At 52.6% G+C, this 68291-nt stretch overlaps 9 protein-coding genes and 1 long non-coding RNA gene across 10 annotated transcripts in view; 2 read left to right on the top strand and 8 right to left on the bottom strand.

Annotated features, from left to right (window-relative positions):
* LOC144826990 (uncharacterized) overlaps positions 1–4413 on the bottom strand; it is a 5264-nt gene extending 851 nt beyond the window's left edge. The window contains exons 1-3 of the long non-coding RNA XR_013609980.1: positions 829–4413; positions 442–656; positions 1–151 (exon numbers count right to left, since the gene is read on the bottom strand). The exon at positions 1–151 is cut by the window's left edge and continues 8 nt beyond it. This is a non-coding gene — a long non-coding RNA (uncharacterized LOC144826990). The remainder of the gene's footprint in view (positions 152–441; positions 657–828) is intronic.
* A 498-nt stretch (positions 4414–4911) lies between these two features.
* Positions 4912–5382, bottom strand: LOC144826989 (histone H3). The gene has a single exon (XM_078685452.1). The coding sequence runs from the start codon at positions 5320–5322 to the stop codon at positions 4912–4914; it is 411 nt and encodes a 136-aa protein (XP_078541578.1). The 5' UTR covers positions 5323–5382.
* Positions 5383–6196: 814 nt separating this feature from the next.
* Positions 6197–6891, bottom strand: LOC144826988 (histone H1.3-like). Its single transcript, XM_078685451.1, has one exon. It carries the CDS (start codon positions 6889–6891, stop codon positions 6247–6249), a length of 645 nt encoding a protein of 214 aa, XP_078541577.1. The 3' UTR covers positions 6197–6246.
* Positions 6892–36933: 30042 nt separating this feature from the next.
* On the bottom strand, positions 36934–38002 carry LOC144826986 (histone H2A type 2-C-like). Its single transcript, XM_078685450.1, has one exon. It carries the CDS (start codon positions 37570–37572, stop codon positions 37174–37176), a length of 399 nt encoding a protein of 132 aa, XP_078541576.1. The 5' UTR covers positions 37573–38002; the 3' UTR covers positions 36934–37173.
* Positions 37857–38237, top strand: LOC144827890 (histone H2B 1.2-like). Its single transcript, XM_078686051.1, has one exon. It carries the CDS (start codon positions 37857–37859, stop codon positions 38235–38237), a length of 381 nt encoding a protein of 126 aa, XP_078542177.1.
* A 947-nt stretch (positions 38238–39184) lies between these two features.
* Positions 39185–39656, bottom strand: LOC144826985 (histone H3). Its single transcript, XM_078685449.1, has one exon. The coding sequence runs from the start codon at positions 39594–39596 to the stop codon at positions 39186–39188; it is 411 nt and encodes a 136-aa protein (XP_078541575.1). The 5' UTR covers positions 39597–39656; the 3' UTR covers position 39185.
* Positions 39657–40470: 814 nt separating this feature from the next.
* LOC144826984 (histone H1.3-like) lies at positions 40471–41165 on the bottom strand. The gene has a single exon (XM_078685448.1). The coding sequence runs from the start codon at positions 41163–41165 to the stop codon at positions 40521–40523; it is 645 nt and encodes a 214-aa protein (XP_078541574.1). The 3' UTR covers positions 40471–40520.
* A 20746-nt stretch (positions 41166–61911) lies between these two features.
* On the top strand, positions 61912–62292 carry LOC144827889 (histone H2B 1.2-like). The gene has a single exon (XM_078686050.1). It carries the CDS (start codon positions 61912–61914, stop codon positions 62290–62292), a length of 381 nt encoding a protein of 126 aa, XP_078542176.1.
* Positions 62293–63240: 948 nt separating this feature from the next.
* Positions 63241–63711, bottom strand: LOC144826983 (histone H3). Its single transcript, XM_078685446.1, has one exon. It carries the CDS (start codon positions 63649–63651, stop codon positions 63241–63243), a length of 411 nt encoding a protein of 136 aa, XP_078541572.1. The 5' UTR covers positions 63652–63711.
* An 814-nt stretch (positions 63712–64525) lies between these two features.
* Positions 64526–65220, bottom strand: LOC144826982 (histone H1.3-like). The gene has a single exon (XM_078685445.1). The coding sequence runs from the start codon at positions 65218–65220 to the stop codon at positions 64576–64578; it is 645 nt and encodes a 214-aa protein (XP_078541571.1). The 3' UTR covers positions 64526–64575.
* Positions 65221–68291: the final 3071 nt, after the last annotated feature.

The raw sequence follows: 68291 nt of genomic DNA, 5'->3' as shown, positions 1-68291 counted from the left end.
TGTCTCCCAGCCAGGCGCTGTAAGCCCCCACTACGTGGGGGGCTTAATAGTCGGTGAACTGCGTGACTCGTGGGGCCCTGAGCCGGGCTAAACCCACCGTAGGTCCCCAGTCCAGGGCTCCATGATGGCAGGCCCCTGGACCGGGCTGAACCTGCCTTATCTCCCCTGTGAAGGACTCCAGGATAACGTGACCCTGGGACGGGCTAAACACCAATTAGGTCCCCAGGCCAGGGCTCCGTGATGGCAGGCCCCTGGACCGGGCTGAACCTACCTTAGGTCCCCAGTCCAGGGCTCCATGATGGCAGGCCCCTGGACCGGGCTGAACCCACCTTCGGTCCCCAGACAAGGGCTCCATGATGGCGGGCCCCTGGGCCGGGCTAAACCCACCGTAGGTCCCCAGTCCAGGGCTCCATGATGGCAGGCCCCTGGACCGGGCTGAACCCACCTTATGTCCCCAGTCCAGGCTCCATTATGGCGGGCCCCTGGGCCGGGCTAAACCTGCCTTATCTCCCCAGTGAAGGGCTCCAGGCTAACGGGACCCTGGGACGGGCTAAACACGCCTTAGGTCCCCAGGCAAGGGCTCCATGATGGCGGGTCCCTGGTCCGGGCTAAACCCACCGTAGGTCCCCAGGCAAGGGCTCCATGATGGCGGGCCACTGGTCCGAGCTAAACCCACCGTAGGTCCCCTGTCAAGGGCTCCATGATGGCGGGCCCCTGGGCCGGGCTAAACCTGCCTTATCTCCCCAGTGAAGGGCTCCAGGATAACGGGACCCTGGGACGGGCTAAGCCCACCATAGGTCCCCAGTCCAGGGCTCCATGATGGCAGGCCCCTGGACCGGGCTGAACCTGCCTTATCTCCCCAGTTAAGGGCTCCATGATGGCAGGCCACTGGACCGGGCTGAACCCACCTTAGGTCCCCAGTCCAGGGCTCCATGATGGCAGGCCCCTGGACCGGGCTGAACCCACTTTAGGTGCCCAGTCCAGGGCTCCGTGATGGCGGGCCCCTGGGCCGGGCTAAACACGCCTTAGGTCCCCAGTTTAGGGCTCCAGGATAACGGGACCCTGGGACGGGCTAAGCCCACCATAGGTCGACAGGCAAGGGCTCCATGATGGCGGGCCCCTGGGCCGGGCTAAACCTGCCTTATCTGGCCAGTGAAGGCTCCAGGCTAACGGAACCCTGGGACGGGCTAAGCCCACCATAGGCCATGATGGCAGGCCCCTGGACCGGGCTGAACCCACCGTAGGTCCCCAGACAAGGGGTACATAATGGCGGGCACCTGGGCCGGTCTAAACACCCCCTTAGTTCCGCAGGGAAGGGTTCCAGCATGGCGGGCTCGTGGGCCGGGCAAAAGCCCCCCATGGTCCCCAGTCCAGGGCTCCAGGATGGCGTGCCCCTGGTCCGGTCTAAACACCCCCTTAGGGACCCAGTCCAGGGCTCCTGGGCCACGGGACAGCGCCCGACATGGTAGGGTGGCACCGGAGCAAATCCCCTCGTATTGGGCTAGCGAGTAGCCGATCCCGGCTCTGCGGCAACAATAGTGCATAGACACAGCTCTCCCATGACATCGTGGTCGGCTCTTAAAAGAGCCTTTGGGTTGGTGTTTTGCGTTATTTTCCGTGGGCAAGTCGAGTGTTTAACCGCCGAATCCGTAGAGGGTGCGGCCCTGGCGCTTCAGGGCATAGACCACATCCATGGCGGTGACGGTCTTCCTCTTGGCGTGCTCGGTGTAGGTGACGGCATCCCGGATCACGTTCTCCAGGAAAACCTTGAGCACCCCGCGGGTCTCCTCGTAGATGAGGCCGGAGATGCGCTTGACTCGCCACGGCGCGCCAGGCGGCGAATGGCCGGCTTGGTGATGCCCTGGATGTTGTCCCGGAGCACCTTGCGGTGCCTCTTGGCGCCGCCTTTGCCGAGCCCCTTCCCTCCTTTGCCGCGTCCAGACATGTTCTCCTCTCGGTGCTGTGAGCAGAAATGAAGTCTCGACCAGCAGCGGCTGCTTATATGGAGGAGCAGCGGACCCGCGCGGGAGCCCTGTGACGATACCCTGTGAGGCGGGAGAGCCCGGCCACGGCCCGCCCTCCGCAGGGAGCGGGGGCTGGAGAGGCCGTTGCCGTTTGAAAAAGAGCGGGCTCCCAGCCCGCCTTTGTTATGGGTTGGCTCAGCAGCTGCCGCCGGTGCGCAGATCACAGTCAAACACACGCAAGCACCTACCTTCCCGGCCCGCCTAAACCTCCCGTTCCTTTCCCCCTCCCAATATGAACAGCCTCGGGCATGTTTTAATGGAGCCCACACACTCACCGACACCACCCCGCTGTGTTTGGCCGCCTGCAACCTAGTAACACTGCCCACATCTCGCTCCCGGCTGGGGCAAGCCTGCACAAGGTGTCCCCCAAAAATGAAAAAAATATACATGTATATATTGATTGAAAAAGAGCGCGCTCCCAGCCCGCCTCTTTGTCAGGGGCTCCCGATCGGGCTCAGCAGCTGCCGCCGGTGCACTGATCACAGTCAAACACGCACACTCCTCCGTTCCAGGCCCCCACTTGTCACCGCGGCCCGCCTAACCCTCGCGTTCGGTGCCCGCTCGGCTGGGGCAAGTCTGCAAAATGTGTCCCTGAATATTCAAATTATACATGTATATACAAAAAAAAAAAAAAAATCAAAAACATTAATATGGTCGGCCTCATGCTAGGCTTTGGGACGGGACAACATTAAAGTGTACGGCCAGAGCTTGGGCATGCCCCCCCTATGAAGCTACGGTGCGGTGCGGGCGCTGCCGCACCTATGAAGCCGCCAGAGTAACACCTCGGCACGGATACGCTCTTTGATGGAGTCTGTGGATGGCCCTGAAAAGAACCTTTGTGTTTAGGGTGTGTTTCCACGGGGGTCTGCGGGCCTTTACTTGCTTGCTTTGCCCTGTGCCTTGTGGCTCTCGGTTTTCTTGGGCAGCAGCACGGCCTGGATGTTGGGCAGGACTCCTCCCTGGGCGATGGTGACTCGGCCCAGCAGCTTGTTCAGCTCCTCGTCGTTGCGGATGGCCAACTGGAGGTGTCTGGGGATGATGCGGGTCTTCTTGTTGTCCCGGGCGGCGTTGCCGGCCAGCTCCAGGATCTCAGCGGTCAGGTACTCCAGCACTGCAGCCAGATAGACGGGGGCACCGGCGCCCACCCTCTCGGCGTAGCTTCCCTTCCGGAGCAGCCTGTGCACACGGCCCACGGGAAACTGGAGCCCGGCTCTGGAAGAGCGTGTCTTGGCCTTGGCGCGGGCCTTTCCTCCCTGCTTTCCTCTTCCAGACATGGCGATCGATCTAGGGTCTCAGTCACACAACAGAGAGAAGAATACTTCTCTTTCTGCTGGACTCGGTAATATAAAGACTTCGAGAGCGTCTGATTGGTTGACAGCTAGGCGCTGACAGTACTTCTCATTGGAGGAGGGCTTAACATAGGAAGTGGGGAGCCTGCCAATGAGAAGAGAGAGCTGGGAAGGAGACTGCTTTGCAGGCCAAGCCCATAAATACAAGTGCCGGGCCCTCCTTCCGTATTTCTTTCGGCTTCACAGCAAGCAGTGAAAGAGCGTCCACCATGCCTGAACCAGCCAAGTCCGCGCCGGCTCCCAAGAAGGGCTCTAAGAAAGCGCTCTCCAAGCCGCCCAAGAAGGACGGGAAGAAGCGCAGGAAAAGCAGGAAGGAAAGCTATGCCATCTACATTTACAAAGTGATGAAGCAGGTGCACCCAGATACCGGCATTTCCTCCAAGGCCATGGGCATCATGAACTCCTTCGTGAACGACATCTTCGAGCGCATCGCTAACGAGTCTTCCAAACTGGCTCTCTACAACTCGCGGCGCACCATCACCTCCCGGGAGATCCAGACCGCAGTCCGCCTTCTGCTGCCCGGAGAGCTGGCCAAGCACGCCGTGTCGGAGGGCACCAAGGCCGTCACCAAGTACACCAGCGCCAAGTAAGGCTTCGAGGCGCATCACCAACAAACACAACGGCTCTTTTAAGGGCCAATCACTTCCTCCTTTTAAGAGCTAATGTGCTTCTGTTATCACTTGAGAAATATGTGTTTTAGAAGGGTAATGTTGAGTGCAGAAAGGCCCGCTCTCACGGGGCTTGCTGCAGACCGAGGGCCGACAGAGCAGGCAACCCGTTTTGCCTCTTTAAATTAACATATTCCTATGAATGAGCCCTCGTTGGGACCAAGTGTCACATAAGCACTGTAACGATGAGGTTAAATAAACCCACTGGGAATTCGCGCATCTGCCCTTGGGCTTATTCTTTTCCATGTATGGGGCGAACAGTGTTTGTGTGAGCCGGTTTAACGTTGTGTTAGTACTTTTAAGACCCTGGGGAACGGCTATAATCCGCCCCGGGGCAAACGTTCCTGAAATCGGACACATGAACCCGATGTACTGGCAGCACAGATGCGCTATAGCGCTGGCTTGTGACCAGCGGATCCCTACACAACCCTCTACCCCCAAATAAGCGCTCTATTAAATGAAGGACACATTTAAGAGGTGTTTGTGCACTGTGAACACGGAGTGCTCCGGTTCCCCCCCAGAGCCGGTATAAGTTGCCCAGTACTCGAGGTACTCTCAGAACCCGACGTACCGGGAGCACAGATGCCCCATAGTGCTGGCTTGTGACCCGCGGATCCCGACCACAACCCTCCACCCAAACAACGCTTTAAAATGAAGGACACATTGGAGAGGTGTTTGTGCACTGTGAACACAGAGTGCTCTGGTTTCTCCAGAGCCGGCGGTATAAGTTGCCCAGTGCTCGAGGTACTCACAGCCCACCCTCCCTAACCTGTAAAACACGTGCCATGACAGATAAGATAAGCTCGTAGGTGACAGGGTGGTGGCCCTTAAAAGAGCCGTTGTGGTGGTTGTCCGGGTCGGTCTGTCGCCTTAGGCCCTCTCGCCTCGGATGCGACGTGCCAGCTGGATGTCCTTGGGCATGATGGTCACCCTCTTGGCGTGGATGGCGCACAGGTTGGTGTCCTCGAAGAGCCCGACCAGGTAGGCCTCGCTGGCCTCCTGCAGGGCCATGACGGCGGAGCTCTGGAAGCGCAGGTCGGTCTTGAAGTCCTGGGCGATCTCCCTCACCAGGCGCTGGAAGGGCAGCTTGCGGATGAGGAGCTCGGTGGACTTCTGGTAGCGGCGGATCTCGCGGAGGGCCACGGTGCCGGGCCGGTAGCGGTGAGGCTTCTTGACGCCGCCGGTGGCAGGCGCGCTCTTGCGGGCAGCCTTGGTGGCCAGCTGCTTGCGGGGCGCTTTGCCGCCGGTGGACTTGCGGGCTGTCTGCTTGGTGCGGGCCATGGCGGGAGCGGTCTCTCTCGGCGAAGGCAGAGAAGAATGGCGTCGAACGGGGAAAGAGCCCTATTTATGTCCTCACAGACGGAGGGCTGCTCTGGTTGGCTGAGGAGACCGCCCCACGTTCGAAAATAGCCCGCGGTGTGCAATGATTGGTTACTGGACTGGAGGCTGCAGCCTAGCTGTCCAATGAGCTGTGGATAAAAGAGAACCCTCCGGTTGGATGATGTAGCCGGAGCCCGCGCCCCGGCCAGCCTTTGTCTCCGTGTCCGTCCATCCGCTGGTGGTCCACCCGACCCCGGTCAGCCGGGAGAGGAGCCCGAGATGTCATGAGCACGCCGCCCTGGAACACTCCCCGTTACCTGCGCTCGATGGAAAGTTCACAATCGTCTGCTTTATGCAGACACTATGTCGAGTTTGCCCGGGTACAGTGAAAGCACCAACACACACACACACACACACGTTAGCACACGTTTATAATAAACTGAGGTCTCATAACTCCCAGACCCCCTTTTACCCGCCCCATGTCACCCTGGAGCACGCAGTGCCCTGCGCTCCATTTAAAGTTCACAATCGTCTGCTTTATGCATACACTATGTCGAGTCTGCCCGGGTACAGTGAAAGCACCGAGACACAAACACGTAAGTATTGCACATGTACTATGAACGGAGGTCTTATAACTCCCGGACCCCCTTGTTTTCTATGTGATAACGATTTCAATCCACTCAGCACCGAAAGAGCCGTTTTATATGGCCAAGATCACACGCAGCACTCGCCTGTGAAACGGTGCGCTGGGATGTTTTGTGCGGTTTATTTTTGGAAAAGTGGGGCATTGGGTGGGTGCAAAGGTGGGGATGAACACGCTCTCTTCTAGACAGGGTGGTGGCCCTTAAAAGAGCCTTTGTGTTTGCAGTGTCTCGGTGCAAGCCCTTACTTCTTCTTGGGTGCTGCCTTTTTGGGCTTGGCTGCTTTGGGCTTGGCTGCCTTGGGTTTGACTACCTTGGCAGGGCTTTTCTTGGCTACTTTGGGCTTCGCCGCCTTGGCTTTCGCTGGGCTCTTGGCAGCCTTCTTGGCGGGGGCAGCCTTGGGCTTCTTGGGGCTCTTGGCTGCCGCCGGCTTCTTGACCTTCTTCGGGCTCTTCTTGACCCCCGCGGGAGCCTTTTTGGGCTTCTTGGCGGCAGGGGCAGCTTTCTTGGCCGCTGGCTTCTTGGTGGCTGTCTTCTTTGCCGCCTTCTTGCCCACCAGCTGCTTCTTGTTCACCTTGAAGGAGCCGGAGGCCCCGGTGCCCTTCAGCTGGGCTAGGGCGCCTTTGCTGACCAGGCTCTTCAGGGAGACCTTTACTCGGCCCTTGTTCTTGTCCGCATCGTAGCCGGCGGCGAGCAGCCCCTTCTTCAGGGCCGACAGGGAGACTCCCTTCCTCTCGGCCGAGGCAGTCACCACCTTCATAATCATGTCGGACACGCTGGGACCGGAAGGCTTCTTGGCCTTGGAGGCCCCCGCTGCTTTCTTCTGCTGCTTCTTCTTGGGGGCGACCTCAGCGGGAGGAGCCGCGACGGCGGGAGCGGTTTCTGCCATTGTAATGCAAGTCTGGGCGCAGGCACGGTCAGAGAACAGAAATGTACCGCCCGAGCCGAGCCCCGTGCATATATAGGGAGGAGCCAGCCCCTGATTGGTCCCGGGGAGAGAGGGCTGTGCGAGGCGCACTCGGCTCCCTGCTCCCAGCTGACTTTTGTGTTTCCTACCATCGGAATAACTAAGTTTTAAAACACAATCACTGAAACACACGCTCCCAGGCACACATGAAAAGAAGCCCAGCTTCAGCCCCTTCCCGCCCCCGCCCCCGTTTCAGCTGCCCCCGTCCTCAGAGGCTCGTAATGCCCCGTGGATCTCTGCCCTCCCCCGATGGCTGACGCCTCCGTGCCTGGAATCCCGGGCCCCGGGCCCCTTTTCCCCGGTCCACCCTCGCGCTCCGAGGCCGGGAGCGGCGGCCCGCGGGCGGGAGGGGCCTCCTGCAGGGAGCGGGCCCTGTGGCGGCGCAGTGGGGCTCCGGGGGCCGCGGGGAACGGGTTCTGGAACTGGCCGAAGTAACACAGGGCTCCGCCGGCCGAGCGCGGGGAGTGGAGACAATGCCCGGGGTCCAGGGGGGCCCTCGCCGCGCGCCTGCACCCTCGGCTGTGGCACCCACGAGTCGGGGGCAGCCGGGGGACTTTCACAAGCAGCGGGGCACGGTCCGGGCTCAGGCATCACCAGGGTGCTGCGCGCTGATAGCTGCACATGCAAGCAGAGGGCATTCACTGCCAAGGGCCGAGCTGGAGGAGACGGGCGCAGACTCAACATCATAAGCACACAGTGGCACGGTGAAGGCAGGCGGCCGAGTTAGGCCTGCATGATTAACGGCACCCCGAGGGAGAGCAGAGGGTGTGAATGCACCTGAAATGGTGACCCCCCCCAGTACCTGCATGGAGGCACTCTGCTGAGCTGCTTTTTTACAGCTGGAGTTAGGTTTTTTACCACTCAGGTGACGTACGTAGAAGGGAACCGACCTTAACAACGCGGTCAAAACACGTGACTATCACTGTTGTAGTGAGCCCGATTGCTGGCGTGGGGACCACTCCTGAATCAAATGGTCTGTCAAGAGAGCGAACAGTGCCCACGAATCAGATTCTGCGCCTGGCAGCCTGATTGAGATCTACTGCTAATTACAGGCTTTCGCTTTGGATGTAGGCAGAGGGAACCAAAAATAAAACACTTCACATAGTCCAAAACGTATATGAACACCATTCACAGTTTCAGATCTTAGCCTTCAGGTACTCTGGCCCATCCCTAGCTTGTCACTGGTATCACTAAAACTGGTGCCTGGGGCCTGGAAACACACCCAAGGCCTTGCAGGTCTTTCCTGATACTGTGAAGGGGTGAAATAAATGTTATTGGGCATGTGAGGTGTTTTGCTTTAACACCTCCATCCAGGGGGATGACCTGAATCCTTACCCTGCGCTGAGCTCCATAACCCTGGGTTGAAGGTGTGACTTCATCCCCTTGAAGCTTAACACCACCACATGTCACAGGTATCAGTAACATTGGTGCCTGGAGGCTGGAAGTAGGCACAAGGCCTTGCAGGCCTTTCCTGATACTGCGAAGGGGTGAAATACAATTTATTGGGCATGTGAAGTGTTTTGCTTTAACACCTCCAGCCAGGGAGGATAACCTAAAATCTTACCCTGCGTTGAGCTCCATAACCCTGGGTAGAAAGTGTGACTTCATCCCCTTGAAGTTTAACACCACCAAATGTCACAGGTATCAGTAAAATTGGTGCCTGGATGCTGGAAGTAGGCCCAAGGCCTTGCAGGCCTTTCCGGATACTGTGAAGGGGTGAAATAGACTTTATTGGGCATGTGGAGTGTTTTGCTTTAACACCTCCAGCCAGTGGTATAACCTGAATTCTTACCCTGCACCGAGCTCCATAACCCTGGGTAGAAGGTGTGACTTCTTCCCCTTGAAGCTTAACACCTCCAAATCTCACAGGTATCAGTAACATTGGTGCCTGGAGGCTGGAAGTAGGCACAAGGCCTTGAAGGCCTTTCCTGATACTGGGAAAGGGTGAAATAAACTGTACTGGGCATGTGAGTTGTTTTGCTTAAACACCTCCAGCCAGGGGGATAACCTACAATCTTACCCTGCGCTGAGCTCCATAACCCTGGGTACAAAGTGTGACTTCATCCCCTTGAAGCTTAACACCACCAAATGTCACAGGTATCAGTAAAATTGGTGCCCGGAAGCTGGAAGTAGGCCCAAGGCCTTGCAGGCCTTTCCTGATACTGTGAAGGGGTGAAATACACTTTATTGGGCATGTGAAGTGTTTTGCTTTAACGCCTCCAGCCAGGGGGATAGCCTGAATGCTTACCCTGCGTTGAGCACCATAACCCTGGGTAGAAGGTGTGACTTCTTCCCCTTGAAGCTTAACACCACCAAATGTCACAGGTGTCAGTAACATTGGTGCCTAGGGGCTGGAAGTAGGCCCAAGGCCTTGCAGGCCTTTCCTGATACTGTGAAGGGGTGAAATAGACTTTATTGGGCATGTGAAGTGTTTTGCTTTAACACCTCAGGCCAGGGGGATAAACTGAAATCTTACCCTGCACTGAGCTCCATAACCCTGGGTAGAAGGTGTGACCTCATCCCCTTGAAGCTTAACAACACCAAATGTCACAGGTATCAGTAACATTGGTGCCTGGAGGCTGGAAGTAGGCCCAAGGCCTTGCAGGCCTTTCCTGATACTGTGAATGGGTGAAATACACATTGTTGTGTATGGTAATTGTTCTATTTTCACGCCTCCAGCCTGGGGAGAAGCATGAAATCTTACCCTGCGTGGAGCTCCATAACCCTGGGTAGAAGGTGCGACTTCATCCCCTTGAAGCTTAACACCACCAAATGTCACAGGTATCAGTGACATTGGTGCCTGGAGGCTGGAAGTAGGCCCAAGGCCTTGCAGGCCTTTCCTGATACTGTGAAGGGGTGACATAGACTTTATTGGGCATGTGAAGTGTTTTGCTTTAACACCTCCAGCCAGGGGGATAACCTGAATTCTTACCCTGCGCTGAGCTCCATAACCCTGGGTAGAAGGTGTGACTTCTTCCCCTTTAAGCTTAACACCACCAAATGTCACAGGTGTCAGTAACATTGGTGCCTGGAGGCTGGATGTAGGCCCAAGGCCTTGCAGGCCTTTCCTGATACTGTGGATGGGTGAAATAGACTTTATTGGGCATGTGAAGTGTTTTGCTTCAACACATCCAGCTAGGGGTGAAAAGCTGAAATCTTACCCTGCGCTGAGCTCCATAACCCTGGGTAAAAGGTGTGACTTCATCCCCTTGAAGCTTAACACCACCAAATGTCACAGGTATCAGTAAAATTAGTGCCTGGAGGCTGGAAGTAGGCACAATGCCTTGCAGGCCTTTCCTGATACTGTGGAGGGGTGAAATAGACTTTATTGGGAATGAGAAGTGTTTTGTTTCAACACATCCAGCTAGGGGTGAAAAGCTGAAATCTTACCCTGCGCTGAGCTCCATAACCCTGGGTAGAAGGTGTGACTTCTTCCCCTTGAAGCTTACCACCACCAAATGTCACAGGTATCAGTAACATTGGTGCCTGGAGGCTGGAAGTAGGCCCAAGGCCTTGCATGCCTTTCCTGATACTGTGAAGGGGTGAAATAGACTTTAATGGGCATGTGGAGTGTTTTGCTTTAACACCTCCAGCCAGGGGGATAACCTGAAATCTTACCCTACGCTGAGCTCCATAACCCTGGGTAAAAGGTGTGACTACATCCCCTTGAAGCTTAACACCACCAAATGTCACAGGTATCAGTACAATTGGTGCCTGCAGGCTGGAAGTAGGCCCAAGGCCTTTCAGGCCTTTCCTGATACTGTAAAAGGGGTGAAATAGACTTTATTGGGCATGTGAAGTGTTTTGCTTTAACACCCCCAGCAAGGGGGACAACCTGAAATCTTACCCTGCGCTGAGCTCCATAACCCTGGGTAGAAGGTGTGACTTCTTCCCCTTGAAGCTTACCACCACCAAATGTCACAGGTATCAGTAACATTGGTGCCTGGAGGCTGGAAGTAGGCACAATGCCTTGCAGGCCTTTCCTGATACTGTGGAGGGGTGAAATAGACTTTATTGGGAATGAAAAGTGTTTTGTTTCAACACATCCAGCTAGGGGTGAAAAGCTGAAATCTTACCCTGCGCTGAGCTCCATAACCCTGAGTAGAAGGTGTGACTTCTTCCCCTTGAAGCTTACCACCACCAAATGTCACAGGTATCAGTAACATTGGTGCCTGGAGGCTGGAAGAAGGCACAATGCTTTGCAGGCCTTTCCTGATACTGTGGAGGGGTGAAATAGACTTTATTGGGAATGAGAAGTGTTTTGCTTCAACACATCCAGCTAGGGGTGAAAAGCTGAAATCTTACCCTGCGCTGAGCTCCATAACCCTGGGTAGAAGGTGTGACTTCATCCACTTGAAGTTTAACACCACCAAATGTCACAGGTATCAGTAAAATTGGTGCCTGGAGGCTGGAAGTAGGCCCAAGGCCTTGCAGGCCTTTCCTGATACTGTGAAGGGGTGAAATAGACTTTATTGGGCATGTGGAGTGTTTTGCTTTAACACCTCCAGCCAGGGGGATAACCTGAAATCTTACCCTACGCTGAGCTCCATAACCCTGGGTAAAAGGTGTGACTACATCCCCTTGAAGCTTAACAGCACCAAATGTCACAGGTATCAGTACAATTGGTGCCTGCAGGCTGGAAGTAGGCCCAAGGCCTTTCAGGCCTTTCCTGATACTGTAAAAGGGGTGAAATAGACTTTATTGGGCATGTGAAGTGTTTTGCTTTAACACCCCCAGCAAGGGGGACAACCTGAAATCTTACCCTGCGCTGAGCTCCATAACCCTGGGTAGAAGGTGTGACTTCATCCCCTTGACGCTTAGCACCTCCAAATGTCACAGGTATCAGTAACATTGGTGCCTGGAGGCTGGAAGAAGGCACAATGCCTTGCAGGCCTTTCCTGATACTGTGGAGGGGTGAAATAGACTTTATTGGGAATGAGAAGTGTTTTGTTTCAACACATCCAGCTAGGGGTGAAAAGCTGAAATCTTACCCTGCGCTGAGCTCCATAACCCTGGGTAGAAGGTGTGACTTCTTCCCCTTGAAGCTTACCACCACCAAATGTCACAGGTATCAGTAACATTGGTGCCTGGAGGCTGGAAGAAGGCACAATGCTTTGCAGGCCTTTCCTGATACTGTGGAGGGGTGAAATAGACTTTATTGGGAATGAGAAGTGTTTTGCTTCAACACATCCAGCTAGGGGTGAAAAGCTGAAATCTTACCCCGCGCTGAGCTCCATAACCCTGGGTAGAAGGTGTGACTTCATCCCCTTGAAGCTTAACACCACCAAATGTCACAGGTATGAGTAACATTGGTGCCTGGAGGCTGGAAGTAGGCCCAAGGCCTTGCATGCCTTTCCTGATACTGTGAAGGGGTGAAATAGACTTTAATGGGCATGTGGAGTGTTTTGCTTTAACGCCTCCAGCCAGGGGGATAACCTAAAATCTTACCCTGCGCTGAGCTCCATAACCCTGGGTAGAAAGTGTGACTTCATCCCCTTGAAGCTTAACACCACCAAATGTCACAGGTATCAGTAAAATTGGTGCCTGGGAGCTGGAAGTAGGCCCAAGGCCTTGCATGCCTTTCCTGATACTGTGGAGGGGTGAAATAGACTTTATTGGGCATGTGGTGTGTTTTGCTTTAACACCTCAAGCCGGGGGGATAACCTGGAATCTTACCCTGCGCTGAGCTCCATAACCCTGGGTAAAAGGTGTGACTTCATCCCCTTGAAGCTTAACACCACCAAATGTCACAGGTATCAGTAACATTGGTGCCTGGAGGCTGGAAGTAGGACCAAGGCCTTGCAGGCCTTTCCTGATACTGTGAAGGGGTGAAATAGACTTTATTGGGCATGTGGAGTGTTTTGCTTTAACACCTCAAGCCAGGGGGATAACCTGAAATCATACCCTGCGCTGAGCTCCATTACCCTGGGTAGAAGGTGTGACTTCATCCCCTTGAAGCTTAACACCACCAAATGTCACAGGTATCAGTACAATTGGTGCCTGCAGGCTGGAAGTAGGCCCAAGGCCTTTCAGGCCTTTCCTGATACTGTGAAGGGGTGAAATAGACTTTATTGGGCATGTGAGGTGTTTTGCTTAAACACCTCCAGCCAGGGGGATAACCTAAAATATTACCCTGCGCTGAGCTTCATAACCCTGGGTAGAAAGTGCGACTTCATCCCCTTGAAGCTTAACACCTCCAAATGTCACAGGTATCAGTGTAATTGGTGCCTGGAGGCTGGAAGTAGGCCCAAGGCCTTGTAGGCCTTTTACTGATACTGTGAAGGGGTGAAATAGACTTTATTGGGCATGTGAAGTGTTTTGCTTTAACACCTCAAGCCAGGGGGATTACCTGGAATCTTACCCTGCGCTGAGCTCCATAACCCTGGGTAAAAGGTGTGACTTCATCCCCTTGAAGCTTAACACCACCAAATGTCACAGGTATCAGTAACATTGGTGCCTGGAGGCTGGAAGTAGGCACAAGGCCTTGCAGGCCTTTCCTGGTACTTTGAAAGGGGTGAAATAGACTTTATTGGGCAAGTGAAGTGTTTTGCTTTAACACCTCAAGCCAGGGCGATAACATGAAATCTTACCCTGCGCTGAGCTCCATAACCCTGGGTAGAAGGTGGGACTTCTTCCCCTTGAAGCTTAACACCACCAAATGTCACAGGTATCAGTAACATTGGTGCCTGGAGGCTGGAAGTAGGCACAAGGCCTTACAGGCCTTTCCTGATACTGTGAAGGGGTGAAATAGACTTTATTGGGCATGTGGAGTGTTTTGCTTTAACACCTCCAGCCAGGGGGATAACCTGAAATCTTACCCTGCCCTGAGCTCCATAACCCTGGGTAGAAGGTGTGGCTTTATCCCCTTGAAGCTGAACACCTCCAAATGTCACAAGTATCACAAGAACAGGTGCCTAGGGGCTGGAAGTAGGCCCAAGGCCTTGCAGGCCTTTCCTGATACTGTGAAGGGGTGAAATAGACTTTATTGGGCATGTGAAGTGTTTTGCTTTAACACCTCAGGCCAGGGGGATAAACTGAAATCTTACCCTGCACTGAGCTCCATAACCCTGGGTAGAAGGTGTGACCTCATCCCCTTGAAGCTTAACAACACCAAATGTCACAGGTATCAGTAACATTGGTGCCTGGAGGCTGGAAGTAGGCCCAAGGCCTTGCAGGCCTTTCCTGATACTGTGAATGGGTGAAATACACATTGTTGTGTATGGTAATTGTTCTATTTTCACGCCTCCAGCCTGGGGAGAAGCATGAAATCTTACCCTGCGTGGAGCTCCATAACCCTGGGTAGAAGGTGCGACTTCATCCCCTTGAAGCTTAACACCACCAAATGTCACAGGTATCAGTGACATTGGTGCCTGGAGGCTGGAAGTAGGCCCAAGGCCTTGCAGGCCTTTCCTGATACTGTGAAGGGGTGACATAGACTTTATTGGGCATGTGAAGTGTTTTGCTTTAACACCTCCAGCCAGGGGGATAACCTGAATTCTTACCCTGCGCTGAGCTCCATAACCCTGGGTAGAAGGTGTGACTTCTTCCCCTTTAAGCTTAACACCACCAAATGTCACAGGTGTCAGTAACATTGGTGCCTGGAGGCTGGATGTAGGCCCAAGGCCTTGCAGGCCTTTCCTGATACTGTGGATGGGTGAAATAGACTTTATTGGGCATGTGAAGTGTTTTGCTTCAACACATCCAGCTAGGGGTGAAAAGCTGAAATCTTACCCTGCGCTGAGCTCCATAACCCTGGGTAAAAGGTGTGACTTCATCCCCTTGAAGCTTAACACCACCAAATGTCACAGGTATCAGTAAAATTAGTGCCTGGAGGCTGGAAGTAGGCACAATGCCTTGCAGGCCTTTCCTGATACTGTGGAGGGGTGAAATAGACTTTATTGGGAATGAGAAGTGTTTTGTTTCAACACATCCAGCTAGGGGTGAAAAGCTGAAATCTTACCCTGCGCTGAGCTCCATAACCCTGGGTAGAAGGTGTGACTTCTTCCCCTTGAAGCTTACCACCACCAAATGTCACAGGTATCAGTAACATTGGTGCCTGGAGGCTGGAAGTAGGCCCAAGGCCTTGCAGGCCTTTCCTGATACTGTGAAGGGGTGAAATAGACTTTAATGGGCATGTGGAGTGTTTTGCTTTAACACCTCCAGCCAGGGGGATAACCTGAAATCTTACCCTACGCTGAGCTCCATAACCCTGGGTAAAAGGTGTGACTACATCCCCTTGAAGCTTAACACCACCAAATGTCACAGGTATCAGTACAATTGGTGCCTGCAGGCTGGAAGTAGGCCCAAGGCCTTTCAGGCCTTTCCTGATACTGTAAAAGGGGTGAAATAGACTTTATTGGGCATGTGAAGTGTTTTGCTTTAACACCCCCAGCAAGGGGGACAACCTGAAATCTTACCCTGCGCTGAGCTCCATAACCCTGGGTAGAAGGTGTGACTTCTTCCCCTTGAAGCTTACCACCACCAAATGTCACAGGTATCAGTAACATTGGTGCCTGGAGGCTGGAAGTAGGCACAATGCCTTGCAGGCCTTTCCTGATACTGTGGAGGGGTGAAATAGACTTTATTGGGAATGAGAAGTGTTTTGTTTCAACACATCCAGCTAGGGGTGAAAAGCTGAAATCTTACCCTGCGCTGAGCTCCATAACCCTGGGTAGAAGGTGTGACTTCTTCCCCTTGAAGCTTACCACCACCAAATGTCACAGGTATCAGTAACATTGGTGCCTGGAGGCTGGAAGAAGGCACAATGCTTTGCAGGCCTTTCCTGATACTGTGGAGGGGTGAAATAGACTTTATTGGGAATGAGAAGTGTTTTGCTTCAACACATCCAGCTAGGGGTGAAAAGCTGAAATCTTACCCTGCGCTGAGCTCCATAACCCTGGGTAGAAGGTGTGACTTCATCCACTTGAAGTTTAACACCACCAAATGTCACAGGTATCAGTAAAATTGGTGCCTGGAGGCTGGAAGTAGGCCCAAGGCCTTGCAGGCCTTTCCTGATACTGTGAAGGGGTGAAATAGACTTTATTGGGCATGTGGAGTGTTTTGCTTTAACACCTCCAGCCAGGGGGATAACCTGAAATCTTACCCTACGCTGAGCTCCATAACCCTGGGTAAAAGGTGTGACTACATCCCCTTGAAGCTTAACAGCACCAAATGTCACAGGTATCAGTACAATTGGTGCCTGCAGGCTGGAAGTAGGCCCAAGGCCTTTCAGGCCTTTCCTGATACTGTAAAAGGGGTGAAATAGACTTTATTGGGCATGTGAAGTGTTTTGCTTTAACACCCCCAGCAAGGGGGACAACCTGAAATCTTACCCTGCGCTGAGCTCCATAACCCTGGGTAGAAGGTGTGACTTCATCCCCTTGACGCTTAGCACCTCCAAATGTCACAGGTATCAGTAACATTGGTGCCTGGAGGCTGGAAGAAGGCACAATGCCTTGCAGGCCTTTCCTGATACTGTGGAGGGGTGAAATAGACTTTATTGGGAATGAGAAGTGTTTTGTTTCAACACATCCAGCTAGGGGTGAAAAGCTGAAATCTTACCCTGCGCTGAGCTCCATAACCCTGGGTAGAAGGTGTGACTTCATCCCCTTGAAGCTTAACACCACCAAATGTCACAGGTATGAGTAACATTGGTGCCTGGAGGCTGGAAGTAGGCCCAAGGCCTTGCATGCCTTTCCTGATACTGTGAAGGGGTGAAATAGACTTTAATGGGCATGTGGAGTGTTTTGCTTTAACGCCTCCAGCCAGGGGGATAACCTAAAATCTTACCCTGCGCTGAGCTCCATAACCCTGGGTAGAAAGTGTGACTTCATCCCCTTGAAGCTTAACACCACCAAATGTCACAGGTATCAGTAAAATTGGTGCCTGGGAGCTGGAAGTAGGCCCAAGGCCTTGCATGCCTTTCCTGATACTGTGGAGGGGTGAAATAGACTTTATTGGGCATGTGGTGTGTTTTGCTTTAACACCTCAAGCCGGGGGGATAACCTGGAATCTTACCCTGCGCTGAGCTCCATAACCCTGGGTAAAAGGTGTGACTTCATCCCCTTGAAGCTTAACACCACCAAATGTCACAGGTATCAGTAACATTGGTGCCTGGAGGCTGGAAGTAGGACCAAGGCCTTGCAGGCCTTTCCTGATACTGTGAAGGGGTGAAATAGACTTTATTGGGCATGTGGAGTGTTTTGCTTTAACACCTCAAGCCAGGGGGATAACCTGAAATCATACCCTGCGCTGAGCTCCATTACCCTGGGTAGAAGGTGTGACTTCATCCCCTTGAAGCTTAACACCACCAAATGTCACAGGTATCAGTACAATTGGTGCCTGCAGGCTGGAAGTAGGCCCAAGGCCTTTCAGGCCTTTCCTGATACTGTGAAGGGGTGAAATAGACTTTATTGGGCATGTGAGGTGTTTTGCTTAAACACCTCCAGCCAGGGGGATAACCTAAAATATTACCCTGCGCTGAGCTTCATAACCCTGGGTAGAAAGTGCGACTTCATCCCCTTGAAGCTTAACACCTCCAAATGTCACAGGTATCAGTGTAATTGGTGCCTGGAGGCTGGAAGTAGGCCCAAGGCCTTGTAGGCCTTTTACTGATACTGTGAAGGGGTGAAATAGACTTTATTGGGCATGTGAAGTGTTTTGCTTTAACACCTCAAGCCAGGGGGATTACCTGGAATCTTACCCTGCGCTGAGCTCCATAACCCTGGGTAAAAGGTGTGACTTCATCCCCTTGAAGCTTAACACCACCAAATGTCACAGGTATCAGTAACATTGGTGCCTGGAGGCTGGAAGTAGGCACAAGGCCTTGCAGGCCTTTCCTGGTACTTTGAAAGGGGTGAAATAGACTTTATTGGGCAAGTGAAGTGTTTTGCTTTAACACCTCAAGCCAGGGCGATAACATGAAATCTTACCCTGCGCTGAGCTCCATAACCCTGGGTAGAAGGTGGGACTTCTTCCCCTTGAAGCTTAACACCACCAAATGTCACAGGTATCAGTAACATTGGTGCCTGGAGGCTGGAAGTAGGCACAAGGCCTTACAGGCCTTTCCTGATACTGTGAAGGGGTGAAATAGACTTTAATGGGCATGTGGAGTGTTTTGCTTTAACACCTCCAGCCAGGGGGATAACCTAAAATCTTACCCTGCGCTGAGCTCCATAACCCTGGGTAGAAGGTGTGACTTCTTCCCCTTGAAGCTTAACACCACCAAAATGTCACAGGTATCAGTAACATTGGTGCCTGGAGGCCTGAAGTAGGCACAAGGCCTTGCAGGCCTTTCCTGATACTGGGAAAGGGTGAAATACACTGTACTGGGCATGTGAGGTGTTTTGCTTAAACACCTCAAGCCAGGGGGATAACCTGAAATATTACCCTGCGCTGAGCTCCATAACCCTGGGTAGAAGGTGTGACTTCTTCCCCTTTAAGCTTAACACCACCAAATGTCACAGGTGTCAGTAACATTGGTGCCTGGGGGCTGGAAGTAGTCCCAAGGCCTTGCAGGCCTTTCCTGATACTGTGAAGGGGTGAAATAGACTTTATTGGGCATGTGAAGTGTTTTGCTTTAACACCTCCAGCCAGGGGGATAACCCCAATTCTTACCCTGCGCTGAGCTCCATAAACCTGGGTAGAAAGTGTGACTTCATCCCCTTGAAGCTGAACACCACCAAATGTCACCGGTATCAGTAAAATTTGTGCCTGGAAGCTGGAAGTAGGCCCAAGGCCTTGCAGGCCTTTCCTGATACTGTGAAAGGGATGAAATAGACTTTATTGGGCATGTGGAGTGTTTTGCTTTAACACCTCCAGCCAGGGGGATAACCTAAAATCTTACCCTGCGCTGAGCTCCATAACCCTGGGTAGAAAGTGTGACTTCATCCCCTTGAAGCTTAACACCACCAAATGTCACAGGTATCAGTAAAATTGGTGCCTGGAAGCTGGAAGTAGGCCCAAGGCCTTGCAGGCCTTTCCTGATACTGTGAAGGGGTGAAATAGACTTTTTTGGGCATGTGGAGTGTTTTGCTTTAACACCTCTAGCCAGGGGGATAACCTGAAATCTTACCCTGCGCTGAGCTCCATAACCCTGGGTAGAAGGTGTGACTTCATCCCCTTGAAGCTTAACACCACCAAATGTCACAGGTATGAGTAACATTGGTGCCTGGAGGCTGGAAGTAGGCCCAAGGCCTTGCATGCCTTTCCTGATACTGTGAAGGGGTGAAATAGACTTTAATGGGCATGTGGAGTGTTTTGCTTTAACACCTCCAGCCAGGGGGATAACCTAAAATCTTACCCTGCGCTGAGCTCCATAACCCTGGGTAGAAAGTGTGACTTCATCCCCTTGAAGCTTAACACCACCAAATGTCACAGGTATCAGTACAATTGGTGCCTGGAAGCTGGAAGTAGGCCCAAGGCCTTGCATGCCTTTCCAGATACTGTGGAGGGGTGAAATAGACTTTATTGGGCATGTGGTGTGTTTTGCTTTAACACCTCAAGCCGGGGGGATAACCTGGAATCTTACCCTGCGCTGAGCTCCATAACCCTGGGTAAAAGGTGTGACTTCATCCCCTTGAAGCTTAACACCACCAAATGTCACAGGTGTCAGTAACATTGGTGCCTGGGGGCTGGAAGTAGGGCCAAGGCCTTGCAGGCCTTTCCTGATACTGTGAAGGGGTGAAATAGACTTTTTTGGGCATGTGGAGTGTTTTGCTTTAACACCTCTAGCCAGGGGGATAACCTGAAATCTTACCCTGCGCTGAGCTCCATAACCCTGGGTAGAAGGTGTGACTTCATCCCCTTGAAGCTTAACACCACCAAATGTCACAGGTATGAGTAACATTGGTGCCTGGAGGCTGGAAGTAGGCCCAAGGCCTTGCATGCCTTTCCTGATACTGTGAAGGGGTGAAATAGACTTTAATGGGCATGTGGAGTGTTTTGCTTTAACACCTCCAGCCAGGGGGATAACCTAAAATCTTACCCTGCGCTGAGCTCCATAACCCTGGGTAGAAAGTGTGACTTCATCCCCTTGAAGCTTAACACCACCAAATGTCACAGGTATCAGTAAAATTGGTGCCTGGGAGCTGGAAGTAGGCCCAAGGCCTTGCATGCCTTTCCAGATACTGTGGAGGGGTGAAATAGACTTTATTGGGCATGTGGTGTGTTTTGCTTTAACACCTCAAGCCGGGGGGATAACCTGGAATCTTACCCTGCGCTGAGCTCCATAACCCTGGGTAAAAGGTGTGACTTCATCCCCTTGATGCTTAACACTAACAAATGTCACAGGTGTCAGTAACATTGGTGCCTGGGGGCTGGAAGTAGGCCCAAGGCCTTGCAGGCCTTTCCTGATACTGTGAAGGGGTGAAATAGACTGTGTTGGGCAAGTGAAGTGTTTTGCTTTAACACCTGCAGCCAGGGGGATAACCTGAATTGTTACCCTGCACTGAGCTCCATAACCCTGGGTAAAAGGTGTGACTTCTTCCCCTTGAAGCTTAACACCACCAAATGTCACAGGTATCAGTAACATTGGTGCCTGGAGGATGGAAGTAGGCCCAAGGCCTTGCAGGCCTTTCCTGATACTGTGAAGGGGTGAAATAGACTTTATTGGGCATGTGAAGTGTTTTGCTTTAACACCTCCAGCCAGGGGGATAATCTGAAATCTTACCCTGCGCTGAGCTCCATAACCCTGGGTAAAAGGTGTGCCTTCATCCCCTTGAAGCTCAACACCACCAAATGTCACAGGTATCAGTAACATTGGTGCCTGGAGGCTGGAAGTAGGACCAAGGCCTTGCAGGTCCTTCCTGATACTGTGAAGGGGTGAAATAGACTTTATTGGGCATGTGAAGTATTTTGCTTTAACACCTCCAGCCAGGGGGATAACCCCAATTCTTACCCTGCGCTGAGTTCCATAACCCTAGGTAGAAAGTGTGACTTCATCCCCTTGAAGCTGAACACCACCAAATGTCACCGGTATCAGTAAAATTGGTGCCTGGAAGCTGGAAGTAGGCCCAAGGCCTTGCAGGCCTTTCCTGATACTGTGAAAGGGGTGAAATAGACTTTATTGGGCATGTGGAGTGTTTTGCTTTAACACCTCCAGCCAGGGGGATAACCCCAATTCTTACCCTGCGCTGAGCTCCATAACCCTGGGTAGAAAGTGTGACTTCATCCCCTTGAAGCTGAACACCACCAAATGTCACCGGTATCAGTAAAATTTGTGCCTGGAAGCTGGAAGTAGGCCCAAGGCCTTGCAGGCCTTTCCTGATACTGTGAAAGGGGTGAAATAGACTTTTTTGGGCATGTGGAGTGTTTTGCTTTAACACCTCTAGCCAGGGGGATAACCTGAAATCTTACCCTGTGCTGAGCTCCATAACCCTGGGTAGAAGGTGTGACTTCATCCCCTTGAAGCTTAACACCACCAAATGTCACAGGTATGAGTAACATTGGTGCCTGGAGGCTGGAAGTAGGCCCAAGGCCTTGCATGCCTTTCCTGATACTGTGAAGGGGTGAAATAGACTTTAATGGGCATGTGGAGTGTTTTGCTTTAACACCTCCAGCCAGGGGGATAACCTAAAATCTTACCCTGCGCTGAGCTCCATAACCCTGGGTAGAGAGTGTGACTTCATCCCCTTGAAGCTTAACACCACCAAATGTCACAGGTATCAGTAAAATTGGTGCCTGGGAGCTGGAAGTAGGCCCAAGGCCTTGCATGCCTTTCCAGATACTGTGGAGGGGTGAAATAGACTTTATTGGGCATGTGAAGTGTTTTGCTTTAACACCTCAAGCCAGGGGGATTACCTGGAATCTTACCCTGCGCTGTGCTCCATAACCCTGGGTAAAAGGTGTGACTTCATCCCCTTGAAGCTTAACACCACCAAATGTCACAGGTATCAGTAACATTGGTGCCTGGAGGCTGGAAGTAGGCACAAGGCCTTGCAGGCCTTTCCTGGTACTTTGAAAGGGGTGAAATAGACTTTATTGGGCAAGTGAAGTGTTTTGCTTTAACACCTCAAGCCAGGGCGATAACATGAAATCTTACCCTGCGCTGAGCTCCATAACCCTGGGTAGAAGGTGGGACTTCTTCCCCTTGAAGCTTAACACCACCAAATGTCACAGGTATCAGTAACATTGGTGCCTGGAGGCTGGAAGTAGGCACAAGGCCTTACAGGCCTTTCCTGATACTGGGAAAGGGTGAAATACACTGTACTGGGCATGTGAGGTGTTTTGCTTAAACACCTCAAGCCAGGGGGATAACCTGAAATATTACCCTGCGCTGAGCTCCATAACCCTGGGTAGAAGGTGTGACTTTTTCCCCTTTAGGCTTAACACCACCAAATGTCACAGGTGTCAGTAACATTGGTGCCTGGGGGCTGGAAGTAGGCCCAAGGCCTTGCAGGCCTTTCCTGATACTGTGAAGGGGTGAAATAGACTGTGTTGGGCAAGTGAAGTGTTTTGCTTTAACACCTGCAGCCAGGGGGATAACCTGAATTGTTACCCTGCACTGAGCTCCATAACCCTGGGTAGAAGGTGTGACTTCTTCCCCTTGAAGCTTAACACCACCAAATGTCACAGGTATCAGTAACATTGGTGCCTGGAGGATGGAAGTAGGCCCAAGGCCTTGCAGGCCTTTCCTGATACTGTGAAGGGGTGAAATAGACTTTATTGGGCATGTGAAGTGTTTTGCTTTAACACCTCCAGCCAGGGGGATAATCTGAAATCTTACCCTGCGCTGAGCTCCATAACCCTGGGTAAAAGGTGTGCCTTCATCCCCTTGAAGCTCAACACCACCAAATGTCACAGGTATCAGTAACATTGGTGCCTGGAGGCTGGAAGTAGGACCAAGGCCTTGCAGGTCCTTCCTGATACTGTGAAGGGGTGAAATAGACTTTATTGGGCATGTGAAGTGTTTTGCTTTAACACCTCCAGCCAGGGGGATAACCCCAATTCTTACCCTGCGCTGAGCTCCATAACCCTGGGTAGAAAGTGTGACTTCATCCCCTTGAAGCTGAACACCACCAAATGTCACCGGTATCAGTAAAATTGGTGCCTGGAAGCTGGAAGTAGGCCCAAGGCCTTGCAGGCCTTTCCTGATACTGTGAAAGGGGTGAAATAGACTTTATTGGGCATGTGGAGTGTTTTGCTTTAACACCTCCAGCCAGGGGGATAACCCCAATTCTTACCCTGCGCTGAGCTCCATAACCCTGGGTAGAAAGTGTGACTTCATCCCCTTGAAGCTGAACACCACCAAATGTCACCGGTATCAGTAAAATTTGTGCCTGGAAGCTGGAAGTAGGCCCAAGGCCTTGCAGGCCTTTCCTGATACTGTGAAAGGGGTGAAATAGACTTTATTGGGCATGTGGAGTGTTTTGCTTTAACACCTCCAGCCAGGGGGATAACCTAAAATCTTACCCTGCGCTGAGCTCCATAACCCTGGGTAGAAAGTGTGACTTCATCCCCTTGAAGCTTAACACCACCAAATGTCACAGGTATCAGTAAAATTGGTGCCTGGAAGCTGGAAGTAGGCCCAAGGCCTTGCATGCCTTTCCTGATACTGTGAAGGGGTGAAATAGACTTTTTTGGGCATGTGGAGTGTTTTGCTTTAACACCTCTAGCCAGGGGGATAACCTGAAATCTTACCCTGCGCTGAGCTCCATAACCCTGGGTAGAAGGTGTGACTTCATCCCCTTGAAGCTTAACACCACCAAATGTCACAGGTATGAGTAACATTGGTGCCTGGAGGCTGGAAGTAGGCCCAAGGCCTTGCATGCCTTTCCTGATACTGTGAAGGGGTGAAATAGACTTTAATGGGCATGTGGAGTGTTTTGCTTTAACACCTCCAGCCAGGGGGATAACCTAAAATCTTACCCTGCGCTGAGCTCCATAACCCTGGGTAGAAAGTGTGACTTCATCCCCTTGAAGCTTAACACCACCAAATGTCACAGGTATCAGTAAAATTGGTGCCTGGGAGCTGGAAGTAGGCCCAAGGCCTTGCATGCCTTTCCAGATACTGTGGAGGGGTGAAATAGACTTTATTGGGCATGTGGTGTGTTTTGCTTTAACACCTCAAGCCGGGGGGATAACCTGGAATCTTACCCTGCGCTGAGCTCCATAACCCTGGGTAAAAGGTGTGACTTCATCCCCTTGAAGCTTAACACCACCAAATGTCACAGGTGTCAGTAACATTGGTGCCTGGGGGCTGGAAGTAGGCCCAAGGCCTTGCAGGCCTTTCCTGATACTGTGAAGGGGTGAAATAGACTTTTTTGGGCATGTGGAGTGTTTTGCTTTAACACCTCTAGCCAGGGGGATAACCTGAAATCTTACCCTGCGCTGAACTCCATAACCCTGGGTAGAAGGTGTGACTTCATCCCCTTGAAGCTTAACACCACCAAATGTCACAGGTATCAGTAACATTGGTGCCTGGAGGCTGGAAGTAGGCCCAAGGCCTTGCATGCCTTTCCTGATACTGTGAAGGGGTGAAATAGACTTTAATGGGCATGTGGAGTGTTTTGCTTTAACACCTCTAGCCAGGGGGATAACCTGAAATCTTACCCTGCGCTGAGCTCCATAACAATGGGTAGAAGGTGTGACTTCATCCCCTTGACGCTTAGCACCTCCAAATGTCACAGGTATCAGTAAAATTGGTGCCTGGAGGCTGGAAGTAGGCCCAAGGCCTTGCATGCCTTTCCTGATACTGTGAAGGGGTGAAATAGACTTTAATGGGCATGTGGAGTGTTTTGCTTTAACACCTCCAGCCAGGGGGATAACCTAAAATCTTACCCTGCGCTGAGCTCCATAACCCTGGGTAGAAAGTGTGACTTCATCCCCTTGAAGCTTAACACCACCAAATGTCACAGGTATCAGTAAAATTGGTGCCTGGAAGCTGGAAGTAGGCCCAAGGCCTTGCATGCCTTTCCAGATACTGTGGAGGGGTGAAATAGACTTTATTGGGCATGAGAAGTGTTTTGCTTCAACACATCCAGCTAGGGGTGAAAAGCTGAAATCTTACCCTGCACTGAGCTCCATAACCCTGGGTAGAAGGTGTGACTTCATCCCCTTGAAGTTGAACAACACCAAATGTCACAGGTATCAGTACAATTGGTGTCTGGAGGCTGGAAGTAGTCCCAAGGCCTTGCTTGCCTTTCCTGATACTGGGAAAGGGTGAAATACACTGTACTGGGGATGTGAGGTGTTTTGCCTAAACACCTCAAGCCAGGGGGATAACCTAAAATCTTACCCTGCGCTGAGCTCCATAACCCTGGGTAGAAAGTGTGACCTCATCCCCTTGAAGCTTAACACCACCAAATGTCACAGGTATCAGTACAATTGGTGCCTGGAGGCTGGAAGTAGGCCCAAGGCCTTGCAGGCCTTTCCTGATACTGTGAAGGGGTGAAATAGACTTTATTGGGCATGTGGAGTGTTTTGCTTTAACACCTCCAGCCAGGGGGATAACCTGAAATCTTACCCTGCGCTGAGCTCCATAACCCTGGGTAGAAGGTGTGACTTCTTCCCCTTGAAGCTTAACACCACCAAATGTCACAGGTATCAGTACAATTGGTGCCTGCTGGCTGGAAGTAGGCCCAAGGCCTTTCAGGCCTTTCCTGATACTGTAAAAGGGGTGAAATAGACTTTATTGGGCATGTGAAGTGTTTTGCTTTAACACCCCCAGCAAGGGGGACAACCTGAAATCTTACCCTGCGCTGAGCTCCATAACCCTGGGTAGAAGGTGTGACTTCTTCCCCTTGAAGCTTACCACCACCAAATGTCACAGGTATCAGTAACATTGGTGCCTGGAGGCTGGAAGAAGGCACAATGCCTTGCAGGCCTTTCCTGATACTGTGGAGGGGTGAAATAGACTTTATTGGGAATGAGAAGTGTTTTGTTTCAACACATCCAGCTAGGGGTGAAAAGCTGAAATCTTACCCTGCGCTGAGCTCCATAACCCTGGGTAGAAGGTGTTACTTCATCCCCTTGAAGTTGAACAACACCAAATGTCACAGGTATCAGTACAATTGGTGTCTGGAGGCTGGAAGTAGACCCAAGGCCTTGCAGGCCTTTCCTGATACTGTGAAGGGGTGAAATACAAATTATTGGGCATGTGAAGTGTTTTGCTTTAACACCTCAAGCCAGGGGGATAACCTGAAATCATACCCTGCACTGAGCTCCATTACCCTGGGTAGAAGGTGTGACTTCATCCCCTTGAAGCTTAACACCACCAAATGTCACAGGTATCAGTACAATTGGTGCCTGCAGGCTGGAAGTAGGCCCAAGGCCTTTCAGGCCTTTCCTGATACTGTGAAGGGGTGAAATAGACTTTATTGGGCATGTGAGGTGTTTTGCTTAAACACCTCCAGCCAGGGGGATAACCTAAAATATTACCCTGCGCTGAGCTTCATAAGCCTGGGTAGAAAGTGCGACTTCATCCCCTTGAAGCTTAACACCTCCAAATGTCACAGGTATCAGTGTAATTGGTGCCTGGAGGCTGGAAGTAGGCCCAAGGCCTTGTAGGCCTTTCCTGATACTGTGAAGGGGTGAAATAGACTTTAATGGGCATGTGGAGTGTTTTGCTTTAACACCTCCAGCCAGGGGGATAACCTAAAATCTTACCCTGCGCTGAGCTCCATAACCCTGGGTAGAAGGTGTGACTTCTTCCCCTTGAAGCTTAACACCACCAAATGTCACAGGTGTCAGTAACATTGGTGCCTGGGGGCTGGAAGTAGGCCCAAGGCCTTGCAGGCCTTTCCTGATACTGTGAAGGGGTGAAATAGACTTTAATGGGCATGTGGAGTGTTTTGCTTTAACACCTCCAGCCAGGGGGATAACCTAAAATCATACCCTGCGCTGAGCTCCATAACCCTGGGTAGAAGGTGTGACTTCTTCCCCTTGAAGCTTAACACCACCAAATGTCACAGGTATCAGTAACATTGGTGCCTGGAGGCCTGAAGTAGGCCCAAGGCCTTGCAGGCCTTTCCTGATACTGTGAAGGGGTGAAATACAAATTATTGGGCATGTGAAGTGTTTTGCTTTAACACCTCAAGCCAGGGGGATAACCTGAAATCATACCCTGCACTGAGCTCCATTACCCTGGGTAGAAGGTGTGACTTCATCCCCTTGAAGCTTAACACCACCAAATGTCACAGGTGTCAGTACAATTGGTGCCTGCAGGCTGGAAGTAGGCCCAAGGCCTTTCAGGCCTTTCCTGATACTGTGAAGGGGTGAAATAGACTTTATTGGGCATGTGAGGTGTTTTGCTTAAACACCTCCAGCCAGGGGGATAACCTAAAATATTACCCTGCGCTGAGCTTCATAACCCTGGGTAGAAAGTGCGACTTCATCCCCTTGAAGCTTAACACCTCCAAATGTCACAGGTATCAGTGTAATTGGTGCCTGGAGGCTGGAAGTAGGCCCAAGGCCTTGTAGGCCTTTTACTGATACTGTGAAGGGGTGAAATAGACTTTATTGGGCATGTGAAGTGTTTTGCTTTAACACCTCAAGCCAGGGGGATTACCTGGAATCTTACCCTGCGCTGAGCTCCATAACCCTGGGTAAAAGGTGTGACTTCATCCCCTTGAAGCTGAACACCTCCAAATGTCTCAAGTATCACAAAAACAGGTGCCTGGAGGCTGGAAACTGGCACTAGGCCTTGCAGGCCTTTCCTGATACTGTGAAGGGGTGAAATAGACTTTAATGGGCATGTGGAGTGTTTTGCTTTAACACCTCCAGCCAGGGGGATAACCTAAAATCTTACCCTGCGCTGAGCTCCATAACCCTGGGTAGAAGGTGTGACTTCTTCCCCTTGAAGCTTAACACCACCAAATGTCACAGGTATCTGTAGAATTTGTGACTGGAGGCTGGAAGTAGGCCCAAGGCCTTGCAGGCCTTTCCTGATACTGTGAAGGGGTGAAATAGACTTTATTGGGCATGTGAAGTGTTTTGCTTTAACACCTCCAGCCAGGGGGATAACCCCAATTCTTACCCTGCGCTGAGCTCCATAACCCTAAGGTAGAAAGTGTGACTTCATCCCCTTGAAGCTGAACACCACCAAATGTCACCGGTATCAGTAAAATTGGTGCCTGGAAGCTGGAAGTAGGCCCAAGGCCTTGCAGGCCTTTCCTGATACTGTGAAAGGGGTGAAATAGACTTTATTGGGCATGTGGAGTGTTTTGCTTTAACACCTCCAGCCAGGGGGATAACCCCAATTCTTACCCTGCGCTGAGCTCCATAACCCTGGGTAGAAAGTGTGACTTCATCCCCTTGAAGCTGAACACCACCAAATGTCACCGGTATCAGTAAAATTTGTGCCTGGAAGCTGGAAGTAGGCCCAAGGCCTTGCAGGCCTTTCCTGATACTGTGAAAGGGGTGACATAGACTTTATTGGGCATGTGGAGTGTTTTGCTTTAACACCTCCAGCCAGGGGGATAACCTAAAATCTTACCCTGCGCTGAGCTCCATAACCCTGGGTAGAAAGTGTGACTTCATCCCCTTGAAGCTTAACACCACCAAATGTCACAGGTATGAGTAACATTGGTGCCTGGAGGCTGGAAGTAGGCCCAAGGCCTTGCATGCCTTTCCTGATACTGTGAAGGGGTGAAATAGACTTTAATGGGCATGTGGAGTGTTTTGCTTTAACACCTCCAGCCAGGGGGATAACCTAAAATCTTACCCTGCGCTGAGCTCCATAACCCTGGGTAGAAAGTGTGACTTCATCCCCTTGAAGCTTAACACCACCAAATGTCACAGGTATCAGTAAAATTGGTGCCTGGGAGCTGGAAGTAGGCCCAAGGCCTTGCATGCCTTTCCAGATACTGTGGAGGGGTGAAATAGACTTTATTGGGCATGTGGAGTGTTTTGCTTTAACACCTCCAGCCAGGGGGATAACCTAAAATCTTACCCTGCGCTGAGCTCCATAACCCTGGGTAGAAGGTGTGACTTCTTCCCCTTGAAGCTTAACACCACCAAATGTCACAGGTATCAGTAACATTGGTGCCTGGAGGCCTGAAGTAGGCACAAGGCCATGCAGGCCTTTCCTGATACTGGGAAAGGGTGAAATACACTGTACTGTGCATGTGAGGTGTTTTGCTTAAACACCTCAAGCCAGGGGGATAACCTGAAATATTACCCTGCGCTGAGCTCCATAACCCTGGGTAGAAGGTGTGACTTCTTCCCCTTTAAGCTTAACACCACCAAATGTCACAGGTGTCAGTAACATTGGTGCCTGGGGGCTGGAAGTAGGCCCAAGGCCTTGCAGGCCTTTCCTGATACTGTGAAGGGGTGAAATAGACTTTTTTGGGCATGTGGAGTGTTTTGCTTTAACACCTCTAGCCAGGGGGATAACCTGAAATCTTACCCTGCGCTGAGCTCCATAACCCTGGGTAGAAGGTGTGACTTCATCCCCTTGAAGCTTAACACCACCAAATGTCACAGGTATGAGTAACATTGGTGCCTGGAGGCTGGAAGTAGGCCCAAGGCCTTGCATGCCTTTCCTGATACTGTGAAGGGGTGAAATAGACTTTAATGGGCATGTGGAGTGTTTTGCTTTAACACCTCCAGCCAGGGGGATAACCTAAAATCTTACCCTGCGCTGAGCTCCATAACCCTGGGTAGAAAGTGTGACTTCATCCCCTTGAAGCTTAACACCACCAAATGTCACAGGTATCAGTAACATTGGTGCCTGGGAGCTGGAAGTAGGCCCAAGGCCTTGCATGCCTTTCCAGATACTGTGGAGGGGTGAAATAGACTTTATTGGGCATGTGGTGTGTTTTGCTTTAACACCTCAGGCCGGGGGGATAACCTGGAATCTTACCCTGCGCTGAGCTCCATAACCCTGGGTAAAAGGTGTGACTTCATCCCCTTGAAGCTTAACACCACCAAATGTCACAGGTGTCAGTAACATTGGTGCCTGGGGGCTGGAAGTAGGCCCAAGGCCTTGCAGGCCTTTCCTGATACTGTGAAGGGGTGAAATAGACTTTATTTTGCATGTGAAGTGTTTTTCTTTAACACCTCCAGCCAGGGGGATAACCCGAATTCTTACCCTGCACTGAGCTCCATAACCCTGGGTAGAAGGTGTGACTTCATCCCCTTGAAGCTTAACACCACCAAATGTCACAGGTGTCAGTAACATTGGTGCCTGGGGGCTGGAAGTAGGCCCAAGGCCTTGCAGGCCTTTCCTGATACTGTGAAGGGGTGAAATAGACTTTATTGGGCATGTGGTGTGTTTTGCTTTAACACCTCAAGCCGGGGGGATAACCTGGAATCTTACCCTGCGCTGAGCTCCATAACCCTGGGTAAAAGGTGTGACTTCATCCCCTTGAAGCTTAACACCACCAAATGTCACAGGTGTCAGTAACATTTGTGCCTGGGGGCTGGAAGTAGGCCCAAGGCCTTGCAGGCCTTTCCTGATACTGTGAAGGGGTGAAATAGACTTTTTTGGGCATGTGGAGTGTTTTGCTTTAACACCTCTAGCCAGGGGGATAACCTGAAATCTTACCCTGCGCTGAGCTCCATAACCCTGGGTAGAAGGTGTGACTTCATCCCCTTGAAGCTTAACACCACCAAATGTCACAGGTATGAGTAACATTGGTGCCTGGAGGCTGGAAGTAGGCCCAAGGCCTTGCATGCCTTTCCTGATACTGTGAAGGGGTGAAATAGACTTTAATGGGCATGTGGAGTGTTTTGCTTTAACACCTCCAGCCAGGGGGATAACCTAAAATCTTACCCTGCGCTGAGCTCCATAACCCTGGGTAGAAAGTGTGACTTCATCCCCTTGAAGCTTAACACCACCAAATGTCACAGGTATCAGTAAAATTGGTGCCTGGGAGCTGGAAGTAGGCCCAAGGCCTTGCATGCCTTTCCAGATACTGTGGAGGGGTGAAATAGACTTTATTGGGCATGTGGTGTGTTTTGCTTTAACACCTCAAGCCGGGGGGATAACCTGGAATCTTACCCTGCGCTGAGCTCCATAACCCTGGGTAAAAGGTGTGACTTCATCCCCTTGAAGCTTAACACCACCAAATGTCACAGGTGTCAGTAACATTGGTGCCTGGGGGCTGGAAGTAGGCCCAAGGCCTTGCAGGCCTTTCCTGATACTGTGAAGGGGTGAAATAGACTTTTTTGGGCATGTGGAGTGTTTTGCTTTAACACCTCTAGCCAGGGGGATAACCTGAAATCTTACCCTGCGCTGAGCTCCATAACCCTGGGTAGAAGGTGTGACTTCATCCCCTTGAAGCTTAACACCACCAAATGTCACAGGTATGAGTAACATTGGTGCCTGGAGGCTGGAAGTAGGCCCAAGGCCTTGCATGCCTTTCCTGATACTGTGAAGGGGTGAAATTGACTTTTTTGGGCATGTGGAGTGTTTTGCTTTAACACCTCCAGCCAGGGGGATAACCTAAAATCTTACCCTGCGCTGAGCTCCATAACCCTGGGTAGAAAGTGTGACTTCATCCCCTTGAAGCTTAACACCACCAAATGTCACAGGTATCAGTAAAATTGGTGCCTGGGAGCTGGAAGTAGGCCCAAGGCCTTGCATGCCTTTCCAGATACTGTGGAGGGGTGAAATAGACTTTATTGGGCATGTGGTGTGTTTTGCTTTAACACCTCAAGCCGGGGGGATAACCTGGAATCTTACCCTGCGCTGAGCTCCATAACCCTGGGTAAAAGGTGTGACTTCATCCCCTTGAAGCTTAACACCACCAAATGTCACAGGTGTCAGTAACATTGGTGCCTGGGGGCTGGAAGTAGGCCCAAGGCCTTGCAGGCCTTTCCTGATACTGTGAAGGGGTGAAATAGACTTTATTGGGCATGTGGTGTGTTTTGCTTTAACACCTCAAGCCGGGGGGATAACCTGGAATCTTACCCTGCGCTGAGCTCCATAACCCTGGGTAAAAGGTGTGACTTCATCCCCTTGAAGCTTAACACCACCAAATGTCACAGGTGTCAGTAACATTTGTGCCTGGGGGCTGGAAGTAGGCCCAAGGCCTTGCAGGCCTTTCCTGATACTGTGAAGGGGTGAAATAGACTTTTTTGGGCATGTGGAGTGTTTTGCTTTAACACCTCTAGCCAGGGGGATAACCTGAAATCTTACCCTGCGCTGAGCTCCATAACCCTGGGTAGAAGGTGTGACTTCATCCCCTTGAAGCTTAACACCACCAAATGTCACAGGTATGAGTAACATTGGTGCCTGGAGGCTGGAAGTAGGCCCAAGGCCTTGCATGCCTTTCCTGATACTGTGAAGGGGTGAAATAGACTTTAATGGGCATGTGGAGTGTTTTGCTTTAACACCTCCAGCCAGGGGGATAACCTAAATTCTTACCCTGCGCTGAGCTCCATAACCCTGGGTAGAAAGTGTGACTTCATGCCCTTGAAGCTTAACACCACCAAATGTCACAGGTATCAGTAAAATTGGTGCCTGGGAGCTGGAAGAAGACCCATGGCCTTGCCGGCCTCATCTGACACTGTGAAGGGGTGACATACACTTTATTGGACTTTTGAAGTGTGTTGTTTTCACACCCCCAGCCAGGAGTATAACCCTAAATATTACCCTGCGCGGAGTTCCTTAGCCCTGGGTAGGAGGAGTGACTTTGTACCCTTGAAGCTGCAGGCTTCATAATGTCACAAGTATCACGAAAATAGGTGCCTGGAGGTCGGAAATGTGCCTATGGTCTTGCAGGCCTGGGTCTGATACTGTAAAGGGGTTAGATACAGTGTTGGAATAAATAACTCTTTCGTTTTCCCACCGCCAGCCAGGGATGGAACCTGAAATCTTACCCTGCGCGGGGCTCCATAGCCCAGGCTCGTAGGAGCAACTGTATCCCCTTTGAAGATTAACTCCGCCAAATGTTACAAGTATCCCTATAAGAGGTGTTTGGAGGCTAGGAATGGGCCCACAGCCTTGTGCTGATACTGTAACAGGGGGGTATCTCACCCTGCGCGGAGCTCCATAGCCCTGTGCAGAAATAGACACTTTGTGCCTGCAGGCTAGAAATGGGCTTGGGACACTGAAGGCTAGGATCTGATAATGCAAAGTGCTTTATATACCTTTTGAATGACGTTTATTTTTCTCCGCCTCCAGCCTAAGGGGAAATCCTGAAATATTACCCTAATCTGAGCTCCATAGCCCTATGTAGAAAAAGTGACTTAGTCCCCTAGAACCTAAACATTGAGCAAAATATATATATATTTTGTATAAACAGTTTTAAATGGGTAAATTGTACCCGGATCGGAGCTCCATAAGCCGGGTAGAAAAAGTGACTTTGGCCCCTTGAACCTAGAGTTATTTGAAGAAGAAAAAAAAATTGTATGTGTATATATTTTTTTTTATTTATTTATTTTGGACCACCTTCAGCTTAGGGGGAAAACCTGAAGTTTTACCCGGATCGGAGCTCCACATCCTCGGGTAGAAACAGTGACGTTGTCCCCTTGAACCTCAAGTTAGTTAAAAAAAAAAAAAAGTTTAGTTTTCTTTTTTTTTTGCCGACCTCCGGCTAAGGGGGAAAACCCGAAATTGTACCCGGATCGGAGCTCCCCAGCCCTGGGTAGAACAAGTGACTTTGTCCCCTTGAACCTAAGGAGACAGTAAAAAAAAAAAGTATATATAGTTTTTTTTGTTTTTTTTGCCGACCTCCAGCTAAGGGGGAAAACCGGAAATGTTACCCGAATCGGAGCTCACCAGCTCTGGGTAGGAAAAGTGACTTTGTCCCCTAGAACCTAAAGAGTTAGTAAAAAAATTTAAAAATGAGAATATATATATATTTTTTTTTTTTGACGACCTCCAGCTAAGGGGGAAATGTGGAAATTGTACCCGAATCAGAGCTCACCAGCCATGGCTAGAAACATGGCTTGAACATAAAGTTAGAAAAAAAGTGTATGTATCGTTTTTTTTTTTTGCCGACCTCCAGCTAAGGGGGAAATGCGGAAATTTTACCCGAATCGGAGCTCACCAGCCCTGGGTAGAAGTGGTGCCCACGTCCCCTTGAACCAAAATGTCCACACACAAAAAAGAAAAATACTGAAACCGCTGTTTAAAGGCCCAGAGGGACCCGTAAACGGACATGGTGGTTCACCACACAATTTCGGATCCCACACCCTCTTCCTATAGGCCTGCATGGGAACCCTACTTTATCGACTATTAAGCCCCAGGGCTTACAGCTCCTGGGTGGAAGACAAAGTTGGAGATAGCACGGCCGTTCCGCCGCCCAGCCATCTGGTCGCCGTAGCTGACTGGGCTATCTGGTCGCCGACCAGATGGCCCAGTGATCTGCGGCGACCAGATGGCCGGGCGGCGAAATGGCCGCGCTAACTCCAACTTTGTCTCCCAGCCAGGCGCTGTAAGCCCCCACTACGTGGGGGGCTTAATAGTCGGTGAACTGCGTGACTCGTGGGGCCCTGAGCCGGGCTAAACCCACCGTAGGTCCCCAGTCCAGGGCTCCATGATGGCAGGCCCCTGGACCGGGCTGAACCTGCCTTATCTCCCCTGTGAAGGACTCCAGGATAACGTGACCCTGGGACGGGCTAAACACCAATTAGGTCCCCAGGCCAGGGCTCCGTGATGGCAGGCCCCTGGACCGGGCTGAACCTACCTTAGGTCCCCAGTCCAGGGCTCCATGATGGCAGGCCCCTGGACCGGGCTGAACCCACCTTCGGTCCCCAGACAAGGGCTCCATGATGGCGGGCCCCTGGGCCGGGCTAAACCCACCGTAGGTCCCCAGTCCAGGGCTCCATGATGGCAGGCCCCTGGACCGGGCTGAACCCACCTTATGTCCCCAGTCCAGGCTCCATTATGGCGGGCCCCTGGGCTGGGCTAAACCTGCCTTATCTCCCCAGTGAAGGGCTCCAGGCTAACGGGACCCTGGGACGGGCTAAACACGCCTTAGGTCCCCAGGCAAGGGCTCCATGATGGCGGGTCCCTGGTCCGGGCTAAACCCACCATAGGTCCCCAGGCAAGGGCTCCATGATGGCGGGCCACTGGTCCGAGCTAAACCCACCGTAGGTCCCCTGTCAAGGGCTCCATGATGGCGGGCCCCTGGGCCGGGCTAAACCTGCCTTATCTCCCCAGTGAAGGGCTCCAGGATAACGGGACCCTGGGACGGGCTAAGCCCACCATAGGTCCCCAGTCCAGGGCTCCATGATGGCAGGCCCCTGGACCGGGCTGAACCTGCCTTATCTCCCCAGTTAAGGGCTCCATGATGGCAGGCCACTGGACCGGGCTGAACCCACCTTAGGTCCCCAGTCCAGGGCTCCATGATGGCAGGCCCCTGGACCGGGCTGAACCCACTTTAGGTGCCCAGTCCAGGGCTCCGTGATGGCGGGCCCCTGGGCCGGGCTAAACACGCCTTAGGTCCCCAGTTTAGGGCTCCAGGATAACGGGACCCTGGGACGGGCTAAGCCCACCATAGGTCGACAGGCAAGGGCTCCATGATGGCGGGCCCCTGGGCCGGGCTAAACCTGCCTTATCTGGCCAGTGAAGGCTCCAGGCTAACGGAACCCTGGGACGGGCTAAGCCCACCATAGGCCATGATGGCAGGCCCCTGGACCGGGCTGAACCCACCGTAGGTCCCCAGACAAGGGGTACATAATGGCGGGCACCTGGGCCGGTCTAAACACCCCCTTAGTTCCGCAGGGAAGGGTTCCAGCATGGCGGGCTCGTGGGCCGGGCAAAAGCCCCCCATGGTCCCCAGTCCAGGGCTCCAGGATGGCGTGCCCCTGGTCCGGTCTAAACACCCCCTTAGGGACCCAGTCCAGGGCTCCTGGGCCACGGGACAGCGCCCGACATGGTAGGGTGGCACCGGAGCAAATCCCCTCGTATTGGGCTAGCGAGTAGCCGATCCCGGCTCTGCGGCAACAATAGTGCATAGACACAGCTCTCCCATGACATCGTGGTCGGCTCTTAAAAGAGCCTTTGGGTTGGTGTTTTGCGTTATTTTCCGTGGGCAAGTCGAGTGTTTAACCGCCGAATCCGTAGAGGGTGCGGCCCTGGCGCTTCAGGGCATAGACCACATCCATGGCGGTGACGGTCTTCCTCTTGGCGTGCTCGGTGTAGGTGACGGCATCCCGGATCACGTTCTCCAGGAAAACCTTGAGCACCCCGCGGGTCTCCTCGTAGATGAGGCCGGAGATGCGCTTGACTCGCCACGGCGCGCCAGGCGGCGAATGGCCGGCTTGGTGATGCCCTGGATGTTGTCCCGGAGCACCTTGCGGTGCCTCTTGGCGCCGCCTTTGCCGAGCCCCTTCCCTCCTTTGCCGCGTCCAGACATGTTCTCCTCTCGGTGCTGTGAGCAGAAATGAAGTCTCGACCAGCAGCGGCTGCTTATATGGAGGAGCAGCGGACCCGCGCGGGAGCCCTGTGACGATACCCTGTGAGGCGGGAGAGCCCGGCCACGGCCCGCCCTCCGCAGGGAGCGGGGGCTGGAGAGGCCGTTGCCGTTTGAAAAAGAGCGGGCTCCCAGCCCGCCTTTGTTATGGGTTGGCTCAGCAGCTGCCGCCGGTGCGCAGATCACAGTCAAACACACGCAAGCACCTACCTTCCCGGCCCGCCTAAACCTCCCGTTCCTTTCCCCCTCCCAATATGAACAGCCTCGGGCATGTTTTAATGGAGCCCACACACTCACCGACACCACCCCGCTGTGTTTGGCCGCCTGCAACCTAGTAACACTGCCCACATCTCGCTCCCGGCTGGGGCAAGCCTGCACAAGGTGTCCCCCAAAAATGAAAAAAATATACATGTATATATTGATTGAAAAAGAGCGCGCTCCCAGCCCGCCTCTTTGTCAGGGGCTCCCGATCGGGCTCAGCAGCTGCCGCCGGTGCACTGATCACAGTCAAACACGCACACTCCTCCGTTCCAGGCCCCCACTTGTCACCGCGGCCCGCCTAACCCTCGCGTTCGGTGCCCGCTCGGCTGGGGCAAGTCTGCAAAAATGTGTCCCTGAATATTCAAATTATACATGTATATACAAAAAAAAAAAAAAAATCAAAAACATTAATATGGTCGGCCTCATGCTAGGCTTTGGGACGGGACAACATTAAAGTGTACGGCCAGAGCTTGGGCATGCCCCCCCTATGAAGCTACGGTGCGGTGCGGGCGCTGCCGCACCTATGAAGCCGCCAGAGTAACACCTCGGCACGGATACGCTCTTTGATGGAGTCTGTGGATGGCCCTGAAAAGAACCTTTGTGTTTAGGGTGTGTTTCCACGGGGGTCTGCGGGCCTTTACTTGCTTGCTTTGCCCTGTGCCTTGTGGCTCTCGGTTTTCTTGGGCAGCAGCACGGCCTGGATGTTGGGCAGGACTCCTCCCTGGGCGATGGTGACTCGGCCCAGCAGCTTGTTCAGCTCCTCGTCGTTGCGGATGGCCAACTGGAGGTGTCTGGGGATGATGCGGGTCTTCTTGTTGTCCCGGGCGGCGTTGCCGGCCAGCTCCAGGATCTCAGCGGTCAGGTACTCCAGCACTGCAGCCAGATAGACGGGGGCACCGGCGCCCACCCTCTCGGCGTAGCTTCCCTTCCGGAGCAGCCTGTGCACACGGCCCACGGGAAACTGGAGCCCGGCTCTGGAAGAGCGTGTCTTGGCCTTGGCGCGGGCCTTTCCTCCCTGCTTTCCTCTTCCAGACATGGCGATCGATCTAGGGTCTCAGTCACACAACAGAGAGAAGAATACTTCTCTTTCTGCTGGACTCGGTAATATAAAGACTTCGAGAGCGTCTGATTGGTTGACAGCTAGGCGCTGACAGTACTTCTCATTGGAGGAGGGCTTAACATAGGAAGTGGGGAGCCTGCCAATGAGAAGAGAGAGCTGGGAAGGAGACTGCTTTGCAGGCCAAGCCCATAAATACAAGTGCCGGGCCCTCCTTCCGTATTTCTTTCGGCTTCACAGCAAGCAGTGAAAGAGCGTCCACCATGCCTGAACCAGCCAAGTCCGCGCCGGCTCCCAAGAAGGGCTCTAAGAAAGCGCTCTCCAAGCCGCCCAAGAAGGACGGGAAGAAGCGCAGGAAAAGCAGGAAGGAAAGCTATGCCATCTACATTTACAAAGTGATGAAGCAGGTGCACCCAGATACCGGCATTTCCTCCAAGGCCATGGGCATCATGAACTCCTTCGTGAACGACATCTTCGAGCGCATCGCTAACGAGTCTTCCAAACTGGCTCTCTACAACTCGCGGCGCACCATCACCTCCCGGGAGATCCAGACTGCAGTCCGCCTTCTGCTGCCCGGAGAGCTGGCCAAGCACGCCGTGTCGGAGGGCACCAAGGCCGTCACCAAGTACACCAGCGCCAAGTAAGGCTTCGAGGCGCATCACCAACAAACACAACGGCTCTTTTAAGGGCCAATCACTTCCTCCTTTTAAGAGCTAATGTGCTTCTGTTATCACTTGAGAAATATGTGTTTTAGAAGGGTAATGTTGAGTGCAGAAAGGCCCGCTCTCACGGGGCTTGCTGCAGACCGAGGGCCGACAGAGCAGGCAACCCGTTTTGCCTCTTTAAATTAACATATTCCTATGAATGAGCCCTCGTTGGGACCAAGTGTCACATAAGCACTGTAACGATGAGGTTAAATAAACCCACTGGGAATTCGCGCATCTGCCCTTGGGCTTATTCTTTTCCATGTATGGGGCGAACAGTGTTTGTGTGAGCCGGTTTAACGTTGTGTTAGTACTTTTAAGACCCTGGGGAACGGCTATAATCCGCCCCGGGGCAAACGTTCCTGAAATCGGACACATGAACCCGATGTACTGGCAGCACAGATGCGCTATAGCGCTGGCTTGTGACCAGCGGATCCCTACACAACCCTCTACCCCCAAATAAGCGCTCTATTAAATGAAGGACACATTTAAGAGGTGTTTGTGCACTGTGAACACGGAGTGCTCCGGTTCCCCCCCAGAGCCGGTATAAGTTGCCCAGTACTCGAGGTACTCTCAGAACCCGACGTACCGGGAGCACAGATGCCCCATAGTGCTGGCTTGTGACCCGCGGATCCCGACCACAACCCTCCACCCAAACAACGCTTTAAAATGAAGGACACATTGGAGAGGTGTTTGTGCACTGTGAACACAGAGTGCTCTGGTTTCTCCAGAGCCGGCGGTATAAGTTGCCCAGTGCTCGAGGTACTCACAGCCCACCCTCCCTAACCTGTAAAACACGTGCCATGACAGATAAGATAAGCTCGTAGGTGACAGGGTGGTGGCCCTTAAAAGAGCCGTTGTGGTGGTTGTCCGGGTCGGTCTGTCGCCTTAGGCCCTCTCGCCTCGGATGCGACGTGCCAGCTGGATGTCCTTGGGCATGATGGTCACCCTCTTGGCGTGGATGGCGCACAGGTTGGTGTCCTCGAAGAGCCCGACCAGGTAGGCCTCGCTGGCCTCCTGCAGGGCCATGACGGCGGAGCTCTGGAAGCGCAGGTCGGTCTTGAAGTCCTGGGCGATCTCCCTCACCAGGCGCTGGAAGGGCAGCTTGCGGATGAGGAGCTCGGTGGACTTCTGGTAGCGGCGGATCTCGCGGAGGGCCACGGTGCCGGGCCGGTAGCGGTGAGGCTTCTTGACGCCGCCGGTGGCAGGCGCGCTCTTGCGGGCAGCCTTGGTGGCCAGCTGCTTGCGGGGCGCTTTGCCGCCGGTGGACTTGCGGGCTGTCTGCTTGGTGCGGGCCATGGCGGGAGCGGTCTCTCTCGGCGAAGGCAGAGAAGAATGGCGTCGAACGGGGAAAGAGCCCTATTTATGTCCTCACAGACGGAGGGCTGCTCTGGTTGGCTGAGGAGACCGCCCCACGTTCGAAAATAGCCCGCGGTGTGCAATGATTGGTTACTGGACTGGAGGCTGCAGCCTAGCTGTCCAATGAGCTGTGGATAAAAGAGAACCCTCCGGTTGGATGATGTAGCCGGAGCCCGCGCCCCGGCCAGCCTTTGTCTCCGTGTCCGTCCATCCGCTGGTGGTCCACCCGACCCCGGTCAGCCGGGAGAGGAGCCCGAGATGTCATGAGCACGCCGCCCTGGAACACTCCCCGTTACCTGCGCTCGATGGAAAGTTCACAATCGTCTGCTTTATGCAGACACTATGTCGAGTTTGCCCGGGTACAGTGAAAGCACCAACACACACACACACACACACGTTAGCACACGTTTATAATAAACTGAGGTCTCATAACTCCCAGACCCCCTTTTACCCGCCCCATGTCACCCTGGAGCACGCAGTGCCCTGCGCTCCATTTAAAGTTCACAATCGTCTGCTTTATGCATACACTATGTCGAGTCTGCCCGGGTACAGTGAAAGCACCGAGACACAAACACGTAAGTATTGCACATGTACTATGAACGGAGGTCTTATAACTCCCGGACCCCCTTGTTTTCTATGTGATAACGATTTCAATCCACTCAGCACCGAAAGAGCCGTTTTATATGGCCAAGATCACACGCAGCACTCGCCTGTGAAACGGTGCGCTGGGATGTTTTGTGCGGTTTATTTTTGGAAAAGTGGGGCATTGGGTGGGTGCAAAGGTGGGGATGAACACGCTCTCTTCTAGACAGGGTGGTGGCCCTTAAAAGAGCCTTTGTGTTTGCAGTGTCTCGGTGCAAGCCCTTACTTCTTCTTGGGTGCTGCCTTTTTGGGCTTGGCTGCTTTGGGCTTGGCTGCCTTGGGTTTGACTACCTTGGCAGGGCTTTTCTTGGCTACTTTGGGCTTCGCCGCCTTGGCTTTCGCTGGGCTCTTGGCAGCCTTCTTGGCGGGGGCAGCCTTGGGCTTCTTGGGGCTCTTGGCTGCCGCCGGCTTCTTGACCTTCTTCGGGCTCTTCTTGACCCCCGCGGGAGCCTTTTTGGGCTTCTTGGCGGCAGGGGCAGCTTTCTTGGCCGCTGGCTTCTTGGTGGCTGTCTTCTTTGCCGCCTTCTTGCCCACCAGCTGCTTCTTGTTCACCTTGAAGGAGCCGGAGGCCCCGGTGCCCTTCAGCTGGGCTAGGGCGCCTTTGCTGACCAGGCTCTTCAGGGAGACCTTTACTCGGCCCTTGTTCTTGTCCGCATCGTAGCCGGCGGCGAGCAGCCCCTTCTTCAGGGCCGACAGGGAGACTCCCTTCCTCTCGGCCGAGGCAGTCACCACCTTCATAATCATGTCGGACACGCTGGGACCGGAAGGCTTCTTGGCCTTGGAGGCCCCCGCTGCTTTCTTCTGCTGCTTCTTCTTGGGGGCGACCTCAGCGGGAGGAGCCGCGACGGCGGGAGCGGTTTCTGCCATTGTAATGCAAGTCTGGGCGCAGGCACGGTCAGAGAACAGAAATGTACCGCCCGAGCCGAGCCCCGTGCATATATAGGGAGGAGCCAGCCCCTGATTGGTCCCGGGGAGAGAGGGCTGTGCGAGGCGCACTCGGCTCCCTGCTCCCAGCTGACTTTTGTGTTTCCTACCATCGGAATAACTAAGTTTTAAAACACAATCACTGAAACACACGCTCCCAGGCACACATGAAAAGAAGCCCAGCTTCAGCCCCTTCCCGCCCCCGCCCCCGTTTCAGCTGCCCCCGTCCTCAGAGGCTCGTAATGCCCCGTGGATCTCTGCCCTCCCCCGATGGCTGACGCCTCCGTGCCTGGAATCCCGGGCCCCGGGCCCCTTTTCCCCGGTCCACCCTCGCGCTCCGAGGCCGGGAGCGGCGGCCCGCGGGCGGGAGGGGCCTCCTGCAGGGAGCGGGCCCTGTGGCGGCGCAGTGGGGCTCCGGGGGCCGCGGGGAACGGGTTCTGGAACTGGCCGAAGTAACACAGGGCTCCGCCGGCCGAGCGCGGGGAGTGGAGACAATGCCCGGGGTCCAGGGGGGCCCTCGCCGCGCGCCTGCACCCTCGGCTGTGGCACCCACGAGTCGGGGGCAGCCGGGGGACTTTCACAAGCAGCGGGGCACGGTCCGGGCTCAGGCATCACCAGGGTGCTGCGCGCTGATAGCTGCACATGCAAGCAGAGGGCATTCACTGCCAAGGGCCGAGCTGGAGGAGACGGGCGCAGACTCAACATCATAAGCACACAGTGGCACGGTGAAGGCAGGCGGCCGAGTTAGGCCTGCATGATTAACGGCACCCCGAGGGAGAGCAGAGGGTGTGAATGCACCTGAAATGGTGACCCCCCCCAGTACCTGCATGGAGGCACTCTGCTGAGCTGCTTTTTTACAGCTGGAGTTAGGTTTTTTACCACTCAGGTGACGTACGTAGAAGGGAACCGACCTTAACAACGCGGTCAAAACACGTGACTATCACTGTTGTAGTGAGCCCGATTGCTGGCGTGGGGACCACTCCTGAATCAAATGGTCTGTCAAGAGAGCGAACAGTGCCCACGAATCAGATTCTGCGCCTGGCAGCCTGATTGAGATCTACTGCTAATTACAGGCTTTCGCTTTGGATGTAGGCAGAGGGAACCAAAAATAAAACACTTCACATAGTCCAAAACGTATATGAACACCATTCACAGTTTCAGATCTTAGCCTTCAGGTACTCTGGCCCATCCCTAGCTTGTCACTGGTATCACTAAAACTGGTGCCTGGGGCCTGGAAACACACCCAAGGCCTTGCAGGTCTTTCCTGATACTGTGAAGGGGTGAAATAAATGTTATTGGGCATGTGAGGTGTTTTGCTTTAACACCTCCATCCAGGGGGATGACCTGAATCCTTACCCTGCGCTGAGCTCCATAACCCTGGGTTGAAGGTGTGACTTCATCCCCTTGAAGCTTAACACCACCACATGTCACAGGTATCAGTAACATTGGTGCCTGGAGGCTGGAAGTAGGCACAAGGCCTTGCAGGCCTTTCCTGATACTGCGAAGGGGTGAAATACAATTTATTGGGCATGTGAAGTGTTTTGCTTTAACACCTCCAGCCAGGGAGGATAACCTAAAATCTTACCCTGCGTTGAGCTCCATAACCCTGGGTAGAAAGTGTGACTTCATCCCCTTGAAGTTTAACACCACCAAATGTCACAGGTATCAGTAAAATTGGTGCCTGGATGCTGGAAGTAGGCCCAAGGCCTTGCAGGCCTTTCCGGATACTGTGAAGGGGTGAAATAGACTTTATTGGGCATGTGGAGTGTTTTGCTTTAACACCTCCAGCCAGTGGTATAACCTGAATTCTTACCCTGCACCGAGCTCCATAACCCTGGGTAGAAGGTGTGACTTCTTCCCCTTGAAGCTTAACACCTCCAAATCTCACAGGTATCAGTAACATTGGTGCCTGGAGGCTGGAAGTAGGCACAAGGCCTTGAAGGCCTTTCCTGATACTGGGAAAGGGTGAAATAAACTGTACTGGGCATGTGAGTTGTTTTGCTTAAACACCTCCAGCCAGGGGGATAACCTACAATCTTACCCTGCGCTGAGCTCCATAACCCTGGGTACAAAGTGTGACTTCATCCCCTTGAAGCTTAACACCACCAAATGTCACAGGTATCAGTAAAATTGGTGCCCGGAAGCTGGAAGTAGGCCCAAGGCCTTGCAGGCCTTTCCTGATACTGTGAAAGGGGTGAAATAGACTTTATTGGGCATGTGGAGTGTTTTGCTTTAACACCTCCAGCCAGGGGGATAACCTAAAATCTTACCCTGCGCTGAGCTCCATAACCCTGGGTAGAAAGTGTGACTTCATCCCCTTGAAGCTTAACACCACCAAATGTCACAGGTATCAGTAAAATTGGTGCCTGGAAGCTGGAAGTAGGCCCAAGGCCTTGCAGGCCTTTCCTGATACTGTGAAGGGGTGAAATAGACTTTTTTGGGCATGTGGAGTGTTTTGCTTTAACACCTCTAGCCAGGGGGATAACCTGAAATCTTACCCTGCGCTGAGCTCCATAACCCTGGGTAGAAGGTGTGACTTCATCCCCTTGAAGCTTAACACCACCAAATGTCACAGGTATGAGTAACATTGGTGCCTGGAGGCTGGAAGTAGGCCCAAGGCCTTGCATGCCTTTCCTGATACTGTGAAGGGGTGAAATAGACTTTAATGGGCATGTGGAGTGTTTTGCTTTAACACCTCCAGCCAGGGGGATAACCTAAAATCTTACCCTGCGCTGAGCTCCATAACCCTGGGTAGAAAGTGTGACTTCATCCCCTTGAAGCTTAACACCACCAAATGTCACAGGTATCAGTACAATTGGTGCCTGGAAGCTGGAAGTAGGCCCAAGGCCTTGCATGCCTTTCCAGATACTGTGGAGGGGTGAAATAGACTTTATTGGGCATGTGGTGTGTTTTGCTTTAACACCTCAAGCCGGGGGGATAACCTGGAATCTTACCCTGCGCTGAGCTCCATAACCCTGGGTAAAAGGTGTGACTTCATCCCCTTGAAGCTTAACACCACCAAATGTCACAGGTGTCAGTAACATTGGTGCCTGGGGGCTGGAAGTAGGGCCAAGGCCTTGCAGGCCTTTCCTGATACTGTGAAGGGGTGAAATAGACTTTTTTGGGCATGTGGAGTGTTTTGCTTTAACACCTCTAGCCAGGGGGATAACCTGAAATCTTACCCTGCGCTGAGCTCCATAACCCTGGGTAGAAGGTGTGACTTCATCCCCTTGAAGCTTAACACCACCAAATGTCACAGGTATGAGTAACATTGGTGCCTGGAGGCTGGAAGTAGGCCCAAGGCCTTGCATGCCTTTCCTGATACTGTGAAGGGGTGAAATAGACTTTAATGGGCATGTGGAGTGTTTTGCTTTAACACCTCCAGCCAGGGGGATAACCTAAAATCTTACCCTGCGCTGAGCTCCATAACCCTGGGTAGAAAGTGTGACTTCATCCCCTTGAAGCTTAACACCACCAAATGTCACAGGTATCAGTAAAATTGGTGCCTGGGAGCTGGAAGTAGGCCCAAGGCCTTGCATGCCTTTCCAGATACTGTGGAGGGGTGAAATAGACTTTATTGGGCATGTGGTGTGTTTTGCTTTAACACCTCAAGCCGGGGGGATAACCTGGAATCTTACCCTGCGCTGAGCTCCATAACCCTGGGTAAAAGGTGTGACTTCATCCCCTTGATGCTTAACACTAACAAATGTCACAGGTGTCAGTAACATTGGTGCCTGGGGGCTGGAAGTAGGCCCAAGGCCTTGCAGGCCTTTCCTGATACTGTGAAGGGGTGAAATAGACTGTGTTGGGCAAGTGAAGTGTTTTGCTTTAACACCTGCAGCCAGGGGGATAACCTGAATTGTTACCCTGCACTGAGCTCCATAACCCTGGGTAGAAGGTGTGACTTCTTCCCCTTGAAGCTTAACACCACCAAATGTCACAGGTATCAGTAACATTGGTGCCTGGAGGATGGAAGTAGGCCCAAGGCCTTGCAGGCCTTTCCTGATACTGTGAAGGGGTGAAATAGACTTTATTGGGCATGTGAAGTGTTTTGCTTTAACACCTCCAGCCAGGGGGATAATCTGAAATCTTACCCTGCGCTGAGCTCCATAACCCTGGGTAAAAGGTGTGCCTTCATCCCCTTGAAGCTCAACACCACCAAATGTCACAGGTATCAGTAACATTGGTGCCTGGAGGCTGGAAGTAGGACCAAGGCCTTGCAGGTCCTTCCTGATACTGTGAAGGGGTGAAATAGACTTTATTGGGCATGTGAAGTATTTTGCTTTAACACCTCCAGCCAGGGGGATAACCCCAATTCTTACCCTGCGCTGAGTTCCATAACCCTAGGTAGAAAGTGTGACTTCATCCCCTTGAAGCTGAACACCACCAAATGTCACCGGTATCAGTAAAATTGGTGCCTGGAAGCTGGAAGTAGGCCCAAGGCCTTGCAGGCCTTTCCTGATACTGTGAAAGGGGTGAAATAGACTTTATTGGGCATGTGGAGTGTTTTGCTTTAACACCTCCAGCCAGGGGGATAACCCCAATTCTTACCCTGCGCTGAGCTCCATAACCCTGGGTAGAAAGTGTGACTTCATCCCCTTGAAGCTGAACACCACCAAATGTCACCGGTATCAGTAAAATTTGTGCCTGGAAGCTGGAAGTAGGCCCAAGGCCTTGCAGGCCTTTCCTGATACTGTGAAAGGGGTGAAATAGACTTTTTTGGGCATGTGGAGTGTTTTGCTTTAACACCTCTAGCCAGGGGGATAACCTGAAATCTTACCCTGTGCTGAGCTCCATAACCCTGGGTAGAAGGTGTGACTTCATCCCCTTGAAGCTTAACACCACCAAATGTCACAGGTATGAGTAACATTGGTGCCTGGAGGCTGGAAGTAGGCCCAAGGCCTTGCATGCCTTTCCTGATACTGTGAAGGGGTGAAATAGACTTTAATGGGCATGTGGAGTGTTTTGCTTTAACACCTCCAGCCAGGGGGATAACCTAAAATCTTACCCTGCGCTGAGCTCCATAACCCTGGGTAGAGAGTGTGACTTCATCCCCTTGAAGCTTAACACCACCAAATGTCACAGGTATCAGTAAAATTGGTGCCTGGGAGCTGGAAGTAGGCCCAAGGCCTTGCATGCCTTTCCAGATACTGTGGAGGGGTGAAATAGACTTTATTGGGCATGTGAAGTGTTTTGCTTTAACACCTCAAGCCAGGGGGATTACCTGGAATCTTACCCTGCGCTGTGCTCCATAACCCTGGGTAAAAGGTGTGACTTCATCCCCTTGAAGCTTAACACCACCAAATGTCACAGGTATCAGTAACATTGGTGCCTGGAGGCTGGAAGTAGGCACAAGGCCTTGCAGGCCTTTCCTGGTACTTTGAAAGGGGTGAAATAGACTTTATTGGGCAAGTGAAGTGTTTTGCTTTAACACCTCAAGCCAGGGCGATAACATGAAATCTTACCCTGCGCTGAGCTCCATAACCCTGGGTAGAAGGTGGGACTTCTTCCCCTTGAAGCTTAACACCACCAAATGTCACAGGTATCAGTAACATTGGTGCCTGGAGGCTGGAAGTAGGCACAAGGCCTTACAGGCCTTTCCTGATACTGGGAAAGGGTGAAATACACTGTACTGGGCATGTGAGGTGTTTTGCTTAAACACCTCAAGCCAGGGGGATAACCTGAAATATTACCCTGCGCTGAGCTCCATAACCCTGGGTAGAAGGTGTGACTTTTTCCCCTTTAGGCTTAACACCACCAAATGTCACAGGTGTCAGTAACATTGGTGCCTGGGGGCTGGAAGTAGGCCCAAGGCCTTGCAGGCCTTTCCTGATACTGTGAAGGGGTGAAATAGACTGTGTTGGGCAAGTGAAGTGTTTTGCTTTAACACCTGCAGCCAGGGGGATAACCTGAATTGTTACCCTGCACTGAGCTCCATAACCCTGGGTAGAAGGTGTGACTTCTTCCCCTTGAAGCTTAACACCACCAAATGTCACAGGTATCAGTAACATTGGTGCCTGGAGGATGGAAGTAGGCCCAAGGCCTTGCAGGCCTTTCCTGATACTGTGAAGGGGTGAAATAGACTTTATTGGGCATGTGAAGTGTTTTGCTTTAACACCTCCAGCCAGGGGGATAATCTGAAATCTTACCCTGCGCTGAGCTCCATAACCCTGGGTAAAAGGTGTGCCTTCATCCCCTTGAAGCTCAACACCACCAAATGTCACAGGTATCAGTAACATTGGTGCCTGGAGGCTGGAAGTAGGACCAAGGCCTTGCAGGTCCTTCCTGATACTGTGAAGGGGTGAAATAGACTTTATTGGGCATGTGAAGTGTTTTGCTTTAACACCTCCAGCCAGGGGGATAACCCCAATTCTTACCCTGCGCTGAGCTCCATAACCCTGGGTAGAAAGTGTGACTTCATCCCCTTGAAGCTGAACACCACCAAATGTCACCGGTATCAGTAAAATTGGTGCCTGGAAGCTGGAAGTAGGCCCAAGGCCTTGCAGGCCTTTCCTGATACTGTGAAAGGGGTGAAATAGACTTTATTGGGCATGTGGAGTGTTTTGCTTTAACACCTCCAGCCAGGGGGATAACCCCAATTCTTACCCTGCGCTGAGCTCCATAACCCTGGGTAGAAAGTGTGACTTCATCCCCTTGAAGCTGAACACCACCAAATGTCACCGGTATCAGTAAAATTTGTGCCTGGAAGCTGGAAGTAGGCCCAAGGCCTTGCAGGCCTTTCCTGATACTGTGAAAGGGGTGAAATAGACTTTATTGGGCATGTGGAGTGTTTTGCTTTAACACCTCCAGCCAGGGGGATAACCTAAAATCTTACCCTGCGCTGAGCTCCATAACCCTGGGTAGAAAGTGTGACTTCATCCCCTTGAAGCTTAACACCACCAAATGTCACAGGTATCAGTAAAATTGGTGCCTGGAAGCTGGAAGTAGGCCCAAGGCCTTGCATGCCTTTCCTGATACTGTGAAGGGGTGAAATAGACTTTTTTGGGCATGTGGAGTGTTTTGCTTTAACACCTCTAGCCAGGGGGATAACCTGAAATCTTACCCTGCGCTGAGCTCCATAACCCTGGGTAGAAGGTGTGACTTCATCCCCTTGAAGCTTAACACCACCAAATGTCACAGGTATGAGTAACATTGGTGCCTGGAGGCTGGAAGTAGGCCCAAGGCCTTGCATGCCTTTCCTGATACTGTGAAGGGGTGAAATAGACTTTAATGGGCATGTGGAGTGTTTTGCTTTAACACCTCCAGCCAGGGGGATAACCTAAAATCTTACCCTGCGCTGAGCTCCATAACCCTGGGTAGAAAGTGTGACTTCATCCCCTTGAAGCTTAACACCACCAAATGTCACAGGTATCAGTAAAATTGGTGCCTGGGAGCTGGAAGTAGGCCCAAGGCCTTGCATGCCTTTCCAGATACTGTGGAGGGGTGAAATAGACTTTATTGGGCATGTGGTGTGTTTTGCTTTAACACCTCAAGCCGGGGGGATAACCTGGAATCTTACCCTGCGCTGAGCTCCATAACCCTGGGTAAAAGGTGTGACTTCATCCCCTTGAAGCTTAACACCACCAAATGTCACAGGTGTCAGTAACATTGGTGCCTGGGGGCTGGAAGTAGGCCCAAGGCCTTGCAGGCCTTTCCTGATACTGTGAAGGGGTGAAATAGACTTTTTTGGGCATGTGGAGTGTTTTGCTTTAACACCTCTAGCCAGGGGGATAACCTGAAATCTTACCCTGCGCTGAACTCCATAACCCTGGGTAGAAGGTGTGACTTCATCCCCTTGAAGCTTAACACCACCAAATGTCACAGGTATCAGTAACATTGGTGCCTGGAGGCTGGAAGTAGGCCCAAGGCCTTGCATGCCTTTCCTGATACTGTGAAGGGGTGAAATAGACTTTAATGGGCATGTGGAGTGTTTTGCTTTAACACCTCTAGCCAGGGGGATAACCTGAAATCTTACCCTGCGCTGAGCTCCATAACAATGGGTAGAAGGTGTGACTTCATCCCCTTGACGCTTAGCACCTCCAAATGTCACAGGTATCAGTAAAATTGGTGCCTGGAGGCTGGAAGTAGGCCCAAGGCCTTGCATGCCTTTCCTGATACTGTGAAGGGGTGAAATAGACTTTAATGGGCATGTGGAGTGTTTTGCTTTAACACCTCCAGCCAGGGGGATAACCTAAAATCTTACCCTGCGCTGAGCTCCATAACCCTGGGTAGAAAGTGTGACTTCATCCCCTTGAAGCTTAACACCACCAAATGTCACAGGTATCAGTAAAATTGGTGCCTGGAAGCTGGAAGTAGGCCCAAGGCCTTGCATGCCTTTCCAGATACTGTGGAGGGGTGAAATAGACTTTATTGGGCATGAGAAGTGTTTTGCTTCAACACATCCAGCTAGGGGTGAAAAGCTGAAATCTTACCCTGCACTGAGCTCCATAACCCTGGGTAGAAGGTGTGACTTCATCCCCTTGAAGTTGAACAACACCAAATGTCACAGGTATCAGTACAATTGGTGTCTGGAGGCTGGAAGTAGTCCCAAGGCCTTGCTTGCCTTTCCTGATACTGGGAAAGGGTGAAATACACTGTACTGGGGATGTGAGGTGTTTTGCCTAAACACCTCAAGCCAGGGGGATAACCTAAAATCTTACCCTGCGCTGAGCTCCATAACCCTGGGTAGAAAGTGTGACCTCATCCCCTTGAAGCTTAACACCACCAAATGTCACAGGTATCAGTACAATTGGTGCCTGGAGGCTGGAAGTAGGCCCAAGGCCTTGCAGGCCTTTCCTGATACTGTGAAGGGGTGAAATAGACTTTATTGGGCATGTGGAGTGTTTTGCTTTAACACCTCCAGCCAGGGGGATAACCTGAAATCTTACCCTGCGCTGAGCTCCATAACCCTGGGTAGAAGGTGTGACTTCTTCCCCTTGAAGCTTAACACCACCAAATGTCACAGGTATCAGTACAATTGGTGCCTGCTGGCTGGAAGTAGGCCCAAGGCCTTTCAGGCCTTTCCTGATACTGTAAAAGGGGTGAAATAGACTTTATTGGGCATGTGAAGTGTTTTGCTTTAACACCCCCAGCAAGGGGGACAACCTGAAATCTTACCCTGCGCTGAGCTCCATAACCCTGGGTAGAAGGTGTGACTTCTTCCCCTTGAAGCTTACCACCACCAAATGTCACAGGTATCAGTAACATTGGTGCCTGGAGGCTGGAAGAAGGCACAATGCCTTGCAGGCCTTTCCTGATACTGTGGAGGGGTGAAATAGACTTTATTGGGAATGAGAAGTGTTTTGTTTCAACACATCCAGCTAGGGGTGAAAAGCTGAAATCTTACCCTGCGCTGAGCTCCATAACCCTGGGTAGAAGGTGTTACTTCATCCCCTTGAAGTTGAACAACACCAAATGTCACAGGTATCAGTACAATTGGTGTCTGGAGGCTGGAAGTAGACCCAAGGCCTTGCAGGCCTTTCCTGATACTGTGAAGGGGTGAAATACAAATTATTGGGCATGTGAAGTGTTTTGCTTTAACACCTCAAGCCAGGGGGATAACCTGAAATCATACCCTGCACTGAGCTCCATTACCCTGGGTAGAAGGTGTGACTTCATCCCCTTGAAGCTTAACACCACCAAATGTCACAGGTATCAGTACAATTGGTGCCTGCAGGCTGGAAGTAGGCCCAAGGCCTTTCAGGCCTTTCCTGATACTGTGAAGGGGTGAAATAGACTTTATTGGGCATGTGAGGTGTTTTGCTTAAACACCTCCAGCCAGGGGGATAACCTAAAATATTACCCTGCGCTGAGCTTCATAAGCCTGGGTAGAAAGTGCGACTTCATCCCCTTGAAGCTTAACACCTCCAAATGTCACAGGTATCAGTGTAATTGGTGCCTGGAGGCTGGAAGTAGGCCCAAGGCCTTGTAGGCCTTTCCTGATACTGTGAAGGGGTGAAATAGACTTTAATGGGCATGTGGAGTGTTTTGCTTTAACACCTCCAGCCAGGGGGATAACCTAAAATCTTACCCTGCGCTGAGCTCCATAACCCTGGGTAGAAGGTGTGACTTCTTCCCCTTGAAGCTTAACACCACCAAATGTCACAGGTGTCAGTAACATTGGTGCCTGGGGGCTGGAAGTAGGCCCAAGGCCTTGCAGGCCTTTCCTGATACTGTGAAGGGGTGAAATAGACTTTAATGGGCATGTGGAGTGTTTTGCTTTAACACCTCCAGCCAGGGGGATAACCTAAAATCATACCCTGCGCTGAGCTCCATAACCCTGGGTAGAAGGTGTGACTTCTTCCCCTTGAAGCTTAACACCACCAAATGTCACAGGTATCAGTAACATTGGTGCCTGGAGGCCTGAAGTAGGCCCAAGGCCTTGCAGGCCTTTCCTGATACTGTGAAGGGGTGAAATACAAATTATTGGGCATGTGAAGTGTTTTGCTTTAACACCTCAAGCCAGGGGGATAACCTGAAATCATACCCTGCACTGAGCTCCATTACCCTGGGTAGAAGGTGTGACTTCATCCCCTTGAAGCTTAACACCACCAAATGTCACAGGTGTCAGTACAATTGGTGCCTGCAGGCTGGAAGTAGGCCCAAGGCCTTTCAGGCCTTTCCTGATACTGTGAAGGGGTGAAATAGACTTTATTGGGCATGTGAGGTGTTTTGCTTAAACACCTCCAGCCAGGGGGATAACCTAAAATATTACCCTGCGCTGAGCTTCATAACCCTGGGTAGAAAGTGCGACTTCATCCCCTTGAAGCTTAACACCTCCAAATGTCACAGGTATCAGTGTAATTGGTGCCTGGAGGCTGGAAGTAGGCCCAAGGCCTTGTAGGCCTTTTACTGATACTGTGAAGGGGTGAAATAGACTTTATTGGGCATGTGAAGTGTTTTGCTTTAACACCTCAAGCCAGGGGGATTACCTGGAATCTTACCCTGCGCTGAGCTCCATAACCCTGGGTAAAAGGTGTGACTTCATCCCCTTGAAGCTGAACACCTCCAAATGTCTCAAGTATCACAAAAACAGGTGCCTGGAGGCTGGAAACTGGCACTAGGCCTTGCAGGCCTTTCCTGATACTGTGAAGGGGTGAAATAGACTTTAATGGGCATGTGGAGTGTTTTGCTTTAACACCTCCAGCCAGGGGGATAACCTAAAATCTTACCCTGCGCTGAGCTCCATAACCCTGGGTAGAAGGTGTGACTTCTTCCCCTTGAAGCTTAACACCACCAAATGTCACAGGTATCTGTAGAATTTGTGACTGGAGGCTGGAAGTAGGCCCAAGGCCTTGCAGGCCTTTCCTGATACTGTGAAGGGGTGAAATAGACTTTATTGGGCATGTGAAGTGTTTTGCTTTAACACCTCCAGCCAGGGGGATAACCCCAATTCTTACCCTGCGCTGAGCTCCATAACCCTAAGGTAGAAAGTGTGACTTCATCCCCTTGAAGCTGAACACCACCAAATGTCACCGGTATCAGTAAAATTGGTGCCTGGAAGCTGGAAGTAGGCCCAAGGCCTTGCAGGCCTTTCCTGATACTGTGAAAGGGGTGAAATAGACTTTATTGGGCATGTGGAGTGTTTTGCTTTAACACCTCCAGCCAGGGGGATAACCCCAATTCTTACCCTGCGCTGAGCTCCATAACCCTGGGTAGAAAGTGTGACTTCATCCCCTTGAAGCTGAACACCACCAAATGTCACCGGTATCAGTAAAATTTGTGCCTGGAAGCTGGAAGTAGGCCCAAGGCCTTGCAGGCCTTTCCTGATACTGTGAAAGGGGTGACATAGACTTTATTGGGCATGTGGAGTGTTTTGCTTTAACACCTCCAGCCAGGGGGATAACCTAAAATCTTACCCTGCGCTGAGCTCCATAACCCTGGGTAGAAAGTGTGACTTCATCCCCTTGAAGCTTAACACCACCAAATGTCACAGGTATGAGTAACATTGGTGCCTGGAGGCTGGAAGTAGGCCCAAGGCCTTGCATGCCTTTAATGATACTGTGAAGGGGTGAAATAGACTTTAATGGGCATGTGGAGTGTTTTGCTTTAACACCTCCAGCCAGGGGGATAACCTAAAATCTTACCCTGCGCTGAGCTCCATAACCCTGGGTAGAAAGTGTGACTTCATCCCCTTGAAGCTTAACACCACCAAATGTCACAGGTATCAGTAAAATTGGTGCCTGGGAGCTGGAAGTAGGCCCAAGGCCTTGCATGCCTTTCCAGATACTGTGGAGGGGTGAAATAGACTTTATTGGGCATGTGGAGTGTTTTGCTTTAACACCTCCAGCCAGGGGGATAACCTAAAATCTTACCCTGCGCTGAGCTCCATAACCCTGGGTAGAAGGTGTGACTTCTTCCCCTTGAAGCTTAACACCACCAAATGTCACAGGTATCAGTAACATTGGTGCCTGGAGGCCTGAAGTAGGCACAAGGCCATGCAGGCCTTTCCTGATACTGGGAAAGGGTGAAATACACTGTACTGTGCATGTGAGGTGTTTTGCTTAAACACCTCAAGCCAGGGGGATAACCTGAAATATTACCCTGCGCTGAGCTCCATAACCCTGGGTAGAAGGTGTGACTTCTTCCCCTTTAAGCTTAACACCACCAAATGTCACAGGTGTCAGTAACATTGGTGCCTGGGGGCTGGAAGTAGGCCCAAGGCCTTGCAGGCCTTTCCTGATACTGTGAAGGGGTGAAATAGACTTTTTTGGGCATGTGGAGTGTTTTGCTTTAACACCTCTAGCCAGGGGGATAACCTGAAATCTTACCCTGCGCTGAGCTCCATAACCCTGGGTAGAAGGTGTGACTTCATCCCCTTGAAGCTTAACACCACCAAATGTCACAGGTATGAGTAACATTGGTGCCTGGAGGCTGGAAGTAGGCCCAAGGCCTTGCATGCCTTTCCTGATACTGTGAAGGGGTGAAATAGACTTTAATGGGCATGTGGAGTGTTTTGCTTTAACACCTCCAGCCAGGGGGATAACCTAAAATCTTACCCTGCGCTGAGCTCCATAACCCTGGGTAGAAAGTGTGACTTCATCCCCTTGAAGCTTAACACCACCAAATGTCACAGGTATCAGTAACATTGGTGCCTGGGAGCTGGAAGTAGGCCCAAGGCCTTGCATGCCTTTCCAGATACTGTGGAGGGGTGAAATAGACTTTATTGGGCATGTGGTGTGTTTTGCTTTAACACCTCAGGCCGGGGGGATAACCTGGAATCTTACCCTGCGCTGAGCTCCATAACCCTGGGTAAAAGGTGTGACTTCATCCCCTTGAAGCTTAACACCACCAAATGTCACAGGTGTCAGTAACATTGGTGCCTGGGGGCTGGAAGTAGGCCCAAGGCCTTGCAGGCCTTTCCTGATACTGTGAAGGGGTGAAATAGACTTTATTTTGCATGTGAAGTGTTTTTCTTTAACACCTCCAGCCAGGGGGATAACCCGAATTCTTACCCTGCACTGAGCTCCATAACCCTGGGTAGAAGGTGTGACTTCATCCCCTTGAAGCTTAACACCACCAAATGTCACAGGTGTCAGTAACATTGGTGCCTGGGGGCTGGAAGTAGGCCCAAGGCCTTGCAGGCCTTTCCTGATACTGTGAAGGGGTGAAATAGACTTTATTGGGCATGTGGTGTGTTTTGCTTTAACACCTCAAGCCGGGGGGATAACCTGGAATCTTACCCTGCGCTGAGCTCCATAACCCTGGGTAAAAGGTGTGACTTCATCCCCTTGAAGCTTAACACCACCAAATGTCACAGGTGTCAGTAACATTTGTGCCTGGGGGCTGGAAGTAGGCCCAAGGCCTTGCAGGCCTTTCCTGATACTGTGAAGGGGTGAAATAGACTTTTTTGGGCATGTGGAGTGTTTTGCTTTAACACCTCTAGCCAGGGGGATAACCTGAAATCTTACCCTGCGCTGAGCTCCATAACCCTGGGTAGAAGGTGTGACTTCATCCCCTTGAAGCTTAACACCACCAAATGTCACAGGTATGAGTAACATTGGTGCCTGGAGGCTGGAAGTAGGCCCAAGGCCTTGCATGCCTTTCCTGATACTGTGAAGGGGTGAAATAGACTTTAATGGGCATGTGGAGTGTTTTGCTTTAACACCTCCAGCCAGGGGGATAACCTAAAATCTTACCCTGCGCTGAGCTCCATAACCCTGGGTAGAAAGTGTGACTTCATCCCCTTGAAGCTTAACACCACCAAATGTCACAGGTATCAGTAAAATTGGTGCCTGGGAGCTGGAAGTAGGCCCAAGGCCTTGCATGCCTTTCCAGATACTGTGGAGGGGTGAAATAGACTTTATTGGGCATGTGGTGTGTTTTGCTTTAACACCTCAAGCCGGGGGGATAACCTGGAATCTTACCCTGCGCTGAGCTCCATAACCCTGGGTAAAAGGTGTGACTTCATCCCCTTGAAGCTTAACACCACCAAATGTCACAGGTGTCAGTAACATTGGTGCCTGGGGGCTGGAAGTAGGCCCAAGGCCTTGCAGGCCTTTCCTGATACTGTGAAGGGGTGAAATAGACTTTTTTGGGCATGTGGAGTGTTTTGCTTTAACACCTCTAGCCAGGGGGATAACCTGAAATCTTACCCTGCGCTGAGCTCCATAACCCTGGGTAGAAGGTGTGACTTCATCCCCTTGAAGCTTAACACCACCAAATGTCACAGGTATGAGTAACATTGGTGCCTGGAGGCTGGAAGTAGGCCCAAGGCCTTGCATGCCTTTCCTGATACTGTGAAGGGGTGAAATTGACTTTTTTGGGCATGTGGAGTGTTTTGCTTTAACACCTCCAGCCAGGGGGATAACCTAAAATCTTACCCTGCGCTGAGCTCCATAACCCTGGGTAGAAAGTGTGACTTCATCCCCTTGAAGCTTAACACCACCAAATGTCACAGGTATCAGTAAAATTGGTGCCTGGGAGCTGGAAGTAGGCCCAAGGCCTTGCATGCCTTTCCAGATACTGTGGAGGGGTGAAATAGACTTTATTGGGCATGTGGTGTGTTTTGCTTTAACACCTCAAGCCGGGGGGATAACCTGGAATCTTACCCTGCGCTGAGCTCCATAACCCTGGGTAAAAGGTGTGACTTCATCCCCTTGAAGCTTAACACCACCAAATGTCACAGGTGTCAGTAACATTGGTGCCTGGGGGCTGGAAGTAGGCCCAAGGCCTTGCAGGCCTTTCCTGATACTGTGAAGGGGTGAAATAGACTTTATTGGGCATGTGGTGTGTTTTGCTTTAACACCTCAAGCCGGGGGGATAACCTGGAATCTTACCCTGCGCTGAGCTCCATAACCCTGGGTAAAAGGTGTGACTTCATCCCCTTGAAGCTTAACACCACCAAATGTCACAGGTGTCAGTAACATTTGTGCCTGGGGGCTGGAAGTAGGCCCAAGGCCTTGCAGGCCTTTCCTGATACTGTGAAGGGGTGAAATAGACTTTTTTGGGCATGTGGAGTGTTTTGCTTTAACACCTCTAGCCAGGGGGATAACCTGAAATCTTACCCTGCGCTGAGCTCCATAACCCTGGGTAGAAGGTGTGACTTCATCCCCTTGAAGCTTAACACCACCAAATGTCACAGGTATGAGTAACATTGGTGCCTGGAGGCTGGAAGTAGGCCCAAGGCCTTGCATGCCTTTCCTGATACTGTGAAGGGGTGAAATAGACTTTAATGGGCATGTGGAGTGTTTTGCTTTAACACCTCCAGCCAGGGGGATAACCTAAATTCTTACCCTGCGCTGAGCTCCATAACCCTGGGTAGAAAGTGTGACTTCATGCCCTTGAAGCTTAACACCACCAAATGTCACAGGTATCAGTAAAATTGGTGCCTGGGAGCTGGAAGAAGACCCATGGCCTTGCCGGCCTCATCTGACACTGTGAAGGGGTGACATACACTTTATTGGACTTTTGAAGTGTGTTGTTTTCACACCCCCAGCCAGGAGTATAACCCTAAATATTACCCTGCGCGGAGTTCCTTAGCCCTGGGTAGGAGGAGTGACTTTGTACCCTTGAAGCTGCAGGCTTCATAATGTCACAAGTATCACGAAAATAGGTGCCTGGAGGTCGGAAATGTGCCTATGGTCTTGCAGGCCTGGGTCTGATACTGTAAAGGGGTTAGATACAGTGTTGGAATAAATAACTCTTTCGTTTTCCCACCGCCAGCCAGGGATGGAACCTGAAATCTTACCCTGCGCGGGGCTCCATAGCCCAGGCTCGTAGGAGCAACTGTATCCCCTTTGAAGATTAACTCCGCCAAATGTTACAAGTATCCCTATAAGAGGTGTTTGGAGGCTAGGAATGGGCCCACAGCCTTGTGCTGATACTGTAACAGGGGGGTATCTCACCCTGCGCGGAGCTCCATAGCCCTGTGCAGAAATAGACACTTTGTGCCTGCAGGCTAGAAATGGGCTTGGGACACTGAAGGCTAGGATCTGATAATGCAAAGTGCTTTATATACCTTTTGAATGACGTTTATTTTTCTCCGCCTCCAGCCTAAGGGGAAATCCTGAAATATTACCCTAATCTGAGCTCCATAGCCCTATGTAGAAAAAGTGACTTAGTCCCCTAGAACCTAAACATTGAGCAAAATATATATATATTTTGTATAAACAGTTTTAAATGGGTAAATTGTACCCGGATCGGAGCTCCATAAGCCGGGTAGAAAAAGTGACTTTGGCCCCTTGAACCTAGAGTTATTTGAAGAAGAAAAAAAAATTGTATGTGTATATATTTTTTTTTATTTATTTATTTTGGACCACCTTCAGCTTAGGGGGAAAACCTGAAGTTTTACCCGGATCGGAGCTCCACATCCTCGGGTAGAAACAGTGACGTTGTCCCCTTGAACCTCAAGTTAGTTAAAAAAAAAAAAAAAGTTTAGTTTTCTTTTTTTTTTGCCGACCTCCGGCTAAGGGGGAAAACCCGAAATTGTACCCGGATCGGAGCTCCCCAGCCCTGGGTAGAACAAGTGACTTTGTCCCCTTGAACCTAAGGAGACAGTAAAAAAAAAAAGTATATATAGTTTTTTTTGTTTTTTTTGCCGACCTCCAGCTAAGGGGGAAAACCGGAAATGTTACCCGAATCGGAGCTCACCAGCTCTGGGTAGGAAAAGTGACTTTGTCCCCTAGAACCTAAAGAGTTAGTAAAAAAATTTAAAAATGAGAATATATATATATTTTTTTTTTTTGACGACCTCCAGCTAAGGGGGAAATGTGGAAATTGTACCCGAATCAGAGCTCACCAGCCATGGCTAGAAACATGGCTTGAACATAAAGTTAGAAAAAAAGTGTATGTATCGTTTTTTTTTTTTGCCGACCTCCAGCTAAGGGGGAAATGCGGAAATTTTACCCGAATCGGAGCTCACCAGCCCTGGGTAGAAGTGGTGCCCACGTCCCCTTGAACCAAAATGTCCACACACAAAAAAGAAAAATACTGAAACCGCTGTTTAAAGGCCCAGAGGGACCCGTAAACGGACATGGTGGTTCACCACACAATTTCGGATCCCACACCCTCTTCCTATAGGCCTGCATGGGAACCCTACTTTATCGACTATTAAGCCCCAGGGCTTACAGCTCCTGGGTGGAAGACAAAGTTGGAGATAGCACGGCCGTTCCGCCGCCCAGCCATCTGGTCGCCGTAGCTGACTGGGCTATCTGGTCGCCGACCAGATGGCCCAGTGATCTGCGGCGACCAGATGGCCGGGCGGCGAAATGGCCGCGCTAACTCCAACTTTGTCTCCCAGCCAGGCGCTGTAAGCCCCCACTACGTGGGGGGCTTAATAGTCGGTGAACTGCGTGACTCGTGGGGCCCTGAGCCGGGCTAAACCCACCGTAGGTCCCCAGTCCAGGGCTCCATGATGGCAGGCCCCTGGACCGGGCTGAACCTGCCTTATCTCCCCTGTGAAGGACTCCAGGATAACGTGACCCTGGGACGGGCTAAACACCAATTAGGTCCCCAGGCCAGGGCTCCGTGATGGCAGGCCCCTGGACCGGGCTGAACCTACCTTAGGTCCCCAGTCCAGGGCTCCATGATGGCAGGCCCCTGGACCGGGCTGAACCCACCTTCGGTCCCCAGACAAGGGCTCCATGATGGCGGGCCCCTGGGCCGGGCTAAACCCACCGTAGGTCCCCAGTCCAGGGCTCCATGATGGCAGGCCCCTGGACCGGGCTGAACCCACCTTATGTCCCCAGTCCAGGCTCCATTATGGCGGGCCCCTGGGCCGGGCTAAACCTGCCTTATCTCCCCAGTGAAGGGCTCCAGGCTAACGGGACCCTGGGACGGGCTAAACACGCCTTAGGTCCCCAGGCAAGGGCTCCATGATGGCGGGTCCCTGGTCCGGGCTAAACCCACCGTAGGTCCCCAGGCAAGGGCTCCATGATGGCGGGCCACTGGTCCGAGCTAAACCCACCGTAGGTCCCCTGTCAAGGGCTCCATGATGGCGGGCCCCTGGGCCGGGCTAAACCTGCCTTATCTCCCCAGTGAAGGGCTCCAGGATAACGGGACCCTGGGACGGGCTAAGCCCACCATAGGTCCCCAGTCCAGGGCTCCATGATGGCAGGCCCCTGGACCGGGCTGAACCTGCCTTATCTCCCCAGTTAAGGGCTCCATGATGGCAGGCCACTGGACCGGGCTGAACCCACCTTAGGTCCCCAGTCCAGGGCTCCATGATGGCAGGCCCCTGGACCGGGCTGAACCCACTTTAGGTGCCCAGTCCAGGGCTCCGTGATGGCGGGCCCCTGGGCCGGGCTAAACACGCCTTAGGTCCCCAGTTTAGGGCTCCAGGATAACGGGACCCTGGGACGGGCTAAGCCCACCATAGGTCGACAGGCAAGGGCTCCATGATGGCGGGCCCCTGGGCCGGGCTAAACCTGCCTTATCTGGCCAGTGAAGGCTCCAGGCTAACGGAACCCTGGGACGGGCTAAGCCCACCATAGGCCATGATGGCAGGCCCCTGGACCGGGCTGAACCCACCGTAGGTCCCCAGACAAGGGGTACATAATGGCGGGCACCTGGGCCGGTCTAAACACCCCCTTAGTTCCGCAGGGAAGGGTTCCAGCATGGCGGGCTCGTGGGCCGGGCAAAAGCCCCCCATGGTCCCCAGTCCAGGGCTCCAGGATGGCGTGCCCCTGGTCCGGTCTAAACACCCCCTTAGGGACCCAGTCCAGGGCTCCTGGGCCACGGGACAGCGCCCGACATGGTAGGGTGGCACCGGAGCAAATCCCCTCGTATTGGGCTAGCGAGTAGCCGATCCCGGCTCTGCGGCAACAATAGTGCATAGACACAGCTCTCCCATGACATCGTGGTCGGCTCTTAAAAGAGCCTTTGGGTTGGTGTTTTGCGTTATTTTCCGTGGGCAAGTCGAGTGTTTAACCGCCGAATCCGTAGAGGGTGCGGCCCTGGCGCTTCAGGGCATAGACCACATCCATGGCGGTGACGGTCTTCCTCTTGGCGTGCTCGGTGTAGGTGACGGCATCCCGGATCACGTTCTCCAGGAAAACCTTGAGCACCCCGCGGGTCTCCTCGTAGATGAGGCCGGAGATGCGCTTGACTCGCCACGGCGCGCCAGGCGGCGAATGGCCGGCTTGGTGATGCCCTGGATGTTGTCCCGGAGCACCTTGCGGTGCCTCTTGGCGCCGCCTTTGCCGAGCCCCTTCCCTCCTTTGCCGCGTCCAGACATGTTCTCCTCTCGGTGCTGTGAGCAGAAATGAAGTCTCGACCAGCAGCGGCTGCTTATATGGAGGAGCAGCGGACCCGCGCGGGAGCCCTGTGACGATACCCTGTGAGGCGGGAGAGCCCGGCCACGGCCCGCCCTCCGCAGGGAGCGGGGGCTGGAGAGGCCGTTGCCGTTTGAAAAAGAGCGGGCTCCCAGCCCGCCTTTGTTATGGGTTGGCTCAGCAGCTGCCGCCGGTGCACTGATCACAGTCAAACACGCACACTCCTCCGTTCCAGGCCCCCACTTGTCACCGCGGCCCGCCTAACCCTCGCGTTCGGTGCCCGCTCGGCTGGGGCAAGTCTGCAAAATGTGTCCCTGAATATTCAAATTATACATGTATATACAAAAAAAAAAAAAAATCAAAAACATTAATATGGTCGGCCTCATGCTAGGCTTTGGGACGGGACAACATTAAAGTGTACGGCCAGAGCTTGGGCATGCCCCCCCTATGAAGCTACGGTGCGGTCTTCTTGTTGTCCCGGGCGGCGTTGCCGGCCAGCTCCAGGATCTCAGCGGTCAGGTACTCCAGCACTGCAGCCAGATAGACGGGGGCACCGGCGCCCACCCTCTCGGCGTAGCTTCCCTTCCGGAGCAGCCTGTGCACACGGCCCACGGGAAACTGGAGCCCGGCTCTGGAAGAGCGTGTCTTGGCCTTGGCGCGGGCCTTTCCTCCCTGCTTTCCTCTTCCAGACATGGCGATCGATCTAGGGTCTCAGTCACACAACAGAGAGAAGAATACTTCTCTTTCTGCTGGACTCGGTAATATAAAGACTTCGAGAGCGTCTGATTGGTTGACAGCTAGGCGCTGACAGTACTTCTCATTGGAGGAGGGCTTAACATAGGAAGTGGGGAGCCTGCCAATGAGAAGAGAGAGCTGGGAAGGAGACTGCTTTGCAGGCCAAGCCCATAAATACAAGTGCCGGGCCCTCCTTCCGTATTTCTTTCGGCTTCACAGCAAGCAGTGAAAGAGCGTCCACCATGCCTGAACCAGCCAAGTCCGCGCCGGCTCCCAAGAAGGGCTCTAAGAAAGCGCTCTCCAAGCCGCCCAAGAAGGACGGGAAGAAGCGCAGGAAAAGCAGGAAGGAAAGCTATGCCATCTACATTTACAAAGTGATGAAGCAGGTGCACCCAGATACCGGCATTTCCTCCAAGGCCATGGGCATCATGAACTCCTTCGTGAACGACATCTTCGAGCGCATCGCTAACGAGTCTTCCAAACTGGCTCTCTACAACTCGCGGCGCACCATCACCTCCCGGGAGATCCAGACTGCAGTCCGCCTTCTGCTGCCCGGAGAGCTGGCCAAGCACGCCGTGTCGGAGGGCACCAAGGCCGTCACCAAGTACACCAGCGCCAAGTAAGGCTTCGAGGCGCATCACCAACAAACACAACGGCTCTTTTAAGGGCCAATCACTTCCTCCTTTTAAGAGCTAATGTGCTTCTGTTATCACTTGAGAAATATGTGTTTTAGAAGGGTAATGTTGAGTGCAGAAAGGCCCGCTCTCACGGGGCTTGCTGCAGACCGAGGGCCGACAGAGCAGGCAACCCGTTTTGCCTCTTTAAATTAACATATTCCTATGAATGAGCCCTCGTTGGGACCAAGTGTCACATAAGCACTGTAACGATGAGGTTAAATAAACCCACTGGGAATTCGCGCATCTGCCCGTGGGCTTATTCTTTTCCATGTATGGGGCGAACAGTGTTTGTGTGAGCCGGTTTAACGTTGTGTTAGTACTTTTAAGACCCTGGGGAACGGCTATAATCCGCCCCGGGGCAAACGTTCCTGAAATCGGACACATGAACCCGATGTACTGGCAGCACAGATGCGCTATAGCGCTGGCTTGTGACCAGCGGATCCCTACACAACCCTCTACCCCCAAATAAGCGCTCTATTAAATGAAGGACACATTTAAGAGGTGTTTGTGCACTGTGAACACGGAGTGCTCCGGTTCCCCCCCAGAGCCGGTATAAGTTGCCCAGTACTCGAGGTACTCTCAGAACCCGACGTACCGGGAGCACAGATGCCCCATAGTGCTGGCTTGTGACCCGCGGATCCCGACCACAACCCTCCACCCAAACAACGCTTTAAAATGAAGGACACATTGGAGAGGTGTTTGTGCACTGTGAACACAGAGTGCTCTGGTTTCTCCAGAGCCGGCGGTATAAGTTGCCCAGTGCTCGAGGTACTCACAGCCCACCCTCCCTAACCTGTAAAACACGTGCCATGACAGATAAGATAAGCTCGTAGGTGACAGGGTGGTGGCCCTTAAAAGAGCCGTTGTGGTGGTTGTCCGGGTCGGTCTGTCGCCTTAGGCCCTCTCGCCTCGGATGCGACGTGCCAGCTGGATGTCCTTGGGCATGATGGTCACCCTCTTGGCGTGGATGGCGCACAGGTTGGTGTCCTCGAAGAGCCCGACCAGGTAGGCCTCGCTGGCCTCCTGCAGGGCCATGACGGCGGAGCTCTGGAAGCGCAGGTCGGTCTTGAAGTCCTGGGCGATCTCCCTCACCAGGCGCTGGAAGGGCAGCTTGCGGATGAGGAGCTCGGTGGACTTCTGGTAGCGGCGGATCTCGCGGAGGGCCACGGTGCCGGGCCGGTAGCGGTGAGGCTTCTTGACGCCGCCGGTGGCAGGCGCGCTCTTGCGGGCAGCCTTGGTGGCCAGCTGCTTGCGGGGCGCTTTGCCGCCGGTGGACTTGCGGGCTGTCTGCTTGGTGCGGGCCATGGCGGGAGCGGTCTCTCTCGGCGAAGGCAGAGAAGAATGGCGTCGAACGGGGAAAGAGCCCTATTTATGTCCTCACAGACGGAGGGCTGCTCTGGTTGGCTGAGGAGACCGCCCCACGTTCGAAAATAGCCCGCGGTGTGCAATGATTGGTTACTGGACTGGAGGCTGCAGCCTAGCTGTCCAATGAGCTGTGGATAAAAGAGAACCCTCCGGTTGGATGATGTAGCCGGAGCCCGCGCCCCGGCCAGCCTTTGTCTCCGTGTCCGTCCATCCGCTGGTGGTCCACCCGACCCCGGTCAGCCGGGAGAGGAGCCCGAGATGTCATGAGCACGCCGCCCTGGAACACTCCCCGTTACCTGCGCTCGATGGAAAGTTCACAATCGTCTGCTTTATGCAGACACTATGTCGAGTTTGCCCGGGTACAGTGAAAGCACCAACACACACACACACACACACGTTAGCACACGTTTATAATAAACTGAGGTCTCATAACTCCCAGACCCCCTTTTACCCGCCCCATGTCACCCTGGAGCACGCAGTGCCCTGCGCTCCATTTAAAGTTCACAATCGTCTGCTTTATGCATACACTATGTCGAGTCTGCCCGGGTACAGTGAAAGCACCGAGACACAAACACGTAAGTATTGCACATGTACTATGAACGGAGGTCTTATAACTCCCGGACCCCCTTGTTTTCTATGTGATAACGATTTCAATCCACTCAGCACCGAAAGAGCCGTTTTATATGGCCAAGATCACACGCAGCACTCGCCTGTGAAACGGTGCGCTGGGATGTTTTGTGCGGTTTATTTTTGGAAAAGTGGGGCATTGGGTGGGTGCAAAGGTGGGGATGAACACGCTCTCTTCTAGACAGGGTGGTGGCCCTTAAAAGAGCCTTTGTGTTTGCAGTGTCTCGGTGCAAGCCCTTACTTCTTCTTGGGTGCTGCCTTTTTGGGCTTGGCTGCTTTGGGCTTGGCTGCCTTGGGTTTGACTACCTTGGCAGGGCTTTTCTTGGCTACTTTGGGCTTCGCCGCCTTGGCTTTCGCTGGGCTCTTGGCAGCCTTCTTGGCGGGGGCAGCCTTGGGCTTCTTGGGGCTCTTGGCTGCCGCCGGCTTCTTGACCTTCTTCGGGCTCTTCTTGACCCCCGCGGGAGCCTTTTTGGGCTTCTTGGCGGCAGGGGCAGCTTTCTTGGCCGCTGGCTTCTTGGTGGCTGTCTTCTTTGCCGCCTTCTTGCCCACCAGCTGCTTCTTGTTCACCTTGAAGGAGCCGGAGGCCCCGGTGCCCTTCAGCTGGGCTAGGGCGCCTTTGCTGACCAGGCTCTTCAGGGAGACCTTTACTCGGCCCTTGTTCTTGTCCGCATCGTAGCCGGCGGCGAGCAGCCCCTTCTTCAGGGCCGACAGGGAGACTCCCTTCCTCTCGGCCGAGGCAGTCACCACCTTCATAATCATGTCGGACACGCTGGGACCGGAAGGCTTCTTGGCCTTGGAGGCCCCCGCTGCTTTCTTCTGCTGCTTCTTCTTGGGGGCGACCTCAGCGGGAGGAGCCGCGACGGCGGGAGCGGTTTCTGCCATTGTAATGCAAGTCTGGGCGCAGGCACGGTCAGAGAACAGAAATGTACCGCCCGAGCCGAGCCCCGTGCATATATAGGGAGGAGCCAGCCCCTGATTGGTCCCGGGGAGAGAGGGCTGTGCGAGGCGCACTCGGCTCCCTGCTCCCAGCTGACTTTTGTGTTTCCTACCATCGGAATAACTAAGTTTTAAAACACAATCACTGAAACACACGCTCCCAGGCACACATGAAAAGAAGCCCAGCTTCAGCCCCTTCCCGCCCCCGCCCCCGTTTCAGCTGCCCCCGTCCTCAGAGGCTCGTAATGCCCCGTGGATCTCTGCCCTCCCCCGATGGCTGACGCCTCCGTGCCTGGAATCCCGGGCCCCGGGCCCCTTTTCCCCGGTCCACCCTCGCGCTCCGAGGCCGGGAGCGGCGGCCCGCGGGCGGGAGGGGCCTCCTGCAGGGAGCGGGCCCTGTGGCGGCGCAGTGGGGCTCCGGGGGCCGCGGGGAACGGGTTCTGGAACTGGCCGAAGTAACACAGGGCTCCGCCGGCCGAGCGCGGGGAGTGGAGACAATGCCCGGGGTCCAGGGGGGCCCTCGCCGCGCGCCTGCACCCTCGGCTGTGGCACCCACGAGTCGGGGGCAGCCGGGGGACTTTCACAAGCAGCGGGGCACGGTCCGGGCTCAGGCATCACCAGGGTGCTGCGCGCTGATAGCTGCACATGCAAGCAGAGGGCATTCACTGCCAAGGGCCGAGCTGGAGGAGACGGGCGCAGACTCAACATCATAAGCACACAGTGGCACGGTGAAGGCAGGCGGCCGAGTTAGGCCTGCATGATTAACGGCACCCCGAGGGAGAGCAGAGGGTGTGAATGCACCTGAAATGGTGACCCCCCCCAGTACCTGCATGGAGGCACTCTGCTGAGCTGCTTTTTTACAGCTGGAGTTAGGTTTTTTACCACTCAGGTGACGTACGTAGAAGGGAACCGACCTTAACAACGCGGTCAAAACACGTGACTATCACTGTTGTAGTGAGCCCGATTGCTGGCGTGGGGACCACTCCTGAATCAAATGGTCTGTCAAGAGAGCGAACAGTGCCCACGAATCAGATTCTGCGCCTGGCAGCCTGATTGAGATCTACTGCTAATTACAGGCTTTCGCTTTGGATGTAGGCAGAGGGAACCAAAAATAAAACACTTCACATAGTCCAAAACGTATATGAACACCATTCACAGTTTCAGATCTTAGCCTTCAGGTACTCTGGCCCATCCCTAGCTTGTCACTGGTATCACTAAAACTGGTGCCTGGGGCCTGGAAACACACCCAAGGCCTTGCAGGTCTTTCCTGATACTGTGAAGGGGTGAAATAAATGTTATTGGGCATGTGAGGTGTTTTGCTTTAACACCTCCATCCAGGGGGATGACCTGAATCCTTACCCTGCGCTGAGCTCCATAACCCTGGGTTGAAGGTGTGACTTCATCCCCTTGAAGCTTAACACCACCACATGTCACAGGTATCAGTAACATTGGTGCCTGGAGGCTGGAAGTAGGCACAAGGCCTTGCAGGCCTTTCCTGATACTGCGAAGGGGTGAAATACAATTTATTGGGCATGTGAAGTGTTTTGCTTTAACACCTCCAGCCAGGGAGGATAACCTAAAATCTTACCCTGCGTTGAGCTCCATAACCCTGGGTAGAAAGTGTGACTTCATCCCCTTGAAGTTTAACACCACCAAATGTCACAGGTATCAGTAAAATTGGTGCCTGGATGCTGGAAGTAGGCCCAAGGCCTTGCAGGCCTTTCCGGATACTGTGAAGGGGTGAAATAGACTTTATTGGGCATGTGGAGTGTTTTGCTTTAACACCTCCAGCCAGTGGTATAACCTGAATTCTTACCCTGCACCGAGCTCCATAACCCTGGGTAGAAGGTGTGACTTCTTCCCCTTGAAGCTTAACACCTCCAAATCTCACAGGTATCAGTAACATTGGTGCCTGGAGGCTGGAAGTAGGCACAAGGCCTTGAAGGCCTTTCCTGATACTGGGAAAGGGTGAAATAAACTGTACTGGGCATGTGAGTTGTTTTGCTTAAACACCTCCAGCCAGGGGGATAACCTACAATCTTACCCTGCGCTGAGCTCCATAACCCTGGGTACAAAGTGTGACTTCATCCCCTTGAAGCTTAACACCACCAAATGTCACAGGTATCAGTAAAATTGGTGCCCGGAAGCTGGAAGTAGGCCCAAGGCCTTGCAGGCCTTTCCTGATACTGTGAAGGGGTGAAATACACTTTATTGGGCATGTGAAGTGTTTTGCTTTAACGCCTCCAGCCAGGGGGATAGCCTGAATGCTTACCCTGCGTTGAGCACCATAACCCTGGGTAGAAGGTGTGACTTCTTCCCCTTGAAGCTTAACACCACCAAATGTCACAGGTGTCAGTAACATTGGTGCCTAGGGGCTGGAAGTAGGCCCAAGGCCTTGCAGGCCTTTCCTGATACTGTGAAGGGGTGAAATAGACTTTATTGGGCATGTGAAGTGTTTTGCTTTAACACCTCAGGCCAGGGGGATAAACTGAAATCTTACCCTGCACTGAGCTCCATAACCCTGGGTAGAAGGTGTGACCTCATCCCCTTGAAGCTTAACAACACCAAATGTCACAGGTATCAGTAACATTGGTGCCTGGAGGCTGGAAGTAGGCCCAAGGCCTTGCAGGCCTTTCCTGATACTGTGAATGGGTGAAATACACATTGTTGTGTATGGTAATTGTTCTATTTTCACGCCTCCAGCCTGGGGAGAAGCATGAAATCTTACCCTGCGTGGAGCTCCATAACCCTGGGTAGAAGGTGCGACTTCATCCCCTTGAAGCTTAACACCACCAAATGTCACAGGTATCAGTGACATTGGTGCCTGGAGGCTGGAAGTAGGCCCAAGGCCTTGCAGGCCTTTCCTGATACTGTGAAGGGGTGACATAGACTTTATTGGGCATGTGAAGTGTTTTGCTTTAACACCTCCAGCCAGGGGGATAACCTGAATTCTTACCCTGCGCTGAGCTCCATAACCCTGGGTAGAAGGTGTGACTTCTTCCCCTTTAAGCTTAACA

This window comes from Lissotriton helveticus, chromosome 4_1, assembly GCF_964261635.1.
Source record: "Lissotriton helveticus chromosome 4_1, aLisHel1.1, whole genome shotgun sequence".
NCBI lineage: Eukaryota > Metazoa > Chordata > Amphibia > Caudata > Salamandridae > Lissotriton > Lissotriton helveticus.
The sequence above is the reverse complement of the archived record's forward strand: the minus strand, read 5'-3'. Positions and strand labels throughout refer to the sequence as shown.

What these genes read in the sequence shown, in the direction of transcription:
- LOC144826989 (XM_078685452.1), bottom strand. Translation starts at nt 5,322, where the DNA reads ATGGCCCGCACCAAGCAGACAGCCCGCAAGTCCACCGGCGGCAAAGCG.
- LOC144826988 (XM_078685451.1), bottom strand. Translation starts at nt 6,891, where the DNA reads ATGGCAGAAACCGCTCCCGCCGTCGCGGCTCCTCCCGCTGAGGTCGCC.
- LOC144826986 (XM_078685450.1), bottom strand. Translation starts at nt 37,572, where the DNA reads ATGTCTGGAAGAGGAAAGCAGGGAGGAAAGGCCCGCGCCAAGGCCAAG.
- LOC144827890 (XM_078686051.1), top strand. Translation starts at nt 37,857, where the DNA reads ATGCCTGAACCAGCCAAGTCCGCGCCGGCTCCCAAGAAGGGCTCTAAG.
- LOC144826985 (XM_078685449.1), bottom strand. Translation starts at nt 39,596, where the DNA reads ATGGCCCGCACCAAGCAGACAGCCCGCAAGTCCACCGGCGGCAAAGCG.
- LOC144826984 (XM_078685448.1), bottom strand. Translation starts at nt 41,165, where the DNA reads ATGGCAGAAACCGCTCCCGCCGTCGCGGCTCCTCCCGCTGAGGTCGCC.
- LOC144827889 (XM_078686050.1), top strand. Translation starts at nt 61,912, where the DNA reads ATGCCTGAACCAGCCAAGTCCGCGCCGGCTCCCAAGAAGGGCTCTAAG.
- LOC144826983 (XM_078685446.1), bottom strand. Translation starts at nt 63,651, where the DNA reads ATGGCCCGCACCAAGCAGACAGCCCGCAAGTCCACCGGCGGCAAAGCG.
- LOC144826982 (XM_078685445.1), bottom strand. Translation starts at nt 65,220, where the DNA reads ATGGCAGAAACCGCTCCCGCCGTCGCGGCTCCTCCCGCTGAGGTCGCC.